This window comes from Pristiophorus japonicus, chromosome 19, assembly GCF_044704955.1.
Source record: "Pristiophorus japonicus isolate sPriJap1 chromosome 19, sPriJap1.hap1, whole genome shotgun sequence".
In the NCBI taxonomy this organism is placed as follows: domain Eukaryota; kingdom Metazoa; phylum Chordata; class Chondrichthyes; family Pristiophoridae; genus Pristiophorus; species Pristiophorus japonicus.
In genome coordinates this window covers 2,063,709-2,124,656 of record NC_091995.1, presented here as the reverse complement: position 1 = coordinate 2,124,656, position 60,948 = coordinate 2,063,709, and the positions used below count along the sequence as shown (strand labels likewise).

General features: G+C 47.1%; 2 protein-coding genes across 2 annotated transcripts in view; both read right to left on the bottom strand.

The window, feature by feature from the left end:
* Positions 1-14,772: 14,772 nt before the first annotated feature.
* LOC139229615 (zinc-binding protein A33-like) lies at positions 14,773-25,899 on the bottom strand. Its single transcript, XM_070861126.1, has 6 exons — positions 25,036-25,899; positions 24,860-24,955; positions 24,179-24,412; positions 20,122-20,144; positions 19,918-20,033; positions 14,773-16,381 (listed from the first exon to the last, which is right to left on the bottom strand). Exons 1-6 carry the CDS (start codon positions 25,453-25,455, stop codon positions 15,831-15,833), a joined length of 1,440 nt encoding a protein of 479 aa, XP_070717227.1. The 5' UTR covers positions 25,456-25,899; the 3' UTR covers positions 14,773-15,830.
* Positions 25,900-60,248: 34,349 nt separating this feature from the next.
* LOC139229613 (zinc-binding protein A33-like) overlaps positions 60,249-60,948 on the bottom strand; it is an 11,451-nt gene continuing 10,751 nt past the window's right edge. Inside the window, exon 6 of the mRNA XM_070861124.1 lies at positions 60,249-60,948. This exon is cut by the window's right edge and continues 1,187 nt beyond it. The gene's annotated coding sequence lies outside the window, so the exon portion shown is untranslated.

The following is a 60,948-nucleotide window of genomic DNA, read 5'->3' as shown; positions in this document are numbered from 1 at the left end:
GTAACTTCCTACCTAAATTGAGCACCTTATTAGAACCACTGCACCTGCTGCTAAAAAAAGGCGACAACTGGGTGTGGAGTGCGTCTCAAGACAGAGCTTTGTTCTAACAAGCTGCTGGTACATTATAACCCATGTAAACATTTAGTATTGGCCTGCGATGCTTCATCATATGGAATTGGTTGCGTACTCCAACAAGCCAATGAGTCGGGTAAATTTCAATCAGTCGCATATGCTTCAAAAAGTTTGTCTAAAGCAGAAAGAGCCTACAGCATGGCAGAGAAAGAAGCACTAGCTTGTGTGTATGGGGTTAAAAAGATGCATCAGTACCTGTTTGGTCTTCGGTTTGAACTGGACACAGATCACAAGCCACACATTTCACTGTTCTCTGAAAACAAAGTATCAATACCAATGCTTCATCCTGCATCCAGATTATGATTATGTCATTCGCCATAGACCTGGCACCAAGAATTGTGTCGATGCTTTGAGCCGTCTGCCGTTGCCCACACCGGAGGTGGAAACGCCACAACCGGCGGACCTATTGTTAGTTATGGATGCTTTTGAGAATGAAGGAACACCTGTCACGGCTCAACAAGTTAAGACCTGGACCAGCCAGGACCCGATTTTATCGGTGGTGAAGAGTTGCATCCTCAAAGGTGATTGGTCTGACATATCGAAGCTAACGTGTGAGGAGCAAAATGCCTTACATTCGTCACAAAGCTGAACTGCCTATTCAGACGGACTGTATACTGTGGGGCAATTGTGCTGTTGTGCTCAAGAAAGGGAGAGAGAAATTTGTACGTGAGCTACATAGCACACATCCCGGCATTGTAATGATGAAAGCCATCACCAGGTATCATGTATGGTGGCCGGGAATTGACTCTGAGCTGGAATCATGTTTGCATCAGTTGCATGCAGCTCAGCAAAGCACCAGCGGAACCTTTTTTTAAAATTTTAAAATACACTTTATTCGTATAAAAATTTGCACAATACCTTGGAAAGCAGATCAGTACATTTGGATACGGTCAGCAATTCCATACAATACATTTGGATGCTGACGGCAGTTCCGTTCAGTACATTTGCTTGCTTTACATTTCGAGGTACAATTCAGTACAATCCAGGATACATTGTAATACAGTCATCACATTACGTTACATGTGGCACTATACGATACACGGAATGGGTGAGGTACAGTTACATTTCTTTGCAACATACATTACTAAACAGAACTTGCATTATACATGGCACTACATAGGTGTTTTCAGACCATGGTGCTCGAGGTATACAAAAGGTTTACAAGTACAGCCCGAGGGGAGTTTTATACTGATTCCAGCCCCTGGGTTTACCGTGGCAGAAGGGCTTTAAACGGTGGTCTTCCCCACCGTGCCTCAGCACGTACTCCTGGATCTTGGATTGCGCCAGTCTGCAACATGCAGACGTGGACATCTCCTTGCTCTGGAAGACCAGCAAGTTTCGGCAAGACCAAGAGCGTCTTTCACTGAGTTGATGGCCCTCCAGCAGCAGATGATGTCTGTCTCGGTGTGTGTCCCTGGGAACAGCCCGTAGAGCACAGAGTCCTGTGTTACGGAGCTGCTTGGGATGAACCTCGACAGCAACCACTGCATCTCCTTCCAGACCTGCCTTGCAAAGGGGCAATCCCGAAGGAGATGGATGATTGTCTCGTCCGCACCACAGTCAACTTGGGAGCAGAGTGCTGTGTCTCTGAAACCCCGGCTGTGCATGAAGGATCTGACGGGTAGGGCCCTCCTCACCGCCAACCAAGCTACGTCTTGGTGTTTGTGTGAAAGTTCTGGTGATGAGACATTCTGCCAGACGAGTTCGACAGTCTGCTCGGGGAACCACCCGACAGAGTCCACCCTCTCCTTCTTTCGTAGGGCGTCCAGGACCTTACGTGCTGACCACTGCTTTATGGCCTTGTGGTCAAAGGGGTTTTTTCTGAAAAACTTTTCCACGAAAGACAGGTGGACAGGCATGGTCCAACTGGTGGGGGCGTTTCGCGGCAGCGTGGCCAGACCCATCCTTCACAACACCGGGGACAGGTAGAACCTCAGCACGGAGTGACACTTGGTGTTTGCGTACCGGGGGTCTGTGCACAGCTTGATGCAGCCGCACACAAAGGTGGCCATCAGGATGAGGGCCACGTTAGGAACATCCTTTCCTCCACTGTCCAGAGATTTGTACATCGTGTCTCTGCAGACACGGTCCATTTTGGACCTCCACACAAATTGAAAGACGGCCCGGGTGACTGCCACGGCACAGGAGCGTGAGATGGGCCAGAACTGCACCACGTACAACACCACCGAGAGCACCTCACTCCTGATGACCAGGTTCTTTCCTGCGATGGAGAGGGAGCGCTGCTCCCACTATCCCAGTTTTTGTTTCACTTTGGCGATACGCTCTTCCCAGTTTTTGGTGCATGCCCCTTCCGCTCCGAACGATATTCCCAACACCTTCAGGTAATCTGGCTTAACGGTGACGGGAATAAAGAATAGGTCGGCCCAGTTGCCAAAGAACATGGCCTCGCTTTTGCTGTGATTGACCTTCGCTCCCGAGGCCAGTTCAAACTGGTCGCAGATTGTGAGCAATCTGCGGACCAACTGCGGATCTGAGCAAAAGGTGGCCACATCGTCCACGTACAGGGAGGTCTTGACCTGAGCGCCTCCGCTGCCTGGGATCGTCACCCCTCCAATGCCCGCATCCTTCCTGATGGACTCGGCAAAGGGCTCGATACAACACACAAACAAGACAGACGAGAGAGGACAGCCTTGCCTGACTCCAGATCTGACCGAAAAGCTTTCAGTTTCCCACCCGTTGGTTAGAACTGACCTCGTGATGTCTATGTAGAGCAGTTGGATCCAATTGCGGATATCCTCCCCAAACCCCATCTTGGAGAGCACGTCCATCAGGTACGTGTGCGATATCTTGTCAAAGACCTTCTCCTGGTCCAGGCTGATTAAACAGGTGTCCACCCTCCTGTCCCGCATGTAGGCGATCGTATCCCTGAGTAGCGCCAGGCTATCAGAGATCTTCCTGCCGGGGACAGCGCAGGTCTGGTCCGGGTGGATCACCAGCTCCAGAGCAGACTTGACCCTGTTTGCGATGACCTTCGACAGAATCTTGTAGTCCACATTGAGCAGCGAAATGGGCCGCCAGTTTTTGATTTCCTCCCTCTTCCTCTTCTGCTTGTAGATGATGGTGATGATGCCTTTCCTCATTGATTCTGACATGCTGCTGGCCAGAAGCATACCCTCGTACACTTCCAGCATGTCTGGGCCCATTCAGTCCCACAGAGCCGAATACAACTCGACTGGTAAGCTGTCGCTTCCGGGAGTTTTATTCGTCGCGAGGGACTGGAAGACCTCTGTCAGCTCGTCCAGAGTTAGCGGGTGGTCCAGACTCTCCTACTCGCAGTCGTCTAAGACCTTTGAGATAGATGACAGGAAAGACTGGGAGGCCGCGCGGTCTATGGGCTTGACGTCATACAGCCTGGCATACAAGGATTTGCTGATCCTCTGCATGTCAGGCTGCGAAGACGTCACAGAACCATCTTCTTCCTTTAGGCTGGTGATCACAGAGCTCCCCCTGTGTACCTTTTGGAGAAAGAAACGCAAACACGTCTCATCCTGCTCAACGGAGCGGACTCTGGAGCGGAAGATGATCTTGGAGGACTCTGAGGCAAAGCGCGAGACTTGCTGCCCTTCAACACTTCGAGTTCCTCCGCGACATCGACCCCCATCGCCTGCAGCAGGAGCAGGTTTTGCATACTCTTCTGGAGTTGGGACAATTCCCTCTGTCTCCCTCTAGCTTTCTGAACACCTTTGAGGATGAAGAACCTCTTGATGTTTGTCTTGATTGTTTCCCACCAGTGCATCGGGGAATTGCTGAGGGGTTTTACGGTTCTCCAACCTTTGCAATCCCTCTTGAGTTCCTCAACGTTTTCCAGAGTCAACAGTTTCACGTTGAGCTGCCATATCCCTCTGCCAACTTTCTGGTCTTCCTGTGGGTGACAGTCGGTCAGTAGGAGGCAGTGGTCAGAGAAGAACACCGGTGTGACATCGTTGGATCTGACCTTGAGCCTGTGGGACACAAACAGGAGGTCTATTCTGGAACGGACGGACCCGTCTGGTCTCGACCAGGTGTATCTGCGCGGTGCTCCGTCTGCAGGGTTGCTGAAGGCGTCGCACAGCTTGGCATCTTTTACCGCATCCATCAGGAGTCTGGACGTGGTGTCCAGTTTGCTGTCAGCTCTGCTGGATCGTCCAGCCGCATCGATGATGCAGTTGAAGTCACCGCCCAGAATGACCGTTGCCAATAGCAGTGGGAGCTGCTGGAAGAGGGCCAGCCTCTCATTCTTGAGAGCTGGGGCATAAACATTAATGAACCTGAGAGGGGAGTTTTTGTACATTACATCTGCTACGTGGCGGCCGCCCACCACCTCCTTAACTTCGGTGATGGTGAAGTGGCCTCCCCGCAGCAGAATGCCCATGCCGGAGGACTGGCAATCGTTGTCACCTGACCATATGGATGGTCCATGGGCCCACCATCGTGACCACTGCCGGTAACTGCTGAAGTGTGGCAGACCGCACTCCTGCCAGAACAGCAGGTCTGCTTTGACCTTGGCGAGGCACCCCAAGGTAGAAACACATTGCGTCGTGGATTTTACGCTACGCACGTTAATAGATGCAATTTTTAAATCCGTTTTAAAGTTAGTGGTTACAGTTCAGAACATTTCATTTCAAATAACCCGTCCTTTAAGTTGGAGACCTGCCCAATGGCCTGTCCCTCCATACATAGATTAACACTATGAAAGTCTACTTCACCTGGCCTGGGATACGGGTCGTCCTTTGCCGAGAGGGTGCTTCGACCAGGGGACTGGTGCATCAGCGGAATCGGCACTGAGCCTGTGGTCATGGCCATCTAAACCATGGTCCAGGATCCACATAGACTTTGCAGGTCCCTTCCTGGGGAAGATGTTTTTCGTTGTGGTGGATGCATATTCGAAGTGGATAGAGTTTATCATCATGTCATCCAGCAAATCCACCGCTACCATTGAGAATCTCAGTGTCATGTTCGCGACACATGGTCTGCCTGACATCGTTGTTAGCGACAACGGATCATGCTTCACCAGTCAAGAGTTTCAAGAGTTCATGAAACTCAATGGTATCAACATGTAAGGTCAGCACCATTCAAACCTGCATCCAATGGGCAAGCAGAACCTGCTGTCCAAATCATAAAGCAATGTATGAAGCGAGTAACCCAAGGGTCACTGCAGACCCGCCTGTCATGCATACTGCTTGCTTACAGGACAAGACCACACACGCTTACCGGGGTCTCACCTGCTGAACTAATGATGAAGAGAGGTCTTAAGACCAAGCTATCTCTTGTACCCTGACTTGAATAATCATGTTGAATATAGAAGACAAAGTCAGCAAGGGTATCACGATCGCACAGCTGTGTCACCCGATATTTCTGTCAATGAACCTGTATATGTTCTGAATTATGGTCAGGGTCCCAAGTGGATTGTTGGTACTGTCATGGTCAAGGAGGGCAACAGTGTATTTACTGCCAAAAATGGGCAAACATGCAGGAAGCATATGGATCAGACAAAGCTGCGGCACACAGACGAACTGGAACAGTCAGAGGAAGAGACAATCGACGACCAACCAACATACCCCCAGTCATCAGAGGACTCAATAGTCATCAGTGAATCGGGACTTTCAATCACTGACATGTTCAATGAAAATGGCCTTTCAATCCCTGACATGGCCATTGCCACTCCCACCAGGTCAGCCACCCAGCCACCAGTCACAACAGACTCTGAACACTTACCAAGGCTGGAGTTGAACTGAGACGGTCAACCTGGGAGCGTAAAACACCAGACCATCTCAATTTGTAAAAGACTGTATTAATATCTCAGAGGAGGGTATTGTCGTGTATGTACTTTTGAGATCACTTGCCACTAGATGGCGTCATTGGTGGAGGCCATTGGGCTGCGCACACATACAGTTTTGGTCTCCGTATTTAAGGAAGGATATACTTGCATTGGAAACTATACTCAATCAGAAGAATGAGAGATGATCCGGACAAAACATATACGATAATGAGGGGGCTCGACAAGGTGGATGCAGAGAGGATATTTCCACTCAATGGGGAAACTAAAACTAGGGGACATCATCTCAGAATAAGGGGCCGCCCATTTAAAACTGAGATGAGGAGCAATTTCTTCTCTCAGAGGGTTGTAAATATGTGGAATTCGCTGCCCCAGAGAGCTGTGGAGGCTGGGTCATTGAATATATTTAAGGCAGATAGAGACAGATTTTTAAACGATAAGAGGATAATGGGTAATGGGGAGCTGGCAGGGAAGTGGAGCTGAGTCCATGATCAGATCAGCCATGATCTTATTAAATGGCCGAGCAGGTTCGAGGGGCCGTATGGCCTACTCCTGCTCCTATTTCTTATGTTCTTATCTTCTTATGTCAGGACAATGATAGAAGGGTATGGAATTATTAATGGATGGGACAAGTAGTTGTTTCAAGTAGTTAAGCTGTCTATACAAAGGGCCATCAAACGATTAAATGTAAGAGATTGAGTACAGTGTGTAGGAGATACTTATATCCACAGAGAGTTGGGAGGCTGTAGAATTAATTCCCAATCTTTATGGTTGAGATAGAAACTATGTCAACATTCAAGATTAGATTGGCAGAGTGCATGATGGAAAAGGCATGATGGGATTAGGCAATATGGAGGGTAACTGTGAAAAGATCTATTTGCTCTATCTAACTCTGTGTAGTCACAATATACTAAACCAATCTCTCACCTTCAGAAATGTGACTGTATCTTGTTCCTGCGTCTGTCTCTTGAAGTTCGAAATCTGTCACTCAACGCAATCGAAGTCCTGTTTGACCCGCTTAAGGTTCCTTTTCATTGGCCTTATAATCGACGTTGCTTGTTTCCTGGAGAGTCCTGATTAAACATTGCTCTTTCTCAGTGAGAATCTGGTGCATTTTAGCGAACTCCGATGTGATGTTGGTCTGGAGAATGCTCGACTGTTCCTATCAAATGAAACGTGAAACATAATTAATGTACCGCAATAAAGGGAACAAAACTAAGTGAAATCCCAAAACCTACACAGGGAGACCTTACCCTAACTCCGGAAATCTGCTGTTTCTGACGCCGTGCTGTGTCCAGAGCTGAATCCTTTCTCTTTGCAGCCGATCCCAGGGATGATGTCAATTAATCCTAGAATCAGGAATTAACTGAATGTAAAGTTTATGCACGAAAAGCAAGAAAGAAATGTTGCCTGAGATTCTACCCTCCATGTTACCGTGTACATTTGTGCAGCCTCCATCAGTCCCATGAATCATAGAAACATAGAAATTTACAGTGCAGAAAGAGGTCATCTCGGCCCATCATGTCCGCGCCGGCCGACAAAGAGCCACACGGCCCTCGGTCACCAGCCCTGAAGGTTACATATAAACCTATGAACAATGACGGAAAGGCAAAGAGCACCCAGCCCAATGAGTCTGCCTCACACAACTGCGACATCCCTTATACTGACAGATTCTACACTCCACCCCAACCAGAGCCATGTGATCTCCTGGGAGAGGCAAAAACCATATCAAAACCCAGGCCAATTTAGGGAGAAAAAATCTGGGAAAATTCCTCTCTGACCCATCCAGGCGATCGACACTAGTCCAGGAGATCACCCTGGCCGTATTCGATTCCCTGCAGTACTTACCATTATATCTGCGCCGTCCAACAAAACGTCATCCAGTCTAATCCCAATTACCAGCTCTAGGTCCGTAACCCTGCAGGTTACTGCACTTTAAGTGCCCATCCAACCATCTCTTAAAAGTGGTGAGGGTTTCTGCATCCACCACTCTTCCAGGCAGCGAGTTCCAGATCCCCACAACCCTCTGTGTAAAGCCCCCCTCAAATTCCCTCCAAACCTTCCACCAACCACCTTAAAACTATGCCCCCTCATAATGGAAATAGACCCTTACTATCGACTATGTCCAGGCCTCTCAATATTTGTACACCTCAATAAGGTCTCCTTTCAACCTCCTTTGTTCCAATGAGAACAAACCCAGCCTACCCAATCTGTCCTCATAACGAAGATTCTCCATTCCAGCATCCAAGTAAATCTCCTCTGCACCCTCTCTAATGCAATCACGTCCTTCCTATAATATGGCGGCCAGAACTGCTGCAGTACTCCAGCTATGGCCTAACTAAAGTATTATACAATTTAAGCATAACCTCCCTGCTCTTACATTCTATGTCTCGGCCAATAAAGCCAAGCATTCCGTATGGCTTCTTAACCACCTTATCCTCCTGGCCTGAAGTTGTGGGCCTTGTGACTCCGCCCCTCTGTTATGACCAGGCACCTCACACAGATCAGTTACTTGTCAGTTTCACAAAACTCCGTCAGTTCTTCCTGATGTTCCACAGAGTGAAGTTTACTTTCCTTCTCTTTCGTATTCATATTTAATTTACGGGCTTACCCTACCAGACCGCTACACCCCGATTTATCTTGAGGTTTCTTTCCATAAGCTCCTCTCTACATTCCGGGCAGGAGATGGTTTGCTTCTTTTCCCAACTCTTCGACTCTGTCAACTGGGAGGGGTTATGGAGTGTCCTCCTCACATTCGGCTGCATCCTCCGCCTGCTTCACGATGACATGCAAGCCATGATCCTGACCAATGGATCCACCACAGACCCAATGCATGTGTGGACCGAGGTCAAGCAGGGCTGTGTCATCGCACCAGCGCTCTTCTCGATCTTCCTTGCTGCAATGCTCCATCTCACCCTCAGCAAACTCCCCGCTGGCGTGGAGCCAATCTACAGGTCAAACGGGAAACTGTTCAATCTCCGTCACCTCCCGGCCAGGTCCAAGGACATCCCATCCTCTGTCATTGAATTACAGTGTGCAGATAACGCCTGCGTCTGCGCACACTCGGAGGTGGACCTCCAAACCATCATTAACACCTTCGCCGAAGCGTATGAGAGCATGGGCCTTACACTAAACAGCCATAACACAAAGGTTCTCTATCAACCTGCCCCTGCCACACAGCACTGCCCCCCCCCCCCCCCGGTTATCAAAATCCATGAGGAGGCCTTGGGCAATGTGTACCATTTTCCATACCTCGGGAGCCTACTGTCTACAAGGGCAGACATCAATGAGGAAGTCCAACACCGCCTTCAGTGTGCCAGTACAGCCTTCGGCCGTCCGAGGAAGAGAGTGTTTGAAGACCAGGACCTCAAAGCCGGCACCAAGCTCATGGTCCACAGAGCAGTAGTGATGCCCACCCACCTATATGCTTCAGAGACATGGACTGTGTACAGCAGGCTCCTCAAAGTGCTGGAGAAGTACCACCAACGCTGCCCCTGCAAGATCTTGCAAATCCATTGGCAAGATAGGCGCACCAACATCAGTGTTCTCGCTCAGGTCAACATCCCCAGCATCGAAGCATTCACCACACTCGATCAGCTCCACTGCATGGGCCACATCATCCGCATGACTAGACTCGCAAAACAAGCGCTCTACTCAGAGCAACGACACAGCAAGCGAGCCCCAGGCGGGCAGAGGAAATATTACAGGGACACCCTCAAAGCCTCCTTGATAAAATGCAACATCCCCACCGATGTTGAGGAGTCCCTGGTCCAAGAGCGCCCTAAGTGGAAGAGAAGCATCCGGGAAGGCGCCGAACACCTCGAGTCACTTCGCCGGGAGCACGCGGATGCCAAGCGCAAACAGCGGAAGGAGCGCGCGACAACCCAAGCACCCCACCCACCCGTCCCTTCAACCACCATGCGCCCCACCTGTGACAGAGACTGTCGGTCCTGCATTCAGTCACCTGAGAACTCATATTAGTGTGGAAGCAAGTCACCCTCGATTCAGGGGGATCACCAAAGAAGAAGTAGAAGTGGTAGTGTCACTGGATTAGTAATCCAGAGGCCTGGATTAATTATCGAGAGAGGTGACTTCGAATCCCAGCACGGAAGCAGGAGAATTCAAATTCAGTTAATTCAATAAATCTGGAATAAAAAGCTAGCGTTGCTAATGGTGACCATGAAACTACCGGATTGTAATAAAAAACCAACCTGGTTCACTAATGGTACTTTTTAGGGAAGGAAATCTGCCGCCCTTACCCAGTCTGGCCTGTATGTGACTCCAGACCCACAACAACGAGCCCTCTGAAATGTCCCAGCAAGCCACTCAACCGCTACAAAAAAACAATATGAATAACACCGGATGGGCCACCCGCCATCGACATCGACACCGGCTGCGGACACGACAACGGTACACCCAGCCCAATCGATCCCTGCAATGTCCTTCTCACCAACATCTGGGGACAGGTGCCTAAATTGGGAGAGCTGTCCCACAGACTAATCAAGCAACAGCCTGACACAGAATCATACCTTCCAGACTCCTCCATCACCATCATGTCCCACCGGCAGGACAGACCCACCAGGTGTGGTGGCACAGTGGAATAGTCGGGAGGGAGTGGCCCTGGGGGTCCTCAAATTGACTCCAAGGGCTTCAGGTCAAGCATGGGCAACGAAACCTCCTGCTGATTACCACCTACCGCCCACCCTCAGCTGATGAATCAGTATTCCCCCATGTTGAACACCACTGGGAAGAAGCACTGAAAGTAGCAAGGGCACAGAATGTACTGTGGGTGGGGGATTTCAATGTCCATCACCAAGAGTGGCTCGGTAGCACCACTACTGACCGAGCTGGCCGAGTCCTGAAGGACACAGTTGCCAGCAAGTGGTGGGAGAACCAACACGAGGGAAAAACCTCATCCTCACCAATCCTCACCAATCAACCTGGCGCAGGTGCATCTGTCCGTGACAGTATAGGTAGGAGTCATCACCGCACAGTCCTCGTGGAGACGAAGTCCCGTGTTCACACGGAGGTCGCCATCCATCGTGTTGTGTGGCACTACCACCGTGCTAAATGGAATAGATTCAGAACAGACCTAGCAGCTCCACAGGGCTCAGTGCTGGGACGTTGGCTTTTTGTGGTATATATCAATGACTTGGGCTTGTACAATCGCGGCAGTCACATAATAGATCAATATTGGGGATGGTGACAAATCATAGCAAACCTGTCTGCGGACTGACAGCGTCAAGAATCATTCGGCCCTTTGCCACTCGAAGCCTTGAAATTAAACAGGTAACAGAGATCAGCCAAAGCGGCTGTCCACTGATTTGTGACTTATTTAGTTTTCCAATTGACTCAGCAAGAGCAAGAGACAGATTGTATAATGTTGCTTCTACATCCATTTTTATTATGAAGCTGCAATTTAAGTTCCTTTACAATTCTCTTACATTTTTCTTTCATAACAATCAGACAGCGAGTTAATTGTTGTATTAAAGCAAGGTGCACGACAGGTGCCAGCCATGTCTCAGTGGGGGGCACTCTCGCCTTTGTGTCAGAAGGTTGTGGGTTCATGTCCCACTCCAGACACTTTAGCATCGCAGCATAGAATCATATAAACTTACAGCACAGAAGGAGGCCATTTGGTCCCATCGTGTCCGTGCAGACCGACGAAGAACTTTCGAGCTCGTGGTCCATAGCTCTGTAGCTTACTGCACATCCAAGTACTTTTTAAATAAGGTGAGGCTTTCTGCCTCTTTCATCCTTTCAGGCAGTGAGTTCCAGACCCCAACTCCCTCTGCGGAGAGATATTTCCCCTCATATACCTCCCCCCAATTACTTTAAATCTATGCCCCCTGGTTGTTGACCCCTCTGCCAAGGGAAACAAGTGCTTCCTTCCCACTCTAGTTAGGCACCACATAATTTCATAAACCTCAATCAGGTCTACACTCAGCCTCCTCTGTTCCAAAGAAAACAGACCCAGCATCTCCAATCTTTCCTCAAAACCAGAATTCTCCAGTCCATGCAACATTCTTGTAAATCTCCTCTGCACCCATTCCAATGCAATCACATCTTACCTATAATGTGGTGACCAGAACTGCAAACAGTATTCCAGCAGCGGCCTAACCAGTATTTGATATATTTTAAGCATAAAGTCCTTGCTCGTGTATTCCATGCATCGCGTAATAAAGGCAAGTATTCCACAGGCCTTCTCAACACCCTTATTTACCTGGCTTGCTTCTTTCAGCGACCTGTGGAACTGCACTCCAAGTTCCCTTAATTCCTCTACTTTTCATTGCCATACAATTTAATATGTACTCTCTTGCCTTGTTAGATCTCACTAAATACATCACCTCACACTTAATCTGATTGTATTCAATTTGACGCTGATCTGCCCACCTGGCCAGTACATTGATATCTTCCTTCTGTCTGCAGCTTTCTTCATTTTCAACCACGCAGTGCCATCCCTAAACGTTTTAATCATAACCACAACATTCAAGTATAATCATTGATATATACCATGGAAAGCAAGGGACCCAGCCCTGAGACCTGCGGAATCCCACTGGATATAGCTTTCCCGTCAAAAAACACTCATCAACCATTACCTTTTGCTTCCTGACTCTAGGCCAATTTTGGTTCCAACTTGCCACTTTGCTTTGGATCCCATGGGCGTTTACTTTCCGTGACCAGCCTGCCATGTGGGACCTTTTCATAAGCTTTGCTAAAATCCATATACACTACATTATATGCACTGCCTCTTCGACTGTCCCAGTTACCTCCTCGAAAATTTCAATCAAGTTAGTCAGACACGACTTTCCCTTAACAAGTCGATGCTGAATGTCCTTGGTTAATCCATGTCTTTCCAAATGAAGATTTATTCTGTCCCTAAGGAATATTTCCTCTAATTTTTCCACCACTGAGGTTAGTCTGACTGACCTGTAATTACTCGGTCTGTCCCTTTCTCCCTTTTGAAACAAAAGTACACCATTAGCAGTCCTCCAGTCCTCTGGCACCACAGCTGTTGCCAGAGAAAACTGAAAAATGACGGTCAGACCTTCAGCTTTTTCCACTGTTGCTTCTCTTAACAGCCTAGGATACAGTTCATGGAATACTCTCCACCTGCCTGGATCAGTGTAGGTCCAACAACATTCAAGAAGTGAACTAACACAGTAAGTAATCAGGAAGGCAAATGGAATGTTGGCCTTTATTGCAAGGCGGATAGAGTATAAAAGCACGGTTGTCCTGCTACAACTGTACAGGTTATTGGTGAGGCCAAATCTGGAGTACTGCTTACAGTTTTGGTCTCTCTATTGAAGGGCCGATATGCTTGCATTATATGCCGTTCAGAGAAGGTTCACTCGACTGATTCCGGAGATGAGGGAGTTGACTTATGAGGATATGTTGATTAGGTTGGGCCTATACACATTGAAGTTCAGAAGAATGAGAGGTGATATTATTGAAACTTATAAATAATAAGGGGGCTCGACAAGGTGGATGTAGAGAGCATATTCCCACTCATAGTGGAAACTAAAGCTACGGGACATAGTCTTAAAATAAGGGACCGCCCACTTAAAGCTAAGATGAGGAGAAATTTCTTCTCTCAGAGGGTGGTGAATCTGTGGAATTATCTGCTCCAGAAAGCTGTGGAGGCTGAGTCATTGAATATATTTAAGGTGGAGATAGACAGATTTTTGAGCGATAATGGAGTAAAGGGTTATGGGGAGCGGGCAGGGAAGTGGAGCTGAGTCCGTGATCAGATTAGCCATGATCTTATTAAATTGCGGAGCAGGCTCGAGGAGTGAAATGGCCGACACCTGCTCCTATTTCTTTCGTTCTTTTGTTCGCAAAGGAATCTCAACACCGACCAGGACAAAGCAGCTCGCTTGATTGGCATCCCATCCACCACATTGAACATTCACTCCCTCCACCACCGCTGTATCGTGGCTGCACTGTGTACAATCTACAAGACGCACTGCAGCAACTCACCAAGGCTTCTTCGGCAGTACCTCCCAAACCCGAGATATTTACCACCTAGAAGGACAAGGGCAGCAGGTGCATTGTCACTCCATCACCTCCAAGTTCCCCTCCAAGTTGCACACCATCCTGATGTGTAAATAACTCGGGCGTTCCTTCATCGCTGGGACCAAACCCTGGAACTCCCTCACTAACAGCACTGTGGGAACACCTTTGAGACGCTCCTTAAAACCTATCACTTTGAGCAAACCTGTCCAACTATCTCAGCGGTTCAAGAACGTGCTATCCACTACCTTCTCAAGGGGCAATTCGCGACGCTCGCATCACATGAGTGAATTAAAAAAAAGAGACGGACGGACGGACGGACGGAGAAGCGCACAGAGGAACTCCTCAAGGTTTAAAAATGTGTTTTTGTTTGTTTCCCAATTCTGCCACGTGGTGACGCTGTTGTCTGCTCAGTTACAGCAGGCGCTCGGTTCTGCCAGAGATGCCTGCAGCAGTTCCCAGTATTGTACAATGCAAGTCGTCCTGCCTTAAAACCAGGGACCTGGGGAGGCAAACTCGCTTAGAGACAGGTATATTCAGTTTAGCCCGATGCAAACAAATGGACATAGGAACCACAAGCCGAAAAGGATTGAGGGCCACCAAAATCCCCTTCTACCTTCGCGGCTGTTGCATAATACAACAATATTGGAGATGGTGACAAATTATAGCAAACCTGACTGCGGACTGACAGCGTCAAGAATCATTCGGCCCTTTCCCACTTAGAGCTTTGAAATTAACCAGGTATCCCAGACCAACCCAAGCAGCTGTCTACTGGTTTGTGACTTATTTAGGTTTCCATATGACTCAGGAAAAGCAGGAGACAGGTTGAAAAGTGTTCCTTTTAAATCCATTTTTATTAAGATTCTGCAATATAATCTCCTTTACAATTCTCTTCCATTCTCCATTAATAACGATCAGATAGCGAGTTAATTGTTTTAAAGCTACATGCTCAACAGTTGCTAGCCGTGGCTCAATGGGCAGCAATCTCGCCTCTGAGTCAGAAGGTTGTGGGTTCATGTCCCACTCCAGAGACTCGAGCACCGCATCGCAGTGCTGCACTGAGAGGGCGATGCACTGTCGGAGATGCTTTCTTTGGAATTGGCACTGTCTTTTCCTGAAGATCACGATATTACTTGAGACTCGCTTGCTGCAGATGGAGCGTAACTCAGGCGTTGCCCGCAAAGCCAGGAATTTCTGGTCAACGGCTCGCCATTCTGCTTCAAGACGGAAGATTATATTTTCGGATTCCGTTCGGCAGCAGCCACAACCCTAACCCCAATCGCTCACCCTGCCGATCCAACTCCCCCCATTTCCCCGTTCCACACCAGCTTCATTCAGCCCGGCTTTACATCCGCCAGGTTTCCGCCTCAAAATGCGCTGCCAGCCCCCGCCCCCCGCACTTGGACTTCCTGATTTTGCCCTCACGGGAATTCTGGACAGAGTCTCCCTCCTCAGAATGAACTCCCCCCGCACTGGGAACGGGGCCCAGTTTGTGATGTTCCCCAGTGAGTGCTGCACAGATTGCACCAACACCCCACACTCTCTGCTCCTTAATGAAGGCGCTGAGCGGTTTACATTCAATGGCTTGACGGTTCCGCTAAAACCGCAGCCAAAGGAAGGTCACAGGGAATAAAGTTAAATGTCGATCTGGGTAATATCTCCAGAGGAATGCCAGGCTGTGGTCCCTGGAGGGAGAGACTCTATCCCAGTACAGGTTGGGCGGGGGTGATATGTTGTAGGGTGAGGATGGGAGGGTTATTCAGTGACCTGACCCTGCTGGGGTTACAGTCAAACACTGATTACAGACTGAGATACAAATGGAAATGTTCATCACACAAACACACCCGGGGAGTGAATGGAGTCAGAAACTGGAATTGGAGGGAAAATGATGGAAACAGACCCATTAATGTTAGTGTCCTTTAACCCCGCAGATTATCAGCGGTGCGGTGTTATTCCCGCCGTCATACCACCCCGGATTGAAGAAGGGAAAGATTCTCTCAGTGAAAGTGTGGGTGAAAGTGTGGAGATGGGACATGTTGTCCGCATTGTAAAATGACACCTGTCCGCCCTCATAGTCCAGGTACACCCCGATCTTCCGGGGCTTCACACTCGGGGTGAGGGGGGTCTGTGAGGGGGAGGTGAGGGCAACATAGACACTTCCGGGTCTCAGCCACACAATCCAGTATCCAATCTCTGGGCTCGGGGTGAGTGGCCCTTTCCTCCCGGCAGACTCTCGGATCACTCCCAGACCCCACTCAGTCTTGTTCCCCACTTCCACCTCCCAGTAGTGTCTCCCTGATGTGAATCCCTCCGATCCCAGGACAAAGGACCAGTAATCAAACCTCTCCGGGGTGTCAGGGAGCGGCTGCTGTTTGTCTCCGAGTCTCACACGGGTCCGGTCCTCAGACAGGATGAGCCGGGGATGGGCTGTGTTCGGATCCAGAGTCAGAGAGGCTGGAGCTGGGGGGAAGTTAAAATAACACAGTCAGTGATTTAAGCCGCGATTTCCGCTGTCTCGGCGGGTCGGTGGCGGGCGATGTCGGTGACAGGTCCCGGACTCGCTGCTGGCTCCAGCCCGCTGTCTGAAATTACTTCCCCTGATTACACCTGTTAAGCCCCGCCCAGCGGGCTTGCCGGCCAATTGCAGGCTGCGGGTCTGATGACGTCTGGAGACCTTTGACCCACTGAAACAAATGCTAGTTTCCCCACTGATCCCGCGAAAAATTCCCCGATAATTTATTGCTGTGACAGAATCAAACTCTGAATGACATTCCTTCTTCTAATCCTCAGCTTTCTGCATATTATTGAAAAATTACTTTGTCTCAGTATTGATCAGCACGTCTGGCCAGCTGAACATGACAGAGAAAAATAGATCAAATAAAGATGCAATTATATTTAAGATAGAAAAGACAAGTTAATGGTAAACTGATCAAATTCAGAGAGGATGAAACTCAAGGATTGCAAGACGCGCATTCAAATAAATGCACAAAGATATAGCACTATTTTATATTACAGGTTTTCATTTTATAATTATATAGGGGCATTGGAGGAAGTGCAAAATAGATTTACAAGGAAATAGTACAAAAAGGTGAGAGGCTATAATTATCAGGAAAGATTGAATAGGCTCTAGAAATGGGAAAGCTGAGGGGTGAAATGATAGAGGTTTTTAATATTATGAAAGGGTCTGATAGGGTAGATGTAGAGAAGTCGTTTCCACTTGTGAGGAGACAAAAACTAGACACCATAAAAACATAAAATTAAGTAATATATCTAACAGGGGATTCAGAAGAAACCTGTTTATCCACAGAGTGGTGAGAATGTGGAACTCACTACCACGAGAAGCAGTTCAGGCAAATAGCACAGAAGCATTTAAGGGGAAGCGAGATTAACACACGAGGGAGGAAGGGACAGAAGGATATGCTGATATGGTTCGATGAAGAGGGGTGGGAGAAGGCTCGTGTGGAGCATAAACACCGGCTTGGACCTGTTGGGCTGAATGGCCTGTTTTTGTGCTGTATATACTTTGTAAAAATAAATCATCAGGCTGGGCCATCAAAGCATTGTTACCGAAACAAATTTGCAACATATGGCACCGGGAAGACGGCGGCTGACCTCGAGAGGGAACAGGGTTCGTAGGGGGGGGCGGCGGTGTAGTGGGATGGAACCTCTCAAAGTCGGATTAGTGATATGGGATGGGGGCTGGGGAGTTGTTGATCTCAGTTCATTGGATTTATTCAAGAGGGAGTTAGATATGGCGCTTATGACTAAAGGGATCAAGGGGCATTGAGAGAAAGCAGGAAAGGAGTCTTGAGGTGAAATATCAGCCATGATCTTATTGAAACGTGGTGCAGGCTCGAAAGGCCGAATGGCCTACTCCTGCACCTATTTTCTATGTTTCTATGTTTTTATGTTGAGTTCCCAGCTTTGGTCACCCTGGAGCCATGTCTTCGTGACGCCAATTATATCATACTCGTTAATTGCTGCCTGCGCAGTTAATTCATTCACCTTATTACAAATACTCCTCACATTGAGGCACAGAGCCTTCAGCCTTGCATTTTTAACACACTTTGCCCATTTAGAATTTTGCCATATGTGGCCCTTTTGATTTTTGCCTTGGGTTTCTCTGCCCATCACTTTTATTTTTCTTCTTTCTATCTTTTGCTTCTGCCCCCATTCTACTTCCCTCTGTCTCCCTGCATAGGTTGCCATCCCCCTGCCATATTAGTTTAACCCTTCCCCAACAGCACTAGCAAACACTCCCCCTAGGACATTGGGTCTGGTCCTGCCCAGGTGCAGACCGTCCGGTTTGTACCAGTCCCACCTCCCCCAGAACCGGTTCCAATGTCCCAGGAAATTGAATCCCTCCTTTCTGCACCACTCCTCAAGCCACATATTCATCTTAGCTATCCTGCAATTCCTATTCTGACTAGCATGTGGCACTGGTAGCAATCCTGAGATTACTTCCTTTGAGGTCCTACTTTTTAATTTAACTCCTATAACGTTGGTACCTATATCCACCTCGACAACTGGTTGTTCACCCTAACCCTCCAAAATATCCAGCAGCTGGTCCAAGACATCCTTGACCCTTGCACCAGGGAGGCAACATACCATCCTGTAATCTCAATTTTGGCCGTAGAAACGTCTATCTATTCCCCTTACAATAGAATCCCCTACCACTATAGCTCTTCCACTGTATTTCCTGCCATCCTGTGCAGCAGAGCCACCCACGGTGCCATGAACTTGGCTGCTGCCCTCACCTGATGATTCATCCCCCCAACAGTACCCAAAACGGTGTATCTGTTTTGGTGGGGGATGACCACAGGGGGCCCCTGCACTACCTTCCTTCCACTGCTCTTCCTGCTGATCACCCATTCCCTATCTGGCTGTGTAAACTTTAGGTCCGGTGTGTCGAACTCACTAAACGTGCTATTCACGACATCAACATCGCGGATGCTCCAAACTGAATCCATGCACAGCTCCGGTGCCGCAATGTGGTCTGTCAGGTGCTGCAGCAGGATATACTTCCTGCACATGTAGTATCAGGGACTCTGGAAGCGTCCCTGAGTTCCCACATAGCACTGGAGGAGCATGACATGTATCCAAGCTTTCCTGCCATGACTTAACCCTGAGATTAACTTTATTTAATTTGGCAACAATGATCAAGGTTACCTACTGATAAAGGAAAAGAAAAAGAAGAAAAACTACTCACCAATCACTAGCCAAACCACTTACCCTCTTGGCTGTGACGTCACCCTTCGATTTCTTTCTCCGTCCCGTTTTGCCTTCTCACCCTGCTGCAGGTGTACCAGCTGGCTCCTCCTCGACTCCCGCTCCCCGACTGTGACTGATGGGCCTTTTATAGGCCTCCCTCTGATCTCCTCCGCCTGGTCGATGAACTCCCGCCGCTCAGACTGATGGGCCTTTTATAGGCCTCCCTCCGATCTCCTCCGCCTGGTCGATGAACTCCCGCCGCTCAGACTGATGGGCCTTTTATAGGCCTCCCTCCGATCTCCCGCGTTTCCTCGACGAACTCCCACTACTCCAACTAACGGACCTTTTCTAGGTCTTCCTCCAATCTCCCACGCCTCCTCGATGTGCCCCTCAAAGTCGGGGGAGTTCCGTGGGATGGGGGGTGGGACGTGTTGCCGGGCGAGGAGGAATCATGGATTCCGTTATATCTTGAACCTGTTTTGTGATGAGCAATCTGGGTATTTTACTGACGCTGCAGTCACCGTCAGTCTGAAGGGTGAGAACATTGTTCTGTGTTGTCAATACCATACACTGCTTCTGTATCGAACCCGCACTCCTGGATCTGATATAGGGTCACAAACAGTTACATTGATTTCACAAACCAGTTTCAATCTCCTTTTGGAGATTATTACACAATATTTTTGTTCTTAATTTCACAAACACTGAAGCTGTGTTTCATTATTTTGATGTATTCAATCAACGAGATTTTTACGAAGTCTGAAATTGGGGTGCTGAAAACGTTTTACCTGGGCTGATGCTCTCTATCATGTCTTTCCACGCTATGTATTGATCGGGCCCTTTGAATATTCCCAGCGGCAGATTCCGGCCATCCAATGAAAGGGTATTACCCTCTTCACTGATTCTGAAAATATGAAACATTCAAGTACAGAATTCTCGCAGTTTGTTCCTTTAACAGATTAAATAACAATTCAGTAAAGTGAACCTCATACCTTCTCATCCGGGAAGCTGCCTCCTGAAATAAAACAGAAACACAGACCTGAGTTCACAGGGAGGGTCTGGGGGCAAAATTTCAGAATCAGTGTCATACGCTACACATGGCACCAAGTGAGAAATAGTTCATAAATAAAAACAGAAAATGCTGGAAATCTCTGTGAGTCAGGCAGCATCTGTGGAGCGAAACAGAGTAAATGTTTTGTGTCTGTGAGCCTTCGTCAGAACTGGAAACCTCCGAAAAGAAACAGATTGTTAAATAAATGGAGGGGCACTGAAAGGGGAAGAGGAGGGAAGAACAAAACGGAAGGTCTGTGATATTCTGGAAGACAGGAGTAATTTTAGAGACAACAGGGATGATCGCCAAATTGAGCTGGTAATAGCACAAGTTAGGAAACAAAATATGAGCCGAGATGGTGTGTGAATGGTGGAATAACTTCCAGCTGCCTTGGGAAAGAGAGAAACAATAACAGTAAAAGAGGGGAGGGTGGTTTGTTAAAAAAAGTGGAAAAAGAACAAAATATGGGCAGAGGTTATGTTCTGAAATTGTTGAACTCGATGTTGAGTCCAGAAGGCTGTAAAATACCTAAACGAAAGATTGGAACAGAGGATGCTGAGAAGGGACATTGAGGAGTACAACATTGTGAGGATCCTGGATATAGTGGATAGCAAGGGCCTATTTCCCTTGGTGGAGGGGTCAATTACGAGGGGCCATAGTATTAAGATGGTTGGCGGTAGGTTCAGAGGGGATTTGAGGGTGGGGTGCTTCTTGACACAGAGGGTTGTGGGGGTCTGGAACTCACTGCCTGGAAGGGTGGTGGATGCAGGAACCCTCATCACATTTAAAAGGTGATTGGATGGGCACTTAAAGTGCCGTAACCTGCAGGGTTACTGACTTAGAGCTGGTCAGTGGGATTAGACTGGATAACCTTTTGTTGGCTGGCGCAGATACGATCGTAAGTCATGCAGGGCATCAAATACGACCAGGGTGGTTCCTGGACTAGTTTCGATCGCCTGGATGGGACGGAGAGGAATTTTCAAGCTTTGTTCCCCAATTGGCCTGGATTTTTATCTGGTTTTTGCCTCTCTCAGGAGATCACATGGCTCTGGTTGGGGTGGAGTGTAGAATGTTTCAGTGCAAGGGTTGTCGCAGTTATGTGGGGTGGACTGGTTGGGCTGGGTGCTCTTTGCCTTCCGTCATTGTTCATTGTTCATAGGTTTATATGTAACCTTCAGGGCTGCTGACCGAGGGGCAAGCTTGACTGGCCGTATGGCCTACTCCTGTTCCTATTTCTTATGTTCTTATGTGATCAATTCTACTTTCTACACAAACTAACTGAGAGATGGAAGAACTTCCAGAGCAATTATTGAACCAGACCTCCCACAACCCGGAGTTACGCTGTGCATGTAGGACCGTGATGGGCGCTTATTCCTGGGGATCTCACACCGCTTGGATTCAGGGCATTGAGTGTCACTTTGGTGCCTTCAGGTGCCTGGTCTGGTTGTAAGTAATGATCAGGTATATGATCAAACTGTTTGTGCACAGCTTATTAAGATCAAAATGAAATGGAAACGTTCGGAAGAAAATGAGAATGCAGTGAGGCAGATTTCAGTAAAAGGAGTAGCGAGCTAACTAGCTTGAGGCAATAGAAGAAAGATAGATACACAGAAATGAACATCAAAAATGGGATGTTTTAAAAAGTGATTCGAACAATGTAGAATAAATGTATTCTGTTAAAACAGAATGCAATTGCTAGTAGTTTTTGAGGTCCATGGAAACATAATGATGCAAGAAGCCTATTTAAATTAAAGCTCAGATTTCAAATGAGATGATCTTGTCGGAAATACTTCATAGATATGTTTGAGGATAAAATACACATGGTTGATGGCACAATACAGTGAATGCAATGTACATGGAGTTTAGGAAAGCCTTGATAAGGTACCACACAGGCGATGACTAGAGAATCTCGTGTGATATGGAATTCGGGGAGGATAGCAAATTGGATAACAAATTACTTAGGATAAAATCAGAGAACAGCAATTAAGGGTGGGTTTTCAGGGCGAATAGAGGTGGGCAGTGGGGCCCCACAGTGATTCGTTCTGGGGATAGATTGAATTTGATACAAGACCAAAAGAAGTGGTGAAGGGTTAATAAGAACATGCGTGAATGGGCTAAATTTTGTTGGACAGAATTATCTGCCAGTAAGTGAGAGCTGAGACAGGGGAAGTAACAGCAGGAATCCCACACCGAATGGATGTCGGCTCAGTGCGGTAGAAGAGCAGAAGGATTTGGGGGTATAGGTTCACAGAGCATTAAAGGTAGCTCCACGGGTTGATAAGGCTGTTTAACAAAACCTAATAGGATACCAGGTTACATAGGATTAAATAGGATATACGACACTGAAATAGGCCATTCGGGCCAACCAGTCCATGCCGGCGTTTATGCTCCACTCGAGCCTCCTCCTGCCTTTCCTCATCTAAATCTTTCACCATAACAGGTTGTATCTCAAGAGATATAGCATATAAAATAAACAGGCAATGATGCAGTATTAGGCTCCACACCAGAGGGATGCTAATCTGGGTTGAATGCGGAGACAGCACAGATGGTCTCGGATGCGTCCTGGAATCAGGAAATGTAAATATAAAGAAAGAAAAAATCAATTTATGGGGCAACACGATATAATATCATGGTCTTATTTAAGTGAGACAAGGTATGCAGAAACAAACAATGGAGCTACTGAAGAGATCACAAAGTTTCGGTTTAAAGAATGGACTCAGTCGAGAATATATTGTGGAATTTATTGGCTTTTCTGAGGGTATTTCCCCTGTGGTGGGATCACCCTGTACCGATAAGCGAAAAAGCTGGTGTTGTTAAAACTCCAGAGACTGCATGGCAGTTAGCTGTGACAAAAGACCTGTCATTCATCCAGAACAGATTTGCCCACCAGTCCCAGCTAAAGGAAGGGGGACATGAATATTGACAAAAGAGCTGTCGGCCAGGAAGGGGGGCCACTGACAAAGCCACTCTAACATGCAAAAGCACTTCTCACCTGCATCTCCGAAGGAAAGCAGAACAATGAACCCACTAGCCTGGTCAGACAAAGAGAAGCCAGGTCTTTCCCAACACAAAGACTGAGAGAGATGCCCAGATTAAGAGCCATCAGCCTAATACATATGGGTTGGATGGCCCGTCACTGACCATGACTCATTTCATTTACACTCTGAATAATAATTCCCGGGTCTGGAACTTTCGTAAGGCAATTCGAACCGTCCATCTAGCAATTGGGCTAAGATCAAAACCGCTTACAGTACTTGTTGCAAAATTTAGGATGTGCAAAGAGTTCAGAATTGGAGGAGCACAGATATCTTGGTGGGTTGTTTAGCTGGAGGAGGTTGCAGAGATAGGGAGTGGAGAGGCCACGGAGTGAGTTGAAAATAAGAATGAGAATGTCAAAATTGAGATGTTTCTTAACCGGGAGACAGTTTGCGCCAGCGAGCACAGGGGTGATGGCTGGACGGGACTTGGTATAAGTTAGGAAATGTGCCTCCGAGTTCTGGATGAGCGCAAGTTTATGGAGGGTGTAAAATCACAGGCTGGCCTGGAGAGCATTGGACTAGTCAAGTCCAGAGGTAGCAAAAGCATAGATGAGGGTTTCAGCAGCTGATGTTGAGGCAGGGGATGTGACGGGCGATGTTACAGAGGTGGAAATAAGTGGTGTTGATGATGGCGTGGATATGTGGTCGGAATTCCATATCGGGGTCAAATAAGACGCCAAGGTTGTGAACAGCCTGGATCAGCCTCAGACAGTGGCCGAGGAGAGGGGTGGAGTTGGTGTCGAGGGAACGGAATTTGTGGCGGGACCAAAGAAAATGACTTCGACCATCCCAATAATTAGTTGGAAGAAATTGCTATTCTTCCACTTCTGGATATCGGACAAGCACCGTGACACATCGGAACATTGCCGGGGTCGCGAGGTGAGCTGGGTGAGATCAGCATACATGACGTTGTGTTTCAGATGATGTCACTGAATATATTTAAATAAAACAAGGTATTACCTTCAGAAATGAGACTGTGTCTTGCTCCTCCATCTGTCTCTGTAACTCGGATATCTCTCGATTAATACCATTTAACTTCTGTTGGATTCTACTGAGGTTTTGATCCATTGATTTTAGAATATTCCCCTCTTGTTCCCTGAGATCTCTGATCAAACGCTGTTCTTTATCACTGAGAATCTGGTGCATTTTAGCGAACTCTGATGCGATGTGGGTCTGCAGAATGATCGACTGTTCCTACCAAATGAAATGTGAAACATAAATCATGTACCGTGAAAAAGGGAACAAAACTAACCGAGATCCCAGAAAATCAGCACAGGGAGACATAGGAACATAGAAAATAGGTGCAGGAGCAGGCCATTCGGCCCTTCGAGCCTGTACCGCCATTGAATATGTTCATTGGCTGATCATGCAACTTCAGAACACTCCCACCTCCTCTCTATACCCGCTGAATCCCTTAGCCGTAAGGGCCACATCTAAATCCCTCCTGAATATATCCAACAACTGGACTCAACAATTTTCTGTGGGAGAGAATTCCACAGGTGCACCACTCTCTGGGTGAAAAAGTTTCTCCTCAACTCTGTCCTAAATGGCATACCCCTTATCCTTAGACTGTGACCCTGGTTCTGGACTTCCCCAACATCGGGAACATTCTTGCTGCATCTAACCTGTCCAGTTCCTTACCCTAACTCCGGAAATCTGCTGTCCCTGCCGCCGTGCGGTGTCCAGAGCCGAATCCTTTCTCTTTGTAGCCGATTCCAGGGATGATTTCAGTTTATCCTGCAATTAGAAATTAAATTAGAGTAAAGTTTAAACACAAGATGTTTAAATGTTGCCAGAGATTCTACCTTCCATGTTACCCTGTACATCTGTGCAGCCTCCGTCAGTCCCACGAAGTTGTGGGTCTTGTGCCCCGGGCCCTCTGTCGGGACCAGACACTTCACACAGATCAGTTCCTTGTCAGTTTCACAAAACAGCGTCAGTTCTTCCTGATGTTCCCCACAGAGATGTTTACTGTCTCTATCTTTGGCGTTCACGGTTATTTTTCGAATTTTCTCCGCCAGATTCGCCAAGGCCCGATTATCCCTGATGTTTATTTCCGGAAACTCCTCTCTGCATTCCGGGCAGGACTTTGTCTCCGTCTTATCCCAACACTGTGTGATACAGGAGCGGCAGAAATTGTGCCCACACTCCAGCATTACTGGGTCGGTGAAGAAATCCAGACAAATGGGACAATTTAAATCTTCGGACAAACTCTCGGACTGCTGTGTGGAAGCCATGTTCTCTCTCAGCACTTCCTGATTCAATCCGCTCCCAGTTTCAATGGTTTTTTTTAAGAGTGGAGCCAGAGCGAGTTTCGGCACATACCTGCCCGACCTGTTCAGCACTGAGATGTTTACCAGTGCTCAGAGGTAAACGCCTACATTAGAATACACGAGGGAAAAGATTGAGCGTTGTTTGCGTGGAGATTTCCCAGTTGGACGTTAAGCGCTTCATCTCTTCCCAGAGAACACTGGACCTGTGGATCAAGGTTCCCGCTGACGGTGGGCGATGATTGACGGTATTCCTTCAGGAGAGAGTTGGACCTGTTTCTGGGTGGGGAGGAGATGGCCTGGGACCAGAGATAGCTAGCCTGATGGCTAGAGACAGTGTGATCTCCTGCATTACTTTCCATGACCTAAAGGAGCAGGAGAGGAATTTTTCAGATTCTACCCACCCTCAGGAGATAATGTGGCTCGCTGGGGGTTTGGAGTGTCTCTGTGACGACACATGAAGGCAGCACAACTGTATGGGACAGTCTGGGGAGACCCGATGAACTCTTCTGTTTGTTTTTTTCGTATGTTCGCAATCCAATGTTACAGGCTGTTGATGGGAAATGAAACAATCTGCTCACAGGACAGTATCAGTCAGTATTTAGATTTAATCAGTAAATTGTGGATCTATAAACAATGTTAAACAGAGAATGAAACAAAGTCTAGAAATTTATATAGCGCCTTTCACGATTACTGGATGTCTCAAAGCGCTTTGCAACCAATGATGTACTTTTGAATCGTAGTCACTGTTGTCATGAGGGAAACGCAGCAGGCAATTACGCACAGCAAGCTCCCACAAACAGCAATGTAATAATGACCAGATAATCTGTTTTTACTTCTGCTGATTGAGGGATAAAAATTAGCCAGGACACTGGGATAACTCCACTGATCTTCTTCGAAATAGTGCCATGGGATCCTTTCAATCCACCTGAAAGAGTAGAAGGGGCCTCGGTTTAACGTCTCATGCAAAAGGCAATACCTCCGACAGTGCGGCGTTCCCTCCGTACTGCACTGGAGTACCAAGCCTCGATTTTTGTGTTCAAGTCCTTGGAGTCGGTCTTAAACCCACAAACCTCTGACTCAGAGTGTGAGAGTGCTACCCACTGAGACACTAATAATAACGCACAAGAATAGAAATTGACAGCATTTTGAATGTGAGTTGTATTCGCAACTGTTTCCCGTGGCAAGCTGAGGATGGACATCCATTAACGGAGCAAAGAATAGTGTAAAAGGAGCAGGAAGTAAATGGAGAGATAAATCAAACAGGATTATGATATAGTTGCTGAAGCGGAGAGTTGGCTTAAACATGGGAAAGAATTGGAACTAAACATTCCAGGCTATAATATATTCAGGAAGGATTGGGATGAGAAAAAGACAGGAAGGAGGGGGGTGCGGGGGCGGGGCGGTGGCAGTATTGATCAAGGATAATCTTACTTCAATGTAGTGGGTATGATTAAGAAGTTGGCAAATGACACTAAAATGGGCTGTGTGGTTGATAATGAAAAGAAAGCTGCGGACTGCAGGAAGATATCAATGTACTGCTCAGGTGGGCAGAACAGTGGCAAATGGAATTCAATCTGGATAATTGTGAGGTAATGCATTTGGGGAAGGCTAACAAGGCAAGGGAATACACATTAAATGGTAAGGCACTGAAAAGTGTACAAGAACAACGAGACCTTGGAGTGCAGGTCCACAGATCCCTGAAGGTAGCAGGCCAGGTAGATAAGGTGGCTAAGAAGGCATATGGAATGCTTGCCTTTATTAGTAGAGGCATAGAGTAAAAGAGGAGGGAAGTTATGCTTGAACTGTATAAAACACTTGTTAGGCCACAGCTGGAGTACTGCATGCAGTTCTGGTCACCACATTACATGAAAGATGTGATTGCACTGCAAAGGGTGCAGAGGAGATTCACAAGAATGTTGCCGAACTGGAAAATTTTTGCTATGAGGAAAGAGTGGAGATACTGGGTCTGTTTTCTTTGTAACAGAGGAGGCTGAGGGGAGACCTAATTGAGGTGTATACAATTATGAGGGGCCTCGTTATATTGGATAGGAAGGACCTGTTTCCCTTGGCAGAGGGGTCAACAACCAGAGGACGTAGATTAAAATTAATTGTGGGGAGGTTTAGAGGAGATATATGGGGAAATTTCTTCACCCAGAGGGTGGAGAGGGTCTGTAACTCACTGCATGAAAGGGTGGTAGAGGCAGAAACCCTCACCACATTTAACAATTACCTGGATGTGCACCTAACGTGCTGTAACCTACAGGGCTATGGACCGAGAGCGAGAAAGTGAGATTAGGCTGGATAGCATTTGGTCGGCCGGCATGGACACGATGGGCCGAAATGGCCTCCTTTCGTGCTGTAAATTTCTCTGATTCTATAATAGGTTAGTCTCCCCCTTGGCCCAGATTCTCTAGCACAAAGGGTGCAACACATTTACCACCCCTGGAATTGGTTCAATTTTAAACTTGAATGATGTTAGTTCCCCAATTAAGAACTCCACATTCACCACCTGTACATGTATGCAAATATCAGACACATCACCTTGTGTGATGTACCACGACTACTTGTATTTATATAGCACCTTTAATGTAGTGAGTTATCCCAAGGCTTTTCACAGTAGTATTATAAGAGAAAACATTTAACACCGAGCTACATAAGGAGAAAGTAGAACAGGTGACGCCATAGTTGGTGGAAGAAGTGGATTTTAAGGTGCGTCTGAAAGAAGGATAGAGAGGTGGAGAATTCCAGAGCAATATAAGGCACGGCCACCAATGGTTGAGCGAATATAATCTGGGATGCTCCAGAGGAAAGCAGAAGAACAACACGGCAGGGTGGGGGTGCTGCTGGAGGAGATAGTTTTTTTAATTCGTTCATGGGATGTGGGTATTGCTGGCAAGTCCAGCATTTACTCTCCATCTCTAAGTGCCATTGAATGGCTTGCTGTGTGATTTCAGATGACAGTTAAGAGTCCAGAGTCACATACAGGCCAGACCTGGTGAGGACAGCAGGTTTCCTTCCCTCACAGAGATTTGGAAAGAGGTGACATGATAGGTCCAAGTCAGCATGGATTTGTGAAAGGGAAATCATGCTTGACAAATCTTCTGGAATTTTTTGAGGATGTTTCCAGTAGAGTGGATAAGGGAGAACCAGTTGATGTGGTATATTTGGACTTTCAGAAGGCGTTCGACAAGGTCCCACACAAGAGATTGATGTGCAAAGTTAGAGCACATGGGATTGGGGGTAGTGTACTGACATGGATTGAGAACTGGTTGTCAGACAGGAAGCAAAGAGTAGGAGTAAATGGGTACTTTTCAGAATGGCAGGCAGTGACTAGTGGGGTACCGCAGGGTTCTGTGCTGGGGCCCCAGCTGTTTACACTGTACATTAATGATTTAGATGAGGGGATTGAGTGTAGTATCTCCAAGTTTGCGGATGACACTAAGTTGGGTGGCAGTGTGAGCTGCGAGGAGGATGCTGTGAGGCTGCAGAGCGACTTGGATAGGTTAGGTGAGTGGGCAAATGCATGGCAGATGAAGTATAATGTGGATAAATGTGAGGTTATCCACTTTGGTGGTAAAAACAGAGAGACAGACTATTATCTGAATGGTGACAGATTAGGAAAAGGGGAGGTGCAAAGAGACCTGGGTGTCATGGTACATCAGTCATTGAAGGTTGGCATGCAGGTGCAGCAGGCGGTTAAGAAAGCAAATGGCATGTTGGCCTTCATAGCAAGGGGATTTGAGTACAGGGGCAGGGAGGTGTTGCTACAGTTGTACAGGGCATTGGTGAGGCCACACCTGGAGTATTGTGTACAGTTTTGGTCTCCTAACCTGAGGAAGGACATTCTTGCTATTGAGGGAGTGCAGCGAAGGTTCACCAGACTGATTCCCGGGATGGCGGGACTGACCTATCAAGAAAGACTGGATCAACTGGGCTTGTATTCACTGGAGTTCAGAAGAATGAGAGGGGACCTCATAGAAACATATAAAATTCTGACGGGGTTAGACAGGTTAGATGCAGGAAGAATGTTCCCAATGTTGGGGAAGTCCAGAACCAGGGGTCACAGTCTAAGGATAAGGGGTAAGCCATTTAGGACCGAGATGCGGAGGAACTTCTTCACCCAGAGAGTGGTGAACCTGTGGAATTCTCTACCACAGAAAGTTGTTGAGGCCAATTCACTAAATATATTCAAAAAGGAGTTAGATGAGGTCCTTACTGCTAGGGGGATCAAGGGGTATGGCGAGAAAGCAGGAATGGGGTACTGAAGTTGAATGTTCAGCCATGAACTCATTGAATGGCGGTGCAGGCTAGAAGGGCCGAATGGCCTACTCCTGCACCTATTTTCTATGTTTCTATGTTTCTATGAACCAGATGGGTTTTTACAACAATTTTGTAATTTCATGCTCACCATTACTAATACAAGCTTTTTAATTCCAAATTTATCTAATTAACCGAAATTTAAATTTCACAGTTGCCGTTGCAGGATTTGAACTCACTTCTTCTCTGGTTCATTAGACCAAGCATCGGGATTAGCAGTCCAGTAACACAACCACTATGCTACCATCCCCTTAGAGCAGGGGGAGCCGATATTGATGAACTCACCGCCCACTGCCGCCCAATGCCGCCAACATTCCTCTGCTCGAACCGCCCAGTGCCAGTGGCCTGGAGTGGGCAGGAGGGGAGAGCCGCCAGCAAGCGGCCGCTGACGTCAGCGGATGGTTGTTGCATGTAAGTAGACTCCCACACGCCGAGATGCCAGATTTGGTGCGGGCGGGAGTCGGCGGTGGACCGCTGCGTTGGGGCTGCTCTATCCTGAACGATGAGTGTCAAGATCCTGTAAAAAATGGATTAACATAATTTTTTTATAGGTACTCACCTGGATGGGGTCTCCTGAAGGTCCTCAGAAGTTCCTCTTTTTTTGTTTGTTGATGATTTTTATATTTATGTCTTCGACCCTCCGTGGGCCCGACTCCACCCTCGGTGACACTTGGGCAGCAAGTGCCTCTGCCACCGAGAATGAGACCTCCCGCCCGCTGCCGCTCAGATTGGTGGAGTACGTCATCCTGTTGCTACCCGCTGACCTTCGAGGGACCTCGATGATGAAAATCCCACGCAAAATACCGTCCGGTACCTCGGCGGCCATCGGCGGAATGTTGGCCCTCACTTGGCCGGGCAGAGGCCTTGACCAAATTCTGCCCCATGGAGGGGTGAGGCCATGGAGGCATTTGAAAATAAGGAGAATTTTGATATTGAGGATTTGCTTAACTGGGAGCCAATTTGGTCAGCGAGCACAGGTTTTTTTTCCTCTTTCCAGGATGTGGGCATCGCTGGCAAGACAGCATTTATTGCCCATTATAATTACCCTTGAGAAGATAATGTTGAGCCGGTCTTCTTGAACCACTGCAGTCCGTGTGGTGAAGGTGCTCCCACAGTGCTGTTAGGGAGTGAGTTCCAGGATTTTTGGACCGAGCCACGATGCAGGAATGGCCGATATATTTCCAAGTCAGGATGGTGTGTAACTTGGAGGGGAACTTGCAGGTGGTGGTGTTCCCATGCGCCTGCTGACCTTGATCTTCTAGGTGGTCGAGGTCGCTGGTTTTGGAGGTGCTGCCGATGAAGCCTTTGATGAGTTGTTGCAGTGCATCTTATAGATGGTACACATTGCAGCCACGGTGCACCAGTGGTGGAGGGAGTGGATGTTGAAAGCAGTGGATGGGATGGCAATCAAGTGGGCTGCTTTGTCCTGCATGCTGTCGAGATTCTTGAGTGTTGTTGGAGCTGCACTCACCCAGATAAGTGGAGAGTATTCCATCGGACTCCTGATTTGTACTTTGTAGATGGTGGAAAGGCATTGAAGATTCAGGAGGTGAGACACGCGCCGCAGAACCCGGCCTCTGATCTGCTCTTGTTGCCACAGTATTTATGTGACTGGTCCATTTAAGGTCCTGGTCAATGGTGAGCTCCAGGGTGATGGGTGAGCGGGACTTGGTATGATTTAGGACTTGGGTAGCCGAGTTTTGATCAATTCTAGTTTATTAAGCAAAGAATGTTGATGCCAACCAGAAGTGCGTTGGAATAGTCAAGCCTGGACCGAACAATGGCATGAATGAGTGCTTCAGCAATGGAGGCATGTTAGAATGATGCAAATAGGCGGTCTTAGTTATGCTGTAGATATGTGGTGGGAAGCTCATTTCAGGATCAAATATCACACCAACATTGTAAACGGTCTGGTTCGGTGTCGGAAAGATATTAGGGAGAGGGTTGGAGTCAATGCTAGAGAACGGAGTTTGTAGCATGGACCAGAAACATCAGCTTCAGTCTTCCTAATGATGAATTGGTGAAAATTATTGCTCATCTTGACAGCATCAAACAAGAAATTAGGAATGCATACAATAAAGGTACAGCAGTTGTCATGGGCGACTTTAATCTACATATAGATTGATCTAACCAAACTGGTAGCAACACGATGGAGGAAGATTTCCTGGAGTGTATTAGGGTTGGTTTTCTGGACCAATATGTCGAGGAACTAAATAGAGGGTTGGCCATCCTAGACTGGGTGATGTGTAATGAGAAAGGACTAATTAGCAATCTTGTTGTGCGAGGCCCCTTGGGGAAGAGTGACCATAATATGGTAGAATTCTTTATTAAGATGTAAAGTGACGCAGTTCATTCAGAAACTAGGGTCCTGAACTTAAGGAAAGGTAACTTCGATGGTATGAGACCTGAATTGGCTAGAATGGACTGGCAAATGATACTTAAGGGGTTGATGGTGGATAGGCAATGGCAAACATTTAAAGATCACAAGGATGAACTTCAACAATTGTACATCCTTGTCTGGAGTCTAAAATAAAACGGGGAAGGCAGCTCAACTGTGGCTACCAAGGGAAATTAAGGATAGTGTTAAATCCAAGGAATTGGCTAGAAAAAGCAGCAAACCTGAGGATTGGGAGAAATTTATAATTCAGCAGAGGAGTACAAAGGGTTTAATTAGGAGGGGGAAAATAGAGTATGAGAGGAAGCTTGCTGGGAATATAAAAACTGACTGCAAACGCTTGTATAGATATATGAAGAGAAAAAGATTAGTGAAGACAAATGTAAGCCCCTTGCAGTCAGACTGAGGTGAATTTATAATGGGGAACAAAGAAATGTCAGACCAGTTGAACAAATACTTTGGATCTGTCTTCACAAAGGAAGAAACAAATAACCTTCCAGAAGTACTAGAGGACCGAGGGGCTAGTGAGAAGGAGGAACTGAAGGATATCCTTATGAGGCGGAAATTGTGTTCCGGAAATTGATAGGATTGAAGGCCGATAAATCCCCGGGGCCTCATAGGCTGCATGCCAGAGTATTTAAGGATGTGGCCCTAGAAATAGTGGATGCATTGGTAATCATTTTCCAACAGTCTATCGACTCTGGGTCAGTTCCTATGGACTGGAGGGTAGCTAATGTAACATCACTTTTTTAAAAAGGAGGGAGAGAGAAAACGGGTAATTATAGACCGGTTAGCCTGACGTCAGTTGTGGGGAAAATGTTGGAATCAATTATTAAAGATGAAATAACAGCGCATTTGGAAAGCAGTGACAGGATCGGTCCAAGTCAGTATGGATTTATGAAAGGGAAATCGTGCTTGAGAAATCTTCTCGAATTTTTTGAGGATGTAACGAGTAGAGTGGACAAGGGAGATGCAGTGGATGTGGTGTATTTGGACTTTCAAAAGGCTTTTGACAAGGACCCACACAAGAGATTGGTGTGCAAAATTAAAGCACATGGTATTGGGGATAATGTACTGACGTGGATAGAGAACTGGTTGGCAGACAGGAAGCAGAGATTTGGGATAAATGGGTCGTTTTCAGAATGGCAGGCAGTGACTCGTGGGGTGCCACAGGGCTCAGTGCTGGGACCCCAGCTATTTACAATATACATTAGTGATTTTGATGAAGGAATTGAATGTAATATCTCCAAGTTTGTAGATGACACTAAGCTGGGTGGCAGTGTGAGCTGTGAGGAGGATGCTAAGAGGCTACAGAGTGCCTTGGACACGTTAGGTGAGTGGGCAAATGCATGGCAGATGCAGTATAATGTGGATAAATGTGAGGTTATCCACTTTGGTGGCAAAAACATGAAAGCAGAATATTATCTGAATGGCACCAGATTAGGAAAAGGGGAGGTGCAACGAGACCTGGGTGCCATGGTACATCAAGTCATTGAAAGTAGGCATGCAGGTAGAGCAGGCAGTGAAGAAGGCAAGTGGTATGCTGGCCTTCATAGCTTGGGGATTTGAGCAGGGAGGTCTTACTGCAGTTGATGAGGCCTCACCTGGAACATTGTGTTCAGTTTTGGTCTCCTAATCTGAGGAAGGACGTTCTTGCTACTGAGAGAGTGCAGCGAAGCTTCACCAGAATGATTCCCGGGATGGCAGGACTGACATATGAGGAGAGAATGGACCGACTGGGCATTTATTCACTGCAGTTTAGAAGGATGAGAGGGGATCTCATAGACACACATAAAATTCTGACGGGACTGGACAGGTTAGATGCAGGAAGAATGTTCCCGATGTTGGGGAAGTCCAGAACCAGGGGTCACCGTCTAAGGATACGGGATAAGCCATTTAGGATTGAGATGAGGAGAAACTTCTTCACTCAGAGAGTTGTTAACCTGTGGAATTCCCTGCCACAGAGAGTTGTTGATGCCAGTTCATTGGATATATTCAAGAGGGAGTTAGATAATGCCCTTACGGCTAAAGGAATTAAGGGGTATGGAGAGAAAGCAGGAAAGGGGTCCTGAGGTGAATGATCAGCCATGATCTTATTGAATGGTGGAGCAGGCTCGAAGTGCGAATGGCCTACTCCTGCACCTACTTTCGATGTTTCTATGGATGTCCGACAACAACATGACAATTCAGAGACTGTGGAGACATCGAGAGAGGTGGTGGTGAGGTAGAGTTGGCTGTCTTTAGCGTACATGTAAGCTAATATCAGACACTTCAGTTTCCCTCTTCGCCATGAGCTTGAAACAGCCACTGTATTCTGATCCCTCCCACAAACAGGTAACACTGTTTGGAATTATTCTCTCACTTTTGTTGTTCACCTGTCCCCAGCCATGATTGCAAACCTTCTACCGAGAACCTTCAAATAAAGCATGTAACTGAGCTCGATCGATTTGCCGACCATTGCCGTACAACATGTGGAATACAAAAGCATTATTACAGATCACTGTGTAAATGTAAATCATGATGTGGGACAAGGAGCCAGAGATATAAACTAGTAAAAGCCAGGTTCAGGGTGGATGATAGGAAGCACTTCTTCATTGAATGGGTGATAAACACTGGAATTTGAATTAGAGATGGGCAATAAAAGCAGCCTTTCCAATGTGGACCCCCTTCTCGAAGACAGCAGCTTTCCGAAGGGATCGCTCCTTCCGCGACATCCTGGTCTCCTCTATCATCCCCAGCACCCCCTCCCCTTCCCACGGCATCTTCCCGTGCAAGTGCTGGAGATGCAACACATGCCCTTTTACCGCCTCCCTTCCCACCGTCCAGGGCCCCAAACATCCTCTACATTGGGCAGACCAAACGGAGATTGGGTGACTGCTTTGTGGAACAACTCCGTTCAGTCCGTAAGTGTGACCCCGAGCTTCCGGTCGCATATCACTTTAATTCTCCGCTCCACTCGCACTCTGACCTCTCGGTCCTCGGCCTCTGACACTGTTCGAATGAAGCTCACCGCAAGCATGGGGAACAGCAGCTCATGTTTTACATACTTCTGGACTCAACATCGAGATCTACAATTTCATTCCATAATCTCTGCCCTATTTTATTCGGATGGCAGCTATTGATTATTCTGCCATTCCCAGATACATCTCTTCTAGACCTATCTTTTCTTTCTTTACTTGTTCCATTACCATCTCCTTTTGCTTTGTACAATCATACGTCTTATTATTTCATCACTCCTGCTTTCCACCCTATCACAGACCTTTTCTTTTGTTCATTCCTCCCCCCACCGCGCCCCTCTCCACCTTTCCCTACCCTTGCAGTTGGTTAAAACCTGTCACATCTCTAATAAAAACCAGAAAATGCTGGAATTCTCAGCAGGTTAGTCAGCATCTGTGGAGAGGAAGCAGAGTTAACATTTTGGGTCAATGACCCTTGGTCAGATCGGACCCGAAATGTTAACTCTGCTTCCTCTACACAGATGTTTTTCAAGGATACCCTCAAAGCCTCCTTGATAAAATGCAACATCCCCACTGGCACCTGCGAGTCCCTGGCCAAAGACCGCCCTAAGTGGAGGAAGAGCATCCGGGAGGGCGCTGAGCACCTCGAGTCTTGTCGCCGAGAGCATGCAGAAAACAAGCGCAGGTAAAACCTCCCTTTAGTAAAGCAATCCAGGCCGGAACTCCTGGCCACCATATTGATGAGACTGTGTGCTACACCGAACCGCACAAGAGGACTCACCCTTTACTAACTAATAACTGGACAAGCAATAAAACTCCCTGAGGAAATAGTTACAGGAGAAGTAACGTTGGGACCTTTACACAACAGAATTAGGAAGTATGTGATGGAACTGAGTAGGCAGTTGAAAGGTAGGTGACGGGATGTGTGAGATAAGCAGGAAGAGGAAGACGAGGATAAAGGAACAAAACCCCTGGCGGTAGTACCCGAGGTGGGGCAAGGGTAATGGTTCGGGTGTTAACAGAAAAATCTGGATTCGCCCCTCGACAGAGTGGACCCGATGAAGTACTGATTAGCGGAGACACGTGTGCAGGCGTAAATATGAAAATTGGGGGCCGATGGAACGATTGGTCCCAGCTGAAAGAATAAGGAGTGGAGGCATGCATTATTAGATGGACTTTTCGGGGGACTAGGTTTAATATTTTCAATACTGGGGTACTTGCCACAATAAAATGGACCTGGGAAAGGTCAGAGAAATGGTGCAAACATTCCAGTAAGTAGAAATGGTAAGAATCTAACTAAAAGCCTGGAATATCCAGGATGTATTTTATCAACAGAATGCATATAAACGTGATCACCACCACCCTTATAATTCTACAAGGACAAGGAAGAAACTAGTAGCCCATTACCTGCCCCAGAGGGAAGTACAAGTTGTGACAATCATACAGGAGAGGGAGCGATGTTTCTGTGTATGAGGAGAACTCCAAGGTGCCCTCACATAACAAAGTGGGCCAAAGGGGGGTTGGTAATGAAATACATGAAGGAAAAGATACACTTTGGAATATGCCAGAAGATAATCACGATATTTCTAAATCTGACTGATCTAACGATCCCCAGTTCCTGCGGGTCAAAAACAATAAGCATGTATAAAAATCTGACACTGCAGGCCTTCGATGGACTCGAGTCTAAGACCCTGTGGTTTATTACATTAAAAGGGAAGATTAGACGAAAAAGGGGGATATTAGAAATGATGGGGGTGTGGGATATGTGGCAGGTGTAGCCACGGTAAACACTACAGATCTCCAGATGGTAGAACAGCAGGTTGACCAACTCACCCAAACCCTAAGAGGGTTGCTGGAGAGGAGAAATGATAGTGAGAAAATGCAGGCCCAATCGGGAGATGGGGCCGAACGAGAATTGTTACAAGCGGCCCACATACTAAGGGATCATGCCAAGAAAATTAACTTAATAAATGCAAACCAAAAAGTAAAATAGCGAAAGCGGTCGAAATGACGCAGTATGCGCCGGGTATGGAGCATGGATGATAAGCACACTAGAACATAACTTAGAACAGCTACAAAATGGGGAGGTCCCAGATTGGATAACCAATGATGTATTCAGGGAATGGACCTTGAGAAAAAGGGAAACAGATGCCGGTGAAATCAGGTGAAATAGCCATGCATGGGTTCCTAAAACGAAATGTGTAACTGGTCATCAGAATATAATCGGATTTGTACTGTCAATACCACAATATGATGTGGCCAAGGGAAACCTCCCGTATAAAGTTGACAATATAGGAGAAATAAGAAACCAAACACAGGTCAGAGACCACAAACTGCACCATAACATTATTAAGAAGGGAGATGAAACCAAGGGTGCGTGCGTTAAAGATTGTTATAAGAATAACCAGGTTGTTTTGTGCTGAGAACATCACAAATTTGATCAAGATGACTGAGGATACAGACGCACAGAAGGATGCGTCCTGAGCATAACACCGCTGATGCTGGATTTCGAGACAACAGCAGCACCACGAAGTAACAGGCAATGGTGTGTCAGCACCACAGCCACTAACATGACTGTGGGAGGAGTAACTCACTGCCCCATCACTACCACCGACTTTTGCTTTACAACCAGAGAAGTGGTTAATATTCAGGGACATATTATATATCCAGAATTAAAAGAAGAAACTATCAGTGGAATGGTGGTAGACACTACACAGGCAGGGTATGAGGGCTTCGAAGAGCCTCAGGGAAAACCCATTCCCAAACTAAGTGAGGAACAGACAGCGTTGGAGAAGAGTGTCAATGAGCAACGACAAAATACATCATCCTGATGAAAAAGATTGTGAAGCTGAAAAAGGACACAAACAAAGTGCTGGCCAATGGAATTTTGGATTTAATGTTCATTTGGATAAGAATTATATCTAATGTATTAGTGATAGTGTTTGAATGGTGCTTTAGATGTAGGAGGAGAAGGATGAAAGCGCTGGTAAAAGCCGCTCAGAAATCCGAAAGGAAGCCTTTGCTGAAAGTAAGTAACAGGGGAGATGAACCAAGTCAACATGAATACCTGATACGAGTTCTGAGTGTCCCAATCCTATCACCTGATCAACAAAATCGGGGCTGGAGACACACGAGTCTAGTAAGGTAAAAAGATTGGTCAGAGTGGGTTAATAGAATAACCATATGACCAAAGGGGAGATCGAAGGGGTGATTAAAGAGTTAAACACGCTTTATGCTGGCCAGGCAAAAAATAAGCTGATATGGCAAATTATCATTGCAGCCTAACCACAGGACGCATTTTTTCAGAACAATGGCCCTAAGTTTTTGGTGTAAGTTCCTGTTATTGGCAGGAGCACGGCTGTAGGATAAATATATTTATACCCAAGTAAGATGTTGAAACAATCTGTAACAAAGCGAAAAATTGTCACGCGGTAGAAAGACTGAACAATGATAATGTAAATGATGACTTTGCAAAGAATTCTGGTTAAAAGAAGCAGCTCCTGAAGTGTTCGAGGAGAATGGTTGGGAAGACATCCAGTTAAGGAACTGGTGTAGACCGTGTCTACCTTGAGCAAGCAATCAAACAATTCTTTTCTCCACAACAGGCCTGTGTTGATTGTCTTTGTCATACTCCATATCACTTTACTACATTATCGCTCAAAAATGTGTCTACCTCCATCTTAAATGTTCAATGACCCAGCCTCCATAGCTCTCGAGGGCAGAGACTTCCACAGATTTACAATCTTCTGAGAGAAGAAATTCCTCCTCATCTCCGTTTTAAATGGGTGGTCACTTATTCTGAGACCATGTCCCCCTAGTTCTAGATTGCCTTGAGTGGAAACATTCTCTCTGTACCCTTCTTGTCGAGCCCACTCATTATCTTAAAAGTTTCAATAAGATCACCTCTCATTCTTCTGAACTCCAATGAGTATAGGCCCAACCTACTCAACCTATCTTCACAAGTAAACCCTCTCATCTCCAGAATCAACCTAGTGAACCTTCTCTGAACAGCCTCCAATGCAAGTAAATCATGTTGGTGTCCTCGACCAGGCCAACAACCCCAGCGTTGAAGCACTGACCACACTCGACCAGCTCCGCTGAGCAGGCCACATTGTTCACATGCCTGACACGAGACGCCCAAAGCAAACGCTCTACTCGGAACTCCTTCACGGCAAACGAGCCAAAGGTGGGCAGAGGAAACATTTCAAGGACACCCTCAAAGCCTCCTTGATAAAATGCAACATCCCCACTGACACCCGAGAGTCCCTGGCCAAAAAGCACCGAGTGGAGGAAGTGCATCCAGGAGGGCACTGAGCACCTCGAGTCTCGTCGCCGAGAGCATACAGAAACCCAGCACAGGCAGTGGCTGGAGCGTGCGGAAAACCAGTCCCACCCATCATTTCCTTCAATGTCACCTGTGACAGGATCTGTGGTTCTCGTATTGGAATGTTCAGTCACCTAAGGTCTCATTTTTAGAGTGGAAGCAAGTCTTCCTTGATTCTGAGGGACGGCCTATGATGATGATGAACATTCTTTAAATATGGCGACCAAAACTGAACGCTGTACCCTAGGTGTGGCCTCATCAATACCCTGTACAGTTGTAGCAGGACTTCTCTGCTTTTATACTCCATCGGCCTTGCAATAGAAACATAGAAACATAGAAACATAGAAAATAGGTGCAGGAGTCGGCCATTCGGCCCTTCGAGCCTGCACCGCCATTCAATGAGTTCATGGCTGAACATGCAACTTCAGTACCCCATTCCTGCTTTCTCGCCATACCCCTGATTCCCCTAGTAGTAAGGACTTCATCTAACTCCTTTTTGAATATATTTAGTGAATTGGCCTCAACAACTTTCTGTGGTACAGAATTCCACAGGTTCACCACTCTCTGGGTGAAGAAGTTTCTCCTCATCTCGGTCCTAAATGGCTTACCCCTTATTCTTAGACTGCGACCCCTGGTTCTGGACTTGCCCAACATTGGGAACATTCTTCCTGCATCTAACCTGTCTAAACCCATCAGAATTTTAAACGTTTCCATGAGATGCCCTCTCATTCTTCTGAACTCCACTAAATACAAGCCCAGTTGATCCAGTCTTTCTTGATATGTCAGTCCCGCCATCCCGGGAATCAGTCTGGTGAATCTTCGCTGCACTCCCTCAATAGCAAGAATGTGCTTCCTCAAGTTAGGAGACCAAAACTGCACACAATACTCAAGGTGTGGCCTCACCAAGGCCCTGTACAAGTGTAGTAACACCTCCCTGCCCCTGTACTCAAATCCCCTCGCTATGAAGGCCAACATGCCATTTGCTTTCTTAACCGCCTGCTGTACCTGCATGCCAACCTTCAATGACTGATGTACCATGACACCCAGGTCTCGTAGCACCTCCCCTTTTCCTAATCTGTCACCATTCAGATAATAGTCTGTCTCTCTGTTTTTACCACCAAAGTGGATAACCTCACATTTATCCACATTATACTTCATCTGCCATGCATTTGCCCACTCACCTAACCTATCCAAGTCACTCTGCAACCTCATAGCATCCTCCTCGCAGCTCACACTGCCACCCAACTTAGTGTCATCCACAAATTTGGAGATACTACATTTAATCCCCTTGTCTAAATCATTAATGTACAGTGTAAACAGCTGGGGCCCCAGCAAAGAACATTGCGGTACCCCATTAGTCACTGCCTGCCATTCTGAAAAGTATCCATTTACTCCTACTCTTTGTTTCCTGCCTGCCAACCAGTTCTCAATCCACGTCAGCACACTACCCCCAATCCCATGTGCTTTAACTTTGCACATTAATCTCTTGTGTGGGACCTTGACGAAGGCCTTCTGAAAGTCCAAATACACCACACGAACTCCTTCTCCCTTGTCCACTCTACTGGAAACATCCTCAAAAAATTCCAGAAGATTTGTCAAGCATGATTTCCCTTTCACAAATCCATGCTGACTTGGACCTATCATGTCACCTCTTTTCAAATGCGCTGCTATGACATCCTTAATAATTGATTCCATCATTTTACCCACTACCGATGTCAGGCTGACCGGTCTATAATTCCCTGTTTTCTCCCTTAAAAAGTGGGGTTACATTGGCTACCCTCCACTCCATAGGAACTGATCCAGAGTCAATGGAGTATATAAAGGCCAACATTCCATTTGCCTTCCTGATCACTTGCCGTACCAGCAACTAACATTTCGTATTTCATGCACAAGGACCCCCAGGTCATTCTCCACTACAGCATTTTGTAATTTCCCTCCATTTAAATTTTGGGGCTGAATTTGGGGTCGGAGGCTTCCCGCGGGCAATTGCGTGTTTCCTGAAACATTTCTAAGAAGTTACCTGGTGGTCCTGGAGAAGCGTGGGATTCCGGTGAGGAGGCCTTCTCTTCCCGTGCTGCAAAGCGCGCTCCCGTCCTCGGGGTTCCCATGGAGAAGGTGCAGTCATGTGTGAGTGCTCAGCCAATCAGGTACAGTATTTCAGAGCTTTCTCATTAATAGCAATAACTCCGTATCTACCAGTTCTCATTGGTATTAATGAGAAAAAAAATCAAAGACACTAAACATATATAATAAAAAAAAACATACCACATAATTAAAATTAAAGTTAATAAATATCTAATTGAAAAAAAATTCCGAGTTTTTAAAAAGTTTTTTAAATTCTGTTTAAAAATAAATGTAACGTAGTGGGCAGGTTTTTTAAAAATAAAATATGTTTTTTAAAGTTAATTTAATTATATTTTGGTATGTTTTTAAACTCTTATGCCTGTAACAGTAGGCGACGACCCTGCTTTTATCAGGCGCAAGAATTTTGAAGACGTTTGCTGGGCAAGATATGGGTAAATGCCACAATCTTGCCCAAGCAAATGTCCTCACACCCGAGATATGGACAATTTGTCAAGCTCCAGCTTCACAGATCGGAAAAGCTGTTTTTTAGCGCATGCGCATTGTGTGCCGAAAACTGGCTTTTCCGATATCTTCCTGGGTCCGTAGACACTCCTTACAGACCTGGGGAGGCCAGGATTTCCAGGCCAATAATTTGCTTTTTAAATTTTTGTGCCAAAGTGGATAATCTCACACTTTCTCACATTATACTCCATCTGCCATAATTTTGCCCACTCACTTAGCCTGTCTATATCCCTTTGCAGATTTTTTGTGTCCTCCTCACAACTTGCTTTCCCACCCATCTTTGATTCATCAGCAAACTTGGCTACGTTATACTCGGTCCCTTCATTCAAATCATTAATATAGATTGTAAATAGTTGTGGCCCCAGCACCGATCCCTGCGGCACCCCACTAATGAGCGTTTCACAACCGGAAAATTACGCATTTATCCCGACTCTCTGTTTTCTGTTAGTTAGCCAATCCTTTATCCATGCTAATATATTAACCCCAACCCCGTGAACTTTTACCTTGTGCAGTAACCTTTTATGTGGCACCTTATTGATTGCCTTCTGGAAATCCAAATACACCACATCCACTGGTTCCCCCTTATCCACCCTGTTCATTACATCCTCAAAGAACTCCAACAAATTTGTCAAATGTGATTTCCCTTTCATAAAACCATGCTGACTTTGCTTGACTGTATTATGCTTTTCCAAATGTCCTGCTACTGCTTCCTTAATAATGCATTCCAACATTTTCCCAATGACAGATGTTAGGCTAACCACTCGATAGTTTCCTGTTTTCTATCTTAAATAAGGGCATTAGATTCGAGGTTTTCCAATCCTCTGGCCTCCCACTAATCTTGACCACTTTGTATGCCATTGTTTTCAATTTGAAACCATCCTTTACTTTGTTAGTTAACCATGGATGGTTCTCTTAAAGTCTTTCCTTCTCACTGTAATATATTTTTGTTGAGAGTTATGAAATATCTCCTTAAATGTGTGCCACTGCTTATCAACTGTCTTACACTTTGTCATGTATGTACTTTTGGGATCACTAGCCACTAGATGGCGTCACTGTTTGAGGCCATTGGGCTCCACGCACGTGTGTGTAGCCCAAGTATAAAAGGCCAGCCATTTTGTATATTAATCACTTTGGGCCTTAATAAAGCAGAGCCAAGGTCCTACCTCTTGGAGTTAAACAGTACTCAGTCTAACAGTTATTGCATGCACAACACTTGGCGATGAGGCAACTGGAATCTTTGCATGCAAAAATGAGCACAATTGGATTGTTGGAGTGATTTGTGTAAGGAGAAGATTGGGCAGACTTTGTGAGCCGTTTGAGCCAGTTCTTCATGGCCAACAAAATGGAGGAGGTTGGTGACACAGATTGGCGCTGGGCGGTGTTCCTCACAGTTTACGGTCCAAATATTTATGGTCTGATAAATAATCTACTCTTGCCTGTGAGTTCAACAGAGAAGACGTATGAAGAATTGTGTACACTGGTACAGGACCACCTTAAGCCAGACGAAGACATCATCTCGAGATATAAATTTTACATGCACGTTCGCTCAGAGGGTCAGAATGCGGCGGAATTCGTTGCCAACCTGTGACGTCTAGCGGGACGGTGTATGTTTTGGGCTGTGTTGGCAGACATGCTGCGGGACTTCTTTATAATGGGAATAAACCACGAGGTGATCCTGCGTAAACTACTGGTGGTGGAGACGTTGGACTTGAACAGGGCCATCAAAATCGCTCAGTCATGCATGACGACAGATAGAAGTCTAAAGCAGATATCAGTGAAAAATTGAAACTCAGCAAGTACTGTAAATATGATTGATTCGGCATTCAGCAGAGTGGCACATGGCAGGGCCTACCCGACTGCGTACGCGAAACTTGTTGCTGCCCAAAGACCGCCAGTAGGAATGCATCCGATTTCTCCATGTTGGCATTGTGGGGGAAATCACCGGCACCAGCAGTGCTGATTTAAGCAATATTGTTGCAAAGGCTGGCTGAGAGTGGGGCATCTCCAACGCAAGTGTCCGCAGATGAGCAAGCGTGCTGCGACACACGACGTGGAGGATAATGGTGAGACTAGCGCGGATCTGGATACGCAATCTGAGATACCAGAGGAGGAAGTGTATGGACTGTACTTGTTCCTAACTAAGAGCAAACCGATAATGATCAACATGAAATTTAATGGGGTGCTAGTATCGATGGAACTGATCGATGGGGGTGAGTCAATCGATAATGAGCCAGAGGACATTCGACAAGCTGTGGGATACTAAGGCTGTGAGGCACAGGCTGAGTCCAGTCAATGCCAACTTGCACACGTACACCAAAGAACTCATAATGGTGATTGGCAGTGCCACAATTAAAGTGTCGTATGATGGTGCGGTTCATGAGTTACCGCTATGGATTGTCCCAGGCAATGGTCCATCGCTGTTCGGCAGGAAGTGGCTTCAAAAAAATCAGATGCGATTGGAACGACATCAAGGTGTTGTCATCGGAGAAAGATAAATGTGTCCAAATACTGAGCAAGTTCTCCTCGCTGATCGAACCAGGCATCGGCAACTTCACGGGAGCCAAGGTGCAGATCCACGTGGACTCAGATGCAAGACCCATCCGTCGTAAAGCTCAGGCAGTTCCGTATATGATGATGGAGAAAGTCAAAATTGAACTGGACAGACCTCAGCGTGAAGGGATCATATCACCAGTTGAATTTAATGAATGGGCCAGCCCCATTGTTCCTGTGCTGAAAAGTGATGGCACATTCAGAATCTGTGGAGACTACAAAGCTACAATCAACAGGGTTTTGAAACAGGATCAGTACCCGTTACTGAAGGCTGATGACTTGTTTGCAACGCTAGCCGGGGGGAAGTCATTCACCAATCTGGACTTGACATTGGCCTATATGACACAGAAGCTGGTTGAGACGTCGAAGAGACTTACATGCATTAACACGCATAAAGAACTGTTTATTTAAAAGGTGCCCTTTTAGAATTCGCTCGGCTGCAGCAATATTCCAGAGGAACATGGAGAGTCTACTGAAGTCCGTTCCCAGAACCGTCATGTTCCAAGATGACATCCTGATCACAGGTTGTGACTCTGAAGAACATCTGATCAATCTGGAAGAGGTTGTACATTGTCTGGACAAAGTGGGACTCAGACTTAAACGCTCGAAGTGCGTCTTCATGGCACCAGAGGTCGAATTCCTGGGAAGGAAAATTGCTGCTGATGGTATCAGGCCCACGGACGCGAAAACCAAGGCCATCAAGCATTTACCCAAGCTGCAGAATGTGACAGAGCTGCATTCGTTCCTGGGTCTATTCAACTACTTTGGTAACTTCCTACCTAAATTGAGCACCTTATTAGAACCACTGCACCTGCTGCTAAAAAAAAGGCGACAACTGGGTGTGGGGTGCGTCTCAAGACAGAACTTTTGAGAAAGCCACTAATCTGCTTTGTTCTAACAAGCTGCTGGTACATTGTACCCATGTAAACATTTAGTATTGGCCTGCGATGCTTCATCATATGGAATTGGTTGCGTACTCCAACAAGCAAATGAGTCGGGTAAATTTCAATCAGTCGCATATGCTTCAAAAAGTTTGTCGAAAGCAGAAAGAGCCTACAGCATGGCAGAGAAAGAAGCACTAGCTTGTGTGTATGGGGTTAAAAAGATGCATCAGTACCTGTTTGGTCTTCGGTTTGAACTGGAGACAGATCACAAGCCGTTCATTTCACTGTTCTCTGAAAACAAAGTATCAATACCAATGCTTCATCCTGCATCCAGAGGTGGGCGCTGACATTATCCACTTAAGATTATGTCATTCGCCATAGACCTGGCACCAAGAATTGTGTCGATGCTTTGAGCCGTTTGCCGTTGCCCACACCGGAGGTGGAAACGCCACAACCGGCGGACCTATTGTTAGTTATGGATGCTTTTGAGAATGAAGGAACACCTGTCACGGCTCAACAAGTTAAGACCTGGACCAGCCAGGACCCGATTTTATCGGTGGTGAAGAGTTGCATCCTCAAAGGTGATTGGTCTGACATATCCAAGCTAATGTGTGAGGAGCAAAATGCCTTACATTCGTCACAAAGCTGAACTGCCTATTCAGACGGACTGTATACTGTGGGGCAATCATGCTGTTGTGCTCAAGAAAGGGAGAGAGAAATTTGTACGTGAGCTACATAGCACACATCCCGGTATTGTAATGATGAAAGCCATCACCAGGTATCATGTATGGTGGCCGGGAATTGACTCTGAGCTGGAATCATGTTTGCATCAGTTGCATGCAGCTCAGCAAAGCACCAGCGGAATCTTTTTTTTAAATTTTAAAATACACTTTATTCGTATAAAAATTTGCACAATACATTGGAAAGCAGGTCAGTACATTTGGATGCGGTCAGCAATTCCATACAATACATTTGGATGCTGACGGCAGTTCCGTTCAGTACATTTGCTTGCTTTACATTTCGAGGTACAATTCAGTACAATCCAGGATACATTGTAATACAGTCCTCACATTACATTACATGTGGCACTATACGATACACGGAATGGGTGAGGTACAGTTACATTTCTTTGCAACATACATTACTAAACAGAACTTGCATTATACATGGCACTACATAGGTGTTTTCAGATCATGGTGCTCTAGGTATACAAAAGGTTTACAAGTACAGCCCGAGGGGAGTTTTATACTGATTCCAGCCCCTGGGTTTACCGTGGCAGAAGGGCTTTAAACGGTGGTCTTCCCCACCGTGCCTCAGCACGTACTCCTGGATCTTGGATTGCGCCAGTCTGCAACATGCAGACGTGGACATCTCCTTGCTCTGGAAGACCAGCAAGTTTCGGCAAGACCAAAGAGCGTCTTTCACTGAGTTGATGGCCCTCCAGCAGCAGATGATGTCTGTCTCGGTGTGTGTCCCTGGGAACAGCCCGTAGAGCACAGAGTCCTGTGTTACAGAGCTGCTTGGGATGAACCTCGACAGCAACCACTGCATCTCCTTCCAGACCTGCCTTGCAAAGGGGCAATCCCGAAGGAGATGGATGATTGTCTCGTCCGCACCACAGTCAACTTGGGAGCAGAGTGCTGTGTCTCTGAAACCCCGGCTGTGCATGAAGGATCTGACGGGTAGGGCCCTCCTCACCACCAACCAAGCTACGTCTTGGTGTTTGTGTGAAAGGTCTGGTGATGAGACGTTCTGCCAGACGAGTTCGACAGTCTGCTCGGGGAACCACCCGACAGAGTCCACCCTCTCCTTCTTTCGTAGGGCGCCCAGGACCTTACGTGCTGACCACTGTTTAATGGTCTTGTGGTCAAAGGTTTTTTTGCTGAAAAACTTTTCCACGAAAGACAGGTGGACAGGCATGGTCCAACTGGTGGGGGCGTTTCGCGGCAGCGTGGCCAGACCCATCCTTCACAACACCGGGGACAGGTAGAACCTCAGCACGGAGTGACACTTGGTGTTTGCGTACCGGGGGTCTGTGCACAGCTTGATGCAGCCGCACACAAAGGTGGCCATCAGGATGAGGGCCACGTTAGGAACATCCTTTCCTCCACTGTCCAGAGATTTGTACATTGTGTCTCTGCGGACACGGTCCATTTTGGACCTCCAGACAAAGTGGAAGATGGCCCGGGTGACTGCCGCGGCACAGGAGTGAGAGATGGGCCAGAACTGCACCACGTACAACACCACCGAGAGCACCTCACTCCTGATGACCAGGTTCTTTCCTGCAGTGGAGAGGGAGCGCTGCTCCCACTATCCCAGTTTTTGTTTCACTTTGGCGATACGCTCTTCCCAGTTTTTGGCGCATGCCCCTTCCGCTCCGAACGATATTCCCAACACCTTCAGGTAATCTGGCTTAACGGTGAAGGGAATAAAGAATAGGTCGGCCAAAGAACATGGCCTCGCTTTTGCTGCGATTGACCTTCGCTCCCGAGGCCAGTTTAAACTGGTCGCAGATTGTGAGCAATCTGCGGACCAACTGCGGATCCGAGCAAAAGATGGCCACGTCGTCCACGTACAGGGAGGTCTTGACCTGAGCGCCTCCGCTGCCTGGGATCGTCACCCCTCCAATGCCCGCATCCTTCCTGATGGACTCGGCAAAGGGCTCGATACAACACACAAACAAGACAGAGGAGAGGACAGCCTTGCCTGACTCCAGACCTGATCGGAAAGCTTTCAGTTTCCCACCCGTTGATTAGAACTGACCTAGTGATGTCTGTGTAGAGCAGTTGGATCCAATTGCGGATATCCTCCCCAAACCCCATCTTGGAGAGCACGTCCATCAGGTACGTGTGCGATATCCTGTCAAAGGCCTTCTCCTGGTCCAGGCTGATTAAACAGGTGTCCACCCTCCTGTCCCACGCGTAGGCGATCGTATCCCTGAGTAGCGCCAGGCTATCAGAGATCTTCCTGCCTGGGACAGCGCAGGTCTGGTCCGGGTGGATCACCAGCTCCAGAGCAGACTTGACCCTGTTGGCGATGACCTTCGACAGGATCTTGTAGTCCACATTGAGCAGCGAAATGGGCCGCCAGTTTTTGATTTCCTCCCTCTTCCTCTTCTGCTTGTAGATGATGGTGATGATGCCTTTCCTCATTGATTCTGACATGCTGCTGGCCAGAAGCATACCTCCGTACACTTCCAGCATGTCTGGGCCCATTCAGTCCCACAGAGCCGAATACAACTCGACTGGTAAGCTGTCGCTTCCGGGAGTTTTATTCGTCGCGAGGGACTGGAAGGCCTCTGTCAGCTCGTCCAGAGTTAGCGGGTGGTCCAGACTCTCCCGCTCGCAGTCGTCTAAGACCTTTGAGATAGATGACAGGAAAGACTGGGAGGCCGCGCGGTCTATGGGCTTAACGTCATACAGCCTGGCATAGAAGGATTTGCTGATCGTCTGCATGTCAGGCTGCGAAGACGTCACAGAATCATCTTCTTCCTTTAGGCTGGTGATCACAGAGCTCCCCCTGTGTACCTTTTGGAGAAAGAAACGCGAACACGTCTCATCCTGCTCGACGGAGCGGACTCTGGAGCGGAAGATGATCTTGGAGGACTCTGAGGCAAAGAGCGAGACTTGCTACCCTTCAACACTTCGAGTTCCTCCGCTACATCGACCCCCATCGACAGCAGCAGGAGCAGGTTTTGCATACTCTTCTGGAGTTGGGACAATTCCCTCTGTCTCCCTCTAGCTTTCTGAACACCTTTGAGGATGAAGAACCTCTTGATGTTTGTCTTGATTGTTTCCCACCAGTGCATCGGAGAATTGCAGAGGGGTCTTACGGTTCTCCAACCTTTGCAATCCCTCTTGAGTTCCTCAACGTTTTCCAGAGTCAACAGTTTCACGTTGAGCTTCCATATCCCTTTGCCAATTTTCTGGTCTTCCTGTGGGTGACAGTCGGTCAGTAGGAGGCAGTGGTCAGAGAAGAACACCAGTGTGACATTGTTGGATCTGACCTTGAGCATGTGGGACACAAACAGGAAGTCTATTCTGGAATGGATGGACACGTCTGGTCTCGACCAGGTGTATCTGCGCGGTTCTCCATCTGCAGGGTTGCTGAAGGCGTCGCACAGCTTGGCGTCTTTTACCGCGTCCATCAGGAGTCTGGACGTGGCGTCCAGTTTGCTGTCGGCTCTGCTGGATCGTCCAGCCGCATCGATGATGCAGTTGAAGTCACCGCCCAGAATGACCGTTGCCAATAGCAGTGGGAGCTGCTGGAAGAGGGCCAGCCTCTCATTCTTGAGAGCTGGGGCATAAACATTAATGAACCTGAGAGGGGAGTTTTTGTACATTACATCTGCTACGTGGCGGCCACCCACCACCTCCTTAACTTCGGTGATGGTGAAGTGGCCTCCCCGCAGCAGAATGCCCAGGCCGGAGGACTGGCAATCGTTGTCACCTGACCATATGGATGGTCCATGGGCCCACCATCGTGACCACTGCCGGTAACTGCTGAAGTGTGGCAGACCGCACTCCTGCCAGAACAGCAGGTCTGCTTTGACCTTGGCGAGGTACCCCAAGGTAGAAACACATTGCGTAGTGGATTTTACGCTACGCACGTTAATAGATGCAATTTTTAAATCCATTTTAAAGTTAGTGGTTACAGTTCAGAACATTTCATTTCAAATAACCCGTCCTTTAAGTTGGAGACCTGCCCAATGGCCTGTCCCTCCATACATAGATTAACACTATAAAAGTCTACTTCACCTGGCCTGGGATACGGGTCGTCCTTTGCCGAGAGGGTGCTTCGACCAGGGGACTGGTGCACCAGCGGAATCGGCACTGAGTCTGTGGTCATGGCCATCTAAACCATGGTCCAGGATCCACATAGACTTTGCAGGTCCCTTCCTGGGGAAGATGTTTTTAGTTGTGGTGGATGCTTATTCGAAGTGGATAGAGTGTATCATCATGTCATCCAGCAAATCCACCGCTACCATTGAGAATCTCAGTGTCATGTTCGCGACACATGGTCTGCCTGACATCGTTGTTAGCGACAACGGATCATGCTTCACCAGTCAAGAGTTTCAAGAGTTCATGAAACTCAATGGTATCAACATGTAAGGTCAGCACCATTCAAACCTGCATCCAATGGGCAAGCAGAACCTGCTGTCCAAATCATAAAGCAATGTATGAAGCGAGTAACCCAAGGGTCACTGCAGACCCGCCTGTCATGCATACTGCTTGCTTACAGGACAAGACCACACACGCTTACCGGGGTCTCACCTGCTGAACTAATGATGAAGAGAGGTCTTAAGACCAAGCTATCTCTTGTACCCTGACTTGAATAATCATGTTGAATATAGAAGACAAAGTCAGCAAGGGTATCACGATCGCACAGCTGTGTCACCCGATATTTCTGTCAATGAACCTGTATATGTTCTGAATTATGGTCAGGGTCCCAAGTGGATTGTTGGTACTGTCATGGTCAAGGAGGGCAACAGTGTATTTACTGCCAAAAATGGGCAAACATGCAGGAAGCATATGGAGCAGACAAAGCTGCGGCACACAGACGAACTGGAACAGTCAGAGGAAGAGACAATCGACGACCAACCAACCTACCCCCAGTCATCAGAGGACTCAATAGTCATCAGTGAATCGGGACTTTCAATCACTGACATGTTCAATGAAAATGGCCTTTCAATCCCTGACATGGCCATTGCCACTCCCACCAGGTCAGCCACCCAGCCACCAGTCACAACAGACTCTGAACACTTACCAAGGCTGGAGTTGAACTGAGACGGTCAACCTGGGAGCGTAAAACACCAGACCGTCTCAATTTGTAAAAGACTGTATTAATATCTCAGAGGAGGGTATTGTCGTGTATGTACTTTTGAGATCACTTGCCACTAGATGGCGTCATTGGTGGAGGCCATTGGGCTGCACACACATACAGTTTTGGTCTCCGTATTTAAGGAAGGATATACTTGCATTGGAAACTGTTCAGAGAAGGTTCACTAAGTTGATTCCGGAGCTGAGGGGGTTGACATAAAGATAGGTTGAGTAGGTTGGGCCTATACTCAATCAGAAGAATGAGAGATGATCCGGACAAAACATATACGATAATGAGGGGGCTCGACAAGGTGGATGCAGAGAGGATATTTCCACTCAATGGGGAAACTAAAACTAGGGGACATCATCTCAGAATAAGGGGCCGCCCATTTAAAACTGAGATGAGGAGCAATTTCTTCTCTCAGAGGGTTGTAAATATGTGGAATTCGCTGCCCCAGAGAGCTGTGGAGGCTGGGTCATTGAATATATTTAAGGCAGATAGAGACAGATTTTTAAACGATAAGAGGATAATGGGTAATGGGGAGCTGGCAGGGAAGTGGAGCTGAGTCCATGATCAGATCAGCCATGATCTTATTAAATGGCCGAGCAGGTTCGAGGGGCCGTATGGCCTACTCCTGCTCCTATTTCTTATGTTCTTATCTTCTTATGTCAGGACAATGATGGAAGGGTATGGAATTATTAATGGATGGGACAAGTAGTTGTTTCAAGTAGTTAAGCTGTCTATACAAAGGGCCATCAAACGATTAAATGTAAGAGATTGAGTACAGTGTGTAGGAGATACTTATATCCACAGAGAGTTAGGAGGCTGTAGAATTAATTCCCAATCTTTATGGTTGAGATAGAAACTATGTCAACATTCAAGATTAGATTGGCAGAGTGCATGATGGAAAAGGCATGATGGGATTAGGCAATATGGAGGGTAACTGTGAAAAGATCTATTTGCTCTATCTAACTCTGTGTAGTCACAATATACTAAACCAATCTCTCACCTTCAGAAATGTGACTGTATCTTGTTCCTGCGTCTGTCTCTTGAAGTTCGAAATCTGTCACTCAACGCAATCGAAGTCCTGTTTGACCCGCTTAAGGTTCCTTTTCATTGGCCTTATAATCGACGTTGCTTGTTTCCTGGAGAGTCCTGATTAAACATTGCTCTTTCTCAGTGAGAATCTGGTGCATTTTAGCGAACTCCGATGTGATGTTGGTCTGGAGAATGCTCGACTGTTCCTATCAAATGAAACGTGAAACATAATTAATGTACCGCAATAAAGGGAACAAAACTAAGTGAAATCCCAAAACCTACACAGGGAGACCTTACCCTAACTCCGGAAATCTGCTGTTTCTGACGCCGTGCTGTGTCCAGAGCTGAATCCTTTCTCTTTGCAGCCGATCCCAGGGATGATGTCAATTAATCCTAGCATTAGGAATTAACTGAATGTAAAGTTTATGCACGAAAAGCAAGAAAGAAATGTTGCCTGAGATTCTACCCTCCATGTTACCGTGTACATTTGTGCAGCCTCCATCAGTCCCATGAATCATAGAAACATAGAAATTTACAGTGCAGAAAGAGGTCATCTCGGCCCATCGTGTCCGCGCCGGCCGACAAAGAGCCACACGGCCCTCGGTCACCAGCCCTGAAGGTTACATATAAACCTATGAACAATGACGGAAAGGCAAAGAGCATCCAGCCCAATGAGTCTGCCTCACACAACTGCGACATCCCTTATACTGACAGATTCTACACTCCACCCCAACCGGAGCCATGTGATCTCCTGGGAGAGGCAAAAACCATATCAACACCCAGGCCAATTTATGGAGAAAAAATCTGGGAAAATTCCTCTCTGACCCATCCAGGCGATCGACACTATTCCAGGAGATCACCCTGGCCGTATTCGATTCCCTGCAGTACTTACCATTATATCTGCGCCGTCCAACAAAACGTCATCCAGTCTAATCCCAATTACCAGCTCTAGGTCCGTAACCCTGCAGGTTACTGCACTTTAAGTGCCCATCCAACCATCTCTTAAAAGTGGTGAGGCTTTCTGCATCCACCACTCTTCCAGGCAGCGAGTTCCAGATCCCCACAACCCTCTGTGTAAAGCCCCCCTCAAATTCCCTCCAAACCTTCCAACCACCTTAACACTATGCCCCCTCATAATGGAAATAGACCCTTACTATCGACTATGTTCAGGCCCCTCAATATTTGTACACCTCAATAAGGTCTCCTTTCAACCTCCTTTGTTCCAATGAGAACAAACCCAGCCTACCCAATCTGTCCTCATAACGAAGATTCTCCATTCCAGCATCCAAGTAAATCTCCTCTGCACCCTCTCTAATGCAATCACGTCCTTCCTATAATATGGCGGCCAGAACTGCTGCAGTACTCCAGCTATGGCCTAACTAAAGTATTATACAATTTAAGCATAACCTCCCTGCTCTTACATTCTATGCCTCGGCCAATAAAGCCAAGCATTCCGTATGGCTTCTTAACCACCTTATCCTCCTGGCCTGAAGTTGTGGGCCTTGTGACTCCGCCCCTCTGTCATGACCAGGCACCTCACACAGATCAGTTTCTTGTCAGTTTCACAAAACTCCGTCAGTTCTTCCTGATGTTCCACAGAGTGAAGTTTACTTTCCTTCTCTTTCGCATTCATATTTAATTTACGGGCTTACCCTACCAGACCGCTACACCCCGATTTATCTTGAGGTTTCTTTCCATAAGCTCCTCTCTACATTCCGGGCAGAAGATGGTTTGCTTCTTTTCCCAACTCTTCGACTCTGTCAACTGGGAGGGGTTATGGAGTGTCCTCCTCACATTCGGCTGCATCCTCCGCCTGCTTCACGATGACATGCAAGCCATGATCCTGACCAATGGATCCACCACAGATCCAATGCATGTGTGGACCGAGGTCAAGCAGGGCTGTGTCATCGCACCAGCGCTCTTCTCGATCTTCCTTGCTGCAATGCTCCATCTCACCCTCAGCAAACTCCCCGCTGGCGTGGAGCCAATCTACAGGTCAAACGGGAAACTGTTCAATCTCCGTCACCTCCCGGCCAGGTCCAAGGTCATCCCATCCTCTGTCATTGAATTACAGTGTGCAGATAACGCCTGCGTCTGCGCACACTCGGAGGTGGACCTCCAAACCATCATTAACACCTTCACCGAAGCATATGAGAGCATGGGCCTTACACTAAACAGCCATAAGACAAAGGTTCTCTATCAACCTGCCCCTGCCACACAGCACTGCACCCCCCCCGGTTATCTAAATCCATGAGGAGGCCTTGGGCAATGTGTACCATTTTCCATACCTCGGGAGCCTACTGTCTACAAGGGCAGACATCAATGAGGAAGTCCAACACCGCCTTCAGTGTGCCAGTACAGCCTTCGGTCGTCCGAGGAAGAGAGTGTTTGAAGACCAGGACCTCAAAGCCGGCACCAAGCTCATAGTCCACAGAGCAGTAGTGATGCCCACCCACCTATATGCTTCAGAGACATGGACTGTGTACAGCAGGCTCCTCAAAGTGCTGGAGAAGTACCACCAACGCTGCCTCTGCAAGATCTTGCAAATCCATTGGCAAGATAGGCGCACCAACATCAGTGTTCTCGCTCAGGTCAACATCCCCAGCATCGAAGCATTCACCACACTCGATCAGCTCCACTGCATGGGCCACATCATCCGCATGACTAGACTCGCAAAACAAGCGCTCTACTCGGAGCAACGACACGGCAAGCGAGCCCCAGGCGGGCAGAGGAAATATTACAGGGACACCCTCAAAGCGTCCTTGATAAAATGCAACATCCCCACCGATGTTGAGGAGTCCCTGGTCCAAGAGCGCCCTAAGTGGAAGAGAAGCATCCGGGAAGGCGCCGAACACCTCGAGTCACTTCGCCGGGAGCACGCGGATGCCAAGCGCAAACAGCGGAAGGAGCGCGCGACAACCCAAGCAGCCCACCCACCCGTCCCTTCAACCACCATGCGCCCCACCTGTGACAGAGACTGTCGGTCCTGCATTCAGTCACCTGAGAACTCATATTAGTGTGGAAGCAAGTCACCCTCGATTCAGTAGGATCACCAAAGAAGAAGTAGAAGTGGTAGTGTCACTGGATTAGTAATCCAGAGGCCTGGATTAATTATCGAGAGAGGTGACTTCGAATCCCAGCACGGAAGCAGGAGAATTCAAATTCAGTTAATTCAATAAATCTGGAATAAAAAGCTAGCGTTGCTAATGGTGACCATGAAACTACCGGATTGTAATAAAAAACCAACCTGGTTCACTAATGGTACTTTTTAGGGAAGGAAATCTGCCGCCCTTACCCAGTCTGGCCTGTATGTGACTCCAGACCCACAACAACGAGCCCTCTGAAATGTCCCAGCAAGCCACTCAACCGCTACAAAAAAACAATAAGAATAACACCGGATGGGCCACCCGCCATCGACATCGACACCGGCTGCGGACACGACAACGGTACACCCAGCCCAATCGATCCCTGCAATGTCCTTCTCACCAACATCTGGGGACAGGTGCCTAAATTGGGAGAGCTGTCCCACAGACTAGTCAAGCAACAGCCTGACATAGTCATACTCACAGAATCATACCTTCCAGACTCCTCCATCACCATCATGTCCCACCGGCAGGACAGACCCACCAGGTGTGGTGGCACAGTGGAATAGTCGGGAGGGAGTGGCCCTGGGGGTCCTCAAATTGACTCCAAGGGCTTCAGGTCAAGCATGGGCAACGAAACCTCCTGCTGATTTCCACCTACCGCCCACCCTCAGCTGATGAATCAGTATTCCCCCATGTTGAACACCACTGGGAAGAAGCACTGAGAGTAGCAAGGGCACAGAATGTACTGTGGGTGGGGGACTTCAATGTCCATCAGCAAGAGTGGCTCGGTAGCACCACTACTGACCGAGCTGGCCGAGTCCTGAAGGACACAGTTGCCAGCAAGTGGTGGGAGAACCAACACGAGGGAAAAACCTCATCCTCACCAATCCTCACCAATCAACCTGGCGCAGGTGCATCTGTCCGTGACAGTATAGGTAGGAGTCATCACCGCACAGTCCTCGTGGAGACGAAGTCCCGTGTTCACACGGAGGTCGCCATCCATTGTGTTGTGTGGCACTACCACCGTGCTAAATGGAATAGATTCAGAACAGACCTAGCAGCTCCACAGGGCTCAGTGCTGGGACGTTGGCTTTTTGTGGTATATATCAATGACTTGGGCTTGTACAATCGCGGCAGTCACATAATAGATCAATATTGGGGATGGTGACAAATCATAGCAAACCTGTCTGCGGACTGACAGCGTCAAGAATGATTCGGCCCTTTGCCACTCGGAGCCTTGAAATTAAACAGGTAACAGAGATCAACCCAAGCGGCTGTCCACTGATATGTGACTTATTTAGTTTTCCAATTGACTCAGCAAGAGCAAGAGACAGATTGTATAATGTTGCTTCTGCATCCATTTTTATTATGAAGCTGCAATTTAAGTTCCTTTACAATTCTCTTACATTTTTCTTTCATAACAATCAGACAGCGAGTTAATTGTTGTATTAAAGCAAGGTGCACGACAGGTGCCAGCCATGTCTCAGTGGGGGGCACTCTCGCCTTTGTGTCAGAAGATTGTGGGTTCATGTCCCACTCCAGACACTTTAGCATCGCAGCATAGAATCATATAAATTTACAGCACAGAAGGAGGCCATTTGGTCCCATCGTGTCCGTGCAGACCGACGAAGAACTTTCGAGCTCGTGTTCCGTAGCTCTGTAGCTTACTGCACATCCAAGTACTTTTTAAATAAGGTGAGGCTTTCTGCCTCTTCCATCCTTTCAGGCAGTGAGTTCCAGACCCCAACTCCCTCTGCGGAGAGATATTTCCCCTCATATACCTCCCCCCAATTACTTTAAATCTATGCCCCCTGGTTGTTGACCCCTCTGCCAAGGGAAACAAGTGCTTCCTTCCCACTCTAGTTAGGCACCACATAATTTCATAAACCTCAATCAGGTCTACACTCAGCCTCCTCTGTTCCAAAGAAAACAGACCCAGCATCTCCAATCTTTCCTCAAAACCAGAATTCTCCAGTCCATGCAACATTCTTGTAAATCTCCTCTGCACCCATTCCAGTGCAATCACATCTTACCTATAATGTGGTGACCAGAACTGCAAACAGTATTCCAGCAGCGGCCTAACCAGTATTTGATATATTTTAAGCATAAAGTCCTTGCTCTTGTATTCCATGCATCGCGTAATAAAGGCAAGTATTCCACAGGCCTTCTCAACACCCTTATTTACCTGGCTTGCTTCTTTCAGCGACCTGTGGAACTGCACTCCAAGTTCCCTTAATTCCTCTACTTTTCATTGCCATACAATTTAATATGTACTCTCTTGCCTTGTTAGATCTCACTAAATACATCACCTCACACTTAATCTGATTGTATTCAATTTGACGCTGATCTGCCCACCTGGCCAGTACATTGATATCTTCCTTCTGTCTGCAGCTTTCTTCATTTTCAACCACGCAGTGCCATCTCTAAACGTTTTAATCATAACCACAACATTCAAGTATAATCATTGATATATACCATGGAAAGCAAGGGACCCAGCCCTGAGACCTGCGGAATCCCACTGGATATAGCTTTCCCGTCAAAAAACACCCATCAACCATTACCTTTTGCTTCCTGACTCTAGGCCAATTTTGGTTCCAACTTGCCACTTTGCTTTGGATCCCATGGGCGTTTACTTTCCGTGACCAGCCTGCCATGTGGGACCTTTTCATAAGCTTTGCTAAAATCCATATACACTACATTATATGCACTGCCTCTTCGACTGTCCCAGTTACCTCCTCGAAAATTTCAATCAAGTTAGTTAGACACGACTTTCCCTTAACAAGTCGATGCTGAATGTCCTTGGTTAATCCATGTCTTTCCAAATGAAGATTTATTCTGTCCCTAAGGAATATTTCCTCTAATTTTTCCACCACTGAGGTTAGTCTGACTGACCTGTAATTACTCGGTCTGTCCCTTTCTCCCTTTTGAAACAAAAGTACACCATTAGCAGTCCTCCAGTCCTCTGGCACCACAGCTGTTGCCAGAGAAAACTGAGCAATGACGGTCAGACCTTCTGCTTTTTCCACTGTTGCTTCTCTTAACAGCCTGGGATACAGTTCATGGAATACTCTCCACCTGCCTGGATCAGTGTCGGTCCAACAACATTCAAGAAGTGAACTAACACAGTAAGTAATCAGGAAGGCGAATGGAATGTTGGCCTTTATTGCAAGGCGGATAGAGTATAAAAGCACGGAAGTCCTGCTACAACTGTACAGGTTATTGGTGAGGCCACATCTGGAGTACTGCTTACAGTTTTGGTCTCTCTATTGAAGGGCCGATATGCTTGCATTATATGCCGTTCAGAGAAGGTTCACTCGACTGATTCCGGAGATGAGGGAGTTGACTTATGAGGATATGTTGATTAGGTTGGGCCTATACACATTGAAGTTCAGAAGAATGAGAGGTGATATTATTGAAACTTATAAATAATAAGGGAGCTCGACAAGGTGGATGTAGAGAGCATATTCCCACTCATAGTGGAAACTAAAGCTACGGGACATAGTCTTAGAATAAGGGACCGCCCACTTAAAGCTAAGATGAGGAGAAATTTCTTCTCTCAGAGGGTGGTGAATCTGTGGAATTATCTGCTCCAGAAAGCTGTGGAGGCTGAGTCATTGAATATATTTAAGGTGGAGATAGACAGATTTTTGAGCGATAATGGAGTAAAGGGTTATGGGGAGCGGGCAGGGAAGTGGAGCTGAGTCCGTGATCAGATTAGCCATGGTCTTATTAAATTGCGGAGCAGGCTCGAGGAGTGAAATGGCCGACACCTGCTCCTATTTCTTTCGTTCTTTTGTTCGTAAAGGAATCTCAACACCGACCAGGACAAAGCAGCTCGCTTGATTGGCACCCCATCCACCACATTGAACATTCACTCCCTCCACCACCGCTGTATCGTGGCTGCAGTGTGTACCATCTACAAGACGCACTGCAGCAACTCACCAAGGCTTCTTCGGCAGTACCTCCCAAACCCGAGATATTTACCACCTAGAAGTACAAGGGCAGCAGATGCATTGTAACTCCATCACCTCCAAGTTCCCCTCCAAGTTGCACACCATCCTGATGTGTAAATAACTCGGGCGTTCCTTCATCGCTGCGACCAAACCCTGGAACTCCCTCACTAACAGCACTGTGGGAACACCTTTGAGACGCTCCTTAAAACCTATCACTTTGAGCAAGCATTTAGTCACCTGTCCAACTATCTCAGCGGTTCAAGAACGTGCTATCCACTACCTTCTCAAGGGGCAATTAGCGACGCTCGCATCACATGAGTGAATTAAAAAAAAGAGACGGACGGACGGACGGAGAAGCGCACAGAGGAACTCCTCAAGGTTTAAAAATGTGTTTTTGTTTGTTTCCCAATTCTGCCACGTGGTGACGCTGTTGTCTGCTCAGTTACAGCAGGCGCTCGGTTCTGCCAGAGATGCCTGCAGCAGTTCCCAGCATTGTACAATGCAAGTCGTCCTGCCTTAAAACCAGGGACCTGGGGAGGCAAACTCGCTTAGAGACAGGTATATTCAGTTTAGCCCGATGCAAACAAATGGACATAGGAACCACAAGCCGAAAAGGATTGAGGGCCACCAAAATCCCCTTCTACCTTCGCGGCTGTTGCATAATACAACAATATTGGAGATGGTGACAAATTATAGCAAACCTGACTGCGGACTGACAGCGTCAAGAATCATTCGGCCCTTTCCCACTTAGAGCTTTGAAATTAACCAGGTATCCGAGACCAACCCAAGCAGCTGTCTGCTGGTTTGTGACTTATTTAGGTTTCCATATGACTCAGGAAAAGCAGGAGACAGGTAGAAAAGTGTTCCTTTTAAATCCATTTTTATTAAGATTCTGCAATATAATCTCCTTTACAATTCTCTTACATTCTCCATTAATAACGATCAGATAGCGAGTTAATTGTTGTTTTAAAGCAAAATGCTCAACAGTTGCTAGCCGTGGCTCAATGGGCAACACTTTCGCCTCTGAGTGATAAGGTTGTGGGTTCATGTCCCACTCCAGAGACTTGAGCACCGCATCACAGTGCTGCACTGAGAGGGCGATGCACTGTCGGAGATGTTTTCATAGGAATTGGCACTGCCTTTTCCTGAAGATCACGATATTACTTGAAACACGATCTAAATACTGTGAAGCATTTTTGTTTCATCAAATTCCGCACAAAACCAACATCAGGTATCAGCCAGTGGGTGGTCAATACACAACATTATCAGAGCAGAGAAGCTCCAGCAACGATCACATGTTGGCAGGGACAATGGGTGGTCCCCAGGCCAGAGAGGACAGCAATAGCACATGGGATAGGGTGAAAGGCAAGTATCGAGTCTATTTTGGGTCTTTGAATCAGTGACTGTTACAGACTCGCTTGCTGCAGCTGGAGCGTAACTCAGGCGTTGCCCGCAAAGCCAGGAATTTCTGGTCAACGGCTCACCATTCTGCTTCAAGACGGAAGATTATATTTTCGGATTCCGTTCGGCAGCAGCCACAACCCTAA

Coding starts and splice junctions, on each gene's coding strand:
- LOC139229615 (XM_070861126.1), bottom strand. CDS start 25,455: ATGGCTTCCACACAGCAGTCCGAGAGTTTGTCCGAAGATTTAAATTGT. Junction 24,413..24,859: donor AGCAGATTTCCGGAGTTAGG/GTAAGGAACTGG, acceptor TTCATTTGGTAG/GAACAGTCGATCATTCTGCA. Junction 20,145..24,178: donor ACACAGTCTCATTTCTGAAG/GTAATACCTTGT, acceptor GTTTTATTTCAG/GAGGCAGCTTCCCGGATGAG.